Raw genomic sequence first — 53,173 nt, 5'->3', positions numbered from 1 at the left:
AGAGTGTAGACATTACAAAAATATCAGTCTACGCATGCATTTTTCTATTTTAAAAAAAGGAAAATAAACTGGATTATGGATGTGACAAAACCACATACTTTGTAGGATTTCTGTGAATTAAAATGCACAAACAGCAATAATACACAACAAATGGAGAAGGGATGGATCTTTATAGAACATAAAATAGTTCATGTATCCATTTATGAGGGATATGGCCATGATTATGGATGTGTCAATTTTGAAAGCTTCACTTATCTGACTATGGAAAATCATGCTTTAAAAATAAAAATCCATTATTTTAAAACGTTGAGAAAGACTTCACATGAGTATTTAAACCACTAAATGTTGACATCTTTGCCATCAGTATGAAACCTCTTTTAAACTTTATTTTTTATGGTAAGGTTGACTTTTGCTTGGAATTACCCAAACAGGAGCACTGTGATCTCATCTTTTTTTAATTCAATATATTCTACAACCAATATCTAAAAAAGCATAATTTTTAACCCATCTGTTAAGGTTTTTGTACATTCTGAGGTTCACAGCTGCATGATTAGATGACCTGCTGTTATGCTAAAAGTGGTTTATCTATTCTCATAAGCACGTTTTTATCTTGACAGAGTGGGTCATATTTTCAAAATAGTCTCCAACAATCTTTTTGTGTTTTATTGACTGATGATTAACTGAGGGCAACAGGTTACTTAGTCCTTGTTTTTCATCTTGCACTGTGTACATAAAGCACTCTTAAAGAATAGCCTAAAGAATACTACACATCCTATATTCTATTGGGCCTACTTCATTTTATTATTTGAATGAATGTCTAAACAGGTTTATGTGAATAAAGTGATAAATGTCATGAATTTATCAAATTATTTTAAAAGCATTTAATGCACTTGGACAGAAAAATATGCATATCATGCCTTACCTAATACAGACACAATTTATGATTTAGTTTATTATTAATTCCCCACAAGCAATCTAAAGAAAAGCCCCCTTACTCAGTTTTAGTATTGCTGAGTCTGTATGTCCGTCCATTACTGGATACTAGCAAATCTAATCAATGTTGATGTTTGTGTGTGTTTCTTCATCAATGTCTTTGTTCTTTTGAAATACTGACTTAACCGGCTGATAGTTTTGTGCTGACAAATGATAAAAATGATATTCCTTGAAAAGAATATGTGAAAAGAAGATGGGTTATGCATAAGCCAAACAAAACAGATCAAATGTAGTCTAGATATATAAAACAAATGTAGATATTGACTATTGTGAAATTGTTTTCTCACTCTATAAATATATGTCAATGAACAAATCTTCAACCTTGAAAAAGTTCGAATTGCTCCATCTAGTGGTGAGATTTGGCATGCACGTTCCACATCTGGACTTTGTTAGGAAAATCAAAACCAATAAAATGTAACAGTAGTTTAATGATATTAATTAAGCATCATTTATTATCACATAAGATGTGTGTTATTTTGTATCTGTAGAAGATGTAAACTCATTCTGCCACATGTACTGTAGCTCACTGAAAATAAAAGTTACAACGTTTTAGAACTTGGTGGACATGAGAAATAATATAATGACATGATTATGCATGTATGTTGACATCCTGTTCTGACTAAACTCAAATAAAAGAAGACCATTACTGACATCCTGATCAACCTCTCTATGGCGTTTATAGACACTTAGTAACTTATTTACAGTCTTACAGCAGTTCCATATCCCCAGATTCCAAACCCAGGATAGACGGGCTCAGTAAACTTAACATGAACCGTGTGAAGAAGTTTCATATTGTCATTCACACTATAAAAAGCCACAGTTCCAGTCCCGTAGTCTAAATACACTCCTATCCTGGAGGATTTGGGGACAGATAGAGTTGTGCTTTTGCTGTTGTGTACAAAGGAGAACTTAGATTCAGAGCAGTACAAACTCCACGACATGTCATTCCATCCAAAGCTGCCAACATTATCATTGCCTTTCCTCTGAATGCCCTTGTAAGTCAAAGCAATATCTATTTCTGAGCCAGTCCAATCCACTTCCCAGTAGTAGCGACCACCGGCCAGACCTTCCTTACAGAGAACCTGCTGCCAGGTGTCGAAGCGATCAGGGTGCTCAGGATACGACATTGCGTCATTACTCATCTGTACCACTCTGTTTCTCTCAGACAGGTGCAGGTTTGGGTGAGCTGTTGAGGCATCTAGTGAAAGCTGGCAGAAATCTGGAGGAAAAGGTTGTTTTAGGGTCTATTGATGACTAGTTAAAACTTACTGGGGTGCACTGTTTTGGAAAATCTATGGTTTTATATATTTACACTACCGTTTTTTTTTTACTTTTTTCATTACAATCTAAAACTTTATTTAATAAAAATGTATTTGAACATTTCTGCACTGAAGATGATCAATTATAATAAGTTTTATTTGTTTAGATTTTTTTGTTGCAACATAATTCTCATAGTTCCAGTTGTGTTATTGTACAGTTTTACAAGCTTACTGTTATATTTCTAAAATATGAATAAATACGTGTTCTAAAATTGGCAGTGTATATACAGTACATATACATATACATATACATAAATAAACTAGATTTAAGTCAGTTTAATATCATTGAAATTCAAGCAACTTGTAAAGCCAATTTGATCTAACTTCAAAATTTAAGGCAGGTTTTAAGGCAGGTTTGTAGGTTGAAGATGGAAAATGTTTGTGGTATTTCAAGGTTTTATTTGTGGTTGCTACGTATTGAAATAACTTACTTTCTAGGAACTCCTCCCTTTTAAGTGGCTCCCCAGTCTGTAGAATTTGAACCTCCTTAACTGTGAATGAAAACCAAATCCATTAATACAAACTGTCGATTGTTAATTAACTGCATTATTTATTGTTTGAAATATAAAGGTTTGTTCACCTGCTGAAGAGATTTTGTTCAGTTCTTCTTTGCTTATGTCTTCCAGTTGCGCTTTAAGTTCAGCAATGGCCTTCTTTGCATTGTCAAAAGTGTGGTGTGGAGCTAATGTCACCTTGGACAAATCTTCATATCCAGTAGGAGCAGAGAGAGACTGCCAGCTCTGGGGAGAATGAGAGCAGAGATGTTATTTGTATCATGACGTAACTGTTGCAAACACGTGCAGATTTACGGGTCACAAAGCTATTGAACACTGATCTCAACCTGTAAGAAATGGATGTGATCATCAGAGTGGGACAGCTGCTCCAGATCATTGTGTTTTTTCCTCAGCAGTGTAATCTCCTCCTCCAGTCTGTCCTTGTGTCTCTCTGCATGTGACACTAGAAGTGTTTCCCGGGCTCGGATCATCTCCTTCACGTCTGTATACCTCCTCTCGAGAGCACGCAACAGCTCAGCGAAAATCCGCTCATTTTCATCCAGCACACTCTGAGAAGATTGCTATGGGAAGAAACGTGTACGTTATACTGATGAAGTTTTGTCTTTTGCACTATATTTATCAGATACAAGTCATGTAATAACATCAAGGATTGGTTTTGAGAAATCGAGGGGATAGCACCCTCACGTGGAACACAAAATAAGATATTTTGTGAAATGTCTCAGCGGTTTTGATGCCATACAATGGAAGCCAAGGGGGCCAATGTTGTTTGGTTAGTACCAATGCTCTTTAAAATATATTATTTTGTGTCCTGCAGAATAAAGAAAGTCATACAGGTTTGGAATGACATGAGGGCGAGTAAATGATGAAAGAGTGTTATTTTTGGGTGAACTGTCATTGTTAGCCATTCAGTTCAGTGGGCTTTTATGCGTCTGTCATTAACAGCTGTTTTAACAAACCGTCATTGTTGTAAAGAGCCGATGAGGTAATATGTGTCATCAGCTATCTACTGTTCAGTGAAAATTTGAAGTTATGTGTAACGTCTATACTTTACAATTGTTCACAGTTTGAAAATGATTGGGGATTACAGCTTGTTGTGAGTTAAGCCCCTAGCAACAGCTGAGCAATCTTGAATTTACTATTTTTATTGAATTTACTAGGCCTATGTGGGTCACTGACAAGAAGCCTGTCCATTACAGTGCATCTGGAGCAATGTATTATATGTAACCTGGGAAAACACAAGTCATGTTTTTCAAACCCTTACTTTTAAGGATGTCACTGCTTGACTGAGATTTTGCCATTTCTTCACTTTTTCCTCAATTTTTTGCTGTGATGACATCAGTTTGGCCCCAAGCTCTTTCTATTGAAAAGATGGTACACTTGAAGTGAGACATTGCACAGATTTTGTTACAGTAATATTTGAAAACAATAAAAAAGTTTAGTGACTTGGTAACTAGGGCCAACATCACTGAATACGACTCAATCGATAAAGCTGCAATTTGTAGCTTTTTAGTTCAAAGGAAAAAATGTATTAAAAAAAATCACGTTGAACTATCCAACACATCTCACAGAATTCGTACGAGGTGACTATTTGTACGATTTCATAGGAGCTTATTTGTACGTTTAAGTTCGATTTGCTTTGGCATCAGTTACGGTTCATTTTAAGGGTGGGGTTAGGGGAGGAGCTTAAGTATTGCATTTTTCTAATGATCGTATGTTTTTGTACGATTCACATCGTAAAAACTTAGCCACCTCGTAAAATAGTTACAAATTCCCGTGAGTTCAGGTTGAACTTATCTAACCCGATTTGCTGACAATATTGAGTTGGCTAAAATTTTGAGGGAAATTCAGTTTGATGTCTTTTGATTTCAACACATGTAAAGATAAATCCGTAAAGTAACCTGCAATTTTAACAGAGATGGTGAAATAGAGGTCAAATTGGGCATTGCAGCTTGAATGTAACAGGTCTTCATGACAAGTAAGTTGCAGTAAACACAAGCAATAGCATCTCTAATAATAATCTTACCTGCTTTTCAGTCCTTTCGGCTGCAGCTGAAACAATATCATGTTTTTTGTGTTCCTCCATGATGCACAAAACACAAACACACGCTTGGTCGGAACGGCAGAAAACCTCGAAAAGTTTATCATGTTCTGCACAGATCTTCTCGCGGAGATGCCCCGTTGCCGCCACCAGCTTGTGTTTCATGAGAGCGGGATACTCATAATGCGCCTGAAGATGAGTTTCACACAGTGATGTTAAGCATGTCAGGCATGACTTCTCTGCTTTATTCTTCCTAGCCAGACAGAAATCACACAACACGTCTCTGTTGCTGTTCAGGCTGCTAGGTCTGGAAGTGGTGTATCTGCCATAGGTTCCCGACTTTCTGGGTTTCTCCAGAGTGCTGTATCGGCTTTGGCCTGCTGTACTGCTCCGAGACATGCTAAAACTCTCTGGCTGTAGAGCTCAAACTCTTCAGGCAACATCTAGTTTCAATGAAACTGTACCGACACATTCATTATATAGTGGAATGAGAACCATGTGTGATAAACCAGTTTACCAGGTTAGGGTGACACCTCCTATGGTTAAGAGGTGTGACAGCTGATGTCAAAACAAAGAACAAGAAGACTAAAATGGTCAAGTGACATTTTGCAACATAAACATCTTTCTGTTGATGGTCAATAAAGAGTGAGAAGTGAAAAAGTGTGTTTTAGCAGTGGACATAAAAGGGATTTTTTGCTGTACATTTCCAACATTGAAGGTAAAATAACAATAACAAAAATTATAATGTGAGAAAAAATGTTATTCATAAATTGCATGATATTTTTACGTAATATGTATTGTACAAGTTTATTAAATATACAGCATATATAAAACATATACCACCCAAATACTAATAATAATGACATTTGGTTATTATTACTTTGTGGCAGCTTTCCGGAGTCGAATCCAGAATCTCAAGTTACTCAGAGGATCTCTGCTCCATTTCAGGTATGTGTTCTTTTTCAGATGTTTATGAAGCCCAAACACTTTTTTAGTTTTTCTCTCCTCCACATCTTCCAGAATGATGATGATGATGTTGGCATTGCGTTCCATCACAAACCAGGACTGAGCTAATTCAAACTCAAAGCGACACCAGGCACTATCAATGAAGTGCTGAGACACCACCACAATCACCTTCTGGCTACCCATAATTCCTTCATCTATGATGTTGGAGGCGATGGATTTGCCGGCTTCAAAGTCTCGCATGTGAAGGCAAAGGTGAACAGGTGGAACACCGTTCTCCAGATTTTCCACCAGTTCATTCATGATCCACATTTCATCATAGCTTGAGAAAATCACAAAGGCATCATAGGAACATTCTTGTTGTTTGGGTGATTTATAACCTTTCAGTAGTATACAGCAGTATTTCAGATAAAACTGGAATCTATAAGCCACGACTGATAAAACTGTTACTGCTGTCACACAACAGATCAATAAAATAACTGTGAGTCTTGTGTTGTACACACAGCTGTCAATGTCAAAATCAGTAGCTGGAAAATCTGAGCTTGCTGAAAAGGTTTTACATAATATGTTTTGCGGCTGCTCCAAAATTCCTCGATGTTCGATAATCCACAAAATAAAATCTGTGTGAGCACAGGAGCATTCGATGGGATTAGAGGACAAGTCGAACACTGAAAGGTTTGTGGGTAACTTCTGGAGAACATCAAGTGAGATACTAATAATGCTGTTTTTATCAACGTAAACCGATGTAAGTTGTTTCAGGTCTGGATGGACAAGAAAGTCCAAAACCATCAGCTTGTTTTGACTTAAATACAAATGACGTAATTTCTGCATGCCTTTGAAAGATGTCCTAGAAATTTTCTCGATTCCACAATGTGAAATGTCAAGAACCTCCAAATTTTTGAGATTCTGTAACAGATTACTCAACATGTCTCCACGGAAACTGTTTCCTTTCATTTTGAGCACCGTAAGATTCCCCAGGTCATGAAAATCCATGTAGTTTGAGAAAGAAATACTCGTGTAGGAAATATCCAGATACTGTACATTTTGAAGACCTTCTAAAAAGTGAAAAACTACATGCAGTTTTGTGTGGTGAAAGTCCAACACTTCGAGCAGGTCAAATCCAGAAAAAGGTTTATCGGCCATTCCTATCTCTGAGTTGCGACTAAGATTCATGTGCCTAATATTCTGACACCTTTGAAAAAACTGGGAACAGCAGTCTTTCAGATTTAACAGGTTTCCACTAAGATCTACATATCGAAGAAGAGGCAAGTCAGCAACACCAAGAAATGTCATTGGTATGATATTTTTCACCACTAGCTTTTCTAAGCTATGTATGCCTGAAATACATGGTATGGCAGATAAACTAGTGGCTCCTAAATAAAGTTCCTTTAGATGGTGAAAAGGAACATATCCCATGTTATGTAAATATCCTCTTTTCACTGTGATTTTGGTTGCATTAACCATACATTTAAACACATGCATTTCAGACATAGAGAATTCTTTCTGAACAAAATATAATTCATTGAAATTAATTGAGCAAAGACCATCCAGGTAATTGGGATCTGTCACCTCAATTTTCCTTTCCATTCGGTATTTTCCTATAAAAAGTTTATCAACGCTGAGACCATCAAGTGCTTTAAAACATCCCTTTTGTGCATTCAATGAGACAAAAGCAGACCGTATGTCCAGCTCTTTCAGATAAATGTCTTTGAAAGCTCCTGGTTCTATGTGTAATAATGGATTCCTACACAGTATTAAAGTCATATTTCTGCCAATCTCTCGTAACACAGCGGTGTGATCAGATTTTATGATGGATATATTATTGGCATGTAGATCGAGTAAACTGAAGCGTGTGAAGGTGCTCATGAATGAAGGGAGAGTCATGGACTGAATGTTATTTGTTCCCACTTTAAGTTCCTGTAGCCTGGTTAAATTATTGATATGAAGCTGTAAAGAAGTGAGCCCAACATCCACAAGAACTAGTTGCTGTAGATTATGTAAAACATTAAAACATTCAAGTCCAAAATGTGTAACGGGGTTTCCAGTCAGAATCAAAGAAGTTAAATTTCTCACATTGTAGAAAGCATCATCTTCTATGTGATAGATATGACATCTGAAAGACCAAAAGATATTCAAATATTGCAAAACATTCAAGATCTGTAAAATAATTGATAACTATAGTATTTATTTACCTCGTGAGATCCAGGGCTTGTAGATTGTACAGTAAGGGAAACACACATTTAGTTAAAGAGTTCAAGAAATTGAAACTGAAATCCAGAGTTGTGACAGTGAGAGGAAGACTGGCAGGTATATGAGTCAGATTTCTCCCAGCACATGAATAGTGTGTATTCTTTGTTATCTAAAAATGAAACAAAATCACATGACAAGACCATTCCTGCATGGTTTCACTTTGCTTTTTTTTTAATATAAGTGCTTGTAACCTTTATGTTCTAAGACACTTTTAAAACTTCAATCTGTCAAGGTAATTATAGTTTACTAATAAACTAATAAAACATTTCTGTTTAGTGAAATTAAATAAAATATATCGGCCTAAATATTATTTGAAAAACTTAAACTAAAAGAAAATTAGAAATGTTGCCTCAGCAATAAATTAAAAGTTAAGGCACTAACATTTTTAACTGAAAATAAAAAAAACTAAACTGAAACAAATCAATTAAACTTATATAGCAATATAAAAATATAAAAGCACAAAACAAAGTTACAAAAATAAATGAAAAATATAAAAATAAAAGCAAATGACAAAAACGACAAATGAAACTGAAAATATATAAGATACAAATCTTTTGTATAACTCTTCCTATAAGCTATATGTCCAGAAGGTTTTGATTATGTAAAAATAACAAATGAATAAATATTAAAGTGAACCATTTTGAAATATTTTTAATTTATTGTTAAGGTATGTTTAACATTCTGCTCTCTGGAAGTCAAAACACTCTAGAACATAAACATTTAATTAACAAACAATATGTTAGAATGCGCTGGTGTCCTGAAATAGTTCATATTTTAAGATGCTACCTTTGAAACACATAACATATATTAATATTCTTACCGTGGTACATTCCTGTCCCTGTCCAACATGCCAAAGTATAAGGACTGATCCAAGGAAAATCATCCCTTCCCTACACATAATCATATAGCTAATAACTGTCAAATAAAAAACTGTGGCTTGTCTGTTTATTTGGATTACTTAATTCACAAATCAATCACGTCCTAATCAATTTCAGTGACTGTGCATATATGAGACCTAGATGCAAATCTTACTTCTGCTCTTGGTTGTTTTAAAAAAGGGAAGGTATAATTTTTGAGTATTTTCCCAATGTGTATAGAAAGCCTTTTATTTGCGGTGTCTAAAACGAACAATAGCATTTTACAGACTTCTCGTCCCGTGGGCCGCTTTGACGCTGTATCTGCTGACGCTGTGGGAACACACTCACTGTGTCACTTTGTGTAGTCAACAATTGACCTCAAATAAAAGCAGAGAGGCAGTGTAGTCAAAATTGTTCACTTTAGGGTCGTGGTTTGCCTCTTATCCTGTTAAAAAGGCATAACTGTGACTTTTGCCCTGTAACAAAATAATTGTATAAAATTCAAATTGCAGCAAAGTTTTTGTACATTCTCAGGTAAAAATAAAGAACCAGTCTGATTAATCAAATAACATTTAATATTTGCAATTTTGTATACTGTACATTTTATTTCTTTGTGGCAATGACAGCTTTCCGAAGTCGAATCCAGAATCTCATGTTACTCAGAGGATCTCTGCTCCATTTCAGGTATGTGTTCTTTTTCAGATGTTTATGAAGCCCAAACACTTTTTTAGTTTTTCTCTCCTCCACATCTTCCAGAATGATGATGATGATGTTGGCATTGCGTTCCATCACAAACCAGGACTGAGCTAATTCAAACTCAAAGCGACACCAGGCACTATCAATGAAGTGCTGAGACACCACCACAATCACCTTCTGGCTACCCATAATTCCTTCATCTATGATGTTGGAGGCGATGGATTTGCCGGCTTCAAAGTCTCGCATGTGAAGGCAAAGGTGAACAGGTGGAACACCGTTCTCCAGATTTTCCACCAGTTCATTCATGATCCACATTTCATCATAGCTTGAGAAAATCACAAAGGCATCATAGGAACATTCTTGTTGTTTGGGTGATTTATAACCTTTCAGTAGTATACAGCAGTATTTCAGATAAAACTGGAATCTATAAGCCACGACTGATAAAACTGTTACTGCTGTCACACAACAGATCAATAAAATAACTGTGAGTCTTGTGTTGTACACACAGCTGTCAATGTCAAAATCAGTAGCTGGAAAATCTGAGCTTGCTGAAAAGGTTTTACATAATATGTTTTGCGGCTGCTCCAAAATTCCTCGATGTTCGATAATCCACAAAATAAAATCTGTGTGAGCACAGGAGCATTCGATGGGATTAGAGGACAAGTCGAACACTGAAAGGTTTGTGGGTAACTTCTGGAGAACATCAAGTGAGATACTAATAATGCTGTTTTTATTTACATAAAGTGATGTTAATTTCTCCAGGTTTGAAAAGGTGAGAAAATCTACAGTCATTAACTTGTTTCCACTGAGAATCAACATGTGAAGACTTCGAAGATCTTTGAAAGAGCTTGGGTGTAATTCTGCTAAATGACAATACGACATATCAAGATACTCTAAACATGTAAGATTTTTAAAGACGTATCTTGCCACATCACTCTGAAAATTGTTGCCAGCTATTTTAAGCACATTAAGACTGATCAGCCCATAAAAACACTGAACATTATCAAAGGTGATACTTGAATAAGAGACATCCAGATACCTCAAATTCTTTAAGATATACAAAAGTGAGAGGTGTCCCAAATCTAAAACCCTTGTATGATGAAAATCCAAAATCTCAAGGGAATCAAGACCATCAAATGCTTCAATGCGAAGTCCGATTTCTGAATTCAGGCTTAAATTCAAGTATTTGATTTGAGGTGTGCCAGACAAAAGTGCTGTACAGCATGGTGTTAATGTCAGTCGGTTAGAGCTTAGATCTAAATACTGAAGTTTAGGCATGTCTATAAAGGTTTCAGCTCGAACAGCTCCGCTATTTGTTATTACTAGTTTTTCTAAAGTATAGAGATGTGAAAGTATTTTGCCTGGCAAGGTGTCTAATCTATTGGAAATTAAATAAAGCTCCTTGATTTTATGAAAATGTACATGATCCATTTCAGAAAACACTCCATTCTTTACTGTTATATTTGTGGCATTAATCATACACCGAAAGATGGGAAATTGCTCCATAGGCCTTTCTATAATATAATAATAAATCTCCTGAAAATAAAAACAGCAAAGGCCATCTAAAAACTCATTATCCAATAAGTCAAATCTGTATGTCCCCCTGTACTTTCCTAATATTAACCTTTTCAAAATAAGACCATTGAGAGCTTTTAGACCAACTTTTTGAGCAGCAACTGAGACAAAAGCAGACCGTATGTCCAGCTCTTTCAGATAAATGTCTTTGAAAGCTCCTGGTTCTATGTGTAATAATGTATTCCTACACAGTATTAAAGTCATATTTCTGCCAATCTCTCGTAACACAGCGGTGTGATCAGATTTTATGATGGATATATTATTGGCATGTAGATCGAGTAAACTGAAGCGTGTGAAGGTGCTCATGAATGAAGGGAGAGTCATGGACTGAATGTTATTTGTTCCCACTTTAAGTTCCTGTAGCCTGGTTAAATTATTGATATGAAGCTGTAAAGAAGTGAGCCCAACATCCACAAGAACTAGTCGCTGTAGATTATGTAAAACATTAAAACATTCAAGTCCAAAATGTGTAACGGGGTTTCCAGTCAGAATCAAAGAAGTTAAATTTCTCACATTGTAGAAAGAATCATTTTCAATGTGTTCGATGTGACATCTAGAACACAAAATCAATTTACATTCACATATGTGATAACTTCACATAACAAATGAGATTTAGATGGTGAAGATGTTTCTTACCTTGACAGATCAAGAACTTGCAGAAAAGGCAGAACTGGGAATACAGTCTTCTGTAAGTGTTTCAAGACATTAAAGCTGAAATCCAGTGTGTGAACAGAAGAGGGTATACTAGCTGGGATGTAGCTGAGGTTTCTTCCCATGCACGAGTAGTGTTGATTCTCACTCATCTAGAGATTTGAATTTTCATATAACAATTTAAGAAAACACATACATACAGTAACAACAGCTAATGCAAAACAAACTTTAGTTTAAAGTGAGAAAATTTACTTTTGTGCACGATTCTCCAGTGCCTATAGAGAAAAACATCATAAAAACACTTAAAGAAAAGTAATTCATCTTGAGTGCTCTAATCTGGATTTTCTCAACCTGTCATAAAACGTGAGCCTACATTGGTAGAAGTCACTGAATATGAGGAACGATGCCATGGATTTAAAGAAAAAGGGGAACTATAGGCAAAACCAGTGGCATTTCACCCATGCAAGCAGCAAAAGAGGCAGTGCCTCTTCAAACTATTATTATTATAATAATACAAAAATGAGATGAGAAAACATGCACAAATAAAAGAAATGTTACAAAATTTAAGAAGACCAAATCATTTTTTTCCAAAGTAAAACGTTCTAACAGTGATAAGAGTGGACAGACTACCGCAAACATACCATCAGAAACAGACACGGACCACTGGTGTTAAGACAAATAGAAGAATTTAAAAGGCTCAATATAGCAGCTGTAAACATGGAGATTCTGTCTTCAATTAAAAGAAGTGAGAAGGTTTAGGGCATTATACTGTGTCACACACCCGTGGTGAAGGGAATAAAGACATACAGCACTTAAAATTCAATAAAGCAATAAGCCCCAAGAACACACAGCAAATAAAACGTTATGTTATAATAAAAAAGTGTTATTGTTCTGCCAAATAATGCAGTTCCTAAAAAACCGAAACAACAAAGCGGTTGCCAAGCAACACATGCAGAAATGTACAGTGGCACAGTGATGCTTATGTAATGCAATCAGATGTATGTTTTGGAGAATTTTACAACGGCTTAGAACACGGCACAGTCAATCAGAATCAAGGACCAGAACTAACTATTTTATAATTTATTACTTCCATCATTACCAAGAATTTTTTTACTTCATGGGTTGAGCATAGGCCAAAACAGCAAACGAACAAAACACAACAACAACAAATGAGTTACTACAATAATTTAGGAACTAAATTAACAGATCTTTTCTACTTCACTATAAAGCAAAGCATTTAACAAAGATCTCTTTATTGTCTTTCACAGACATGCATGCAACTCTCACTTCTCTCTTTTGTTCATTCAACAAGCATTCTATTTTTCATTTTTTAGTACATTCCCATGAGCACAAAAAGACCTTTGTTTGCAGTATACAACAAACCAATGCATTTTGACAGTTTGCCGTAAAAGTGGACATCCTGTGAAAAATGTTTGGTTAGAAGGAAGCAGCTGTATATTTAACCAAATTACATTTAATATATACAAATAATACATATCATTTCTTTGTGGCAATAACAGCTTTCCGAAGTCGAATCCAGAATCTCATGTTACTCAGAGGATCTCTGCTCCATTTCAGGTATGTGTTCTTTTTCAGATGTTTATGAAGCCCAAACACTTTTTTAGTTTTTCTCTCCTCCACATCTTCCAGAATGATGATGATGATGTTGGCATTGCGTTCCATCACAAACCAGGACTGAGCTAATTCAAACTCAAAGCGACACCAGGCACTATCAATGAAGTGCTGAGACACCACCACAATCACCTTCTGGCTACCCATAATTCCTTCATCTATGATGTTGGAGGCGATGGATTTGCCGGCTTCAAAGTCTCGCATGTGAAGGCAAAGGTGAACAGGTGGAACACCGTTCTCCAGATTTTCCACCAGTTCATTCATGATCCACATTTCATCATAGCTTGAGAAAATCACAAAGGCATCATAGGAACATTCTTGTTGTTTGGGTGATTTATAACCTTTCAGTAGTATACAGCAGTATTTCAGATAAAACTGGAATCTATAAGCCACGACTGATAAAACTGTTACTGCTGTCACACAACAGATCAATAAAATAACTGTGAGTCTTGTGTTGTACACACAGCTGTCAATGTCAAAATCAGTAGCTGGAAAATCTGAGCTTGCTGAAAAGGTTTTACATAATATGTTTTGCGGCTGCTCCAAAATTCCTCGATGTTCGATAATCCACAAAATAAAATCTGTGTGAGCACAGGAGCATTCGATGGGATTAGAGGACAAGTCGAACACTGAAAGGTTTGTGGGTAACTTCTGGAGAACATCAAGTGAGATACTAATAATGCTGTTTTTATCAACGTAAACCGATGTAAGTTGTTTCAGGTCTGGATGGACAAGAAAGTCCAAAACCATCAGCTTGTTTTGACTTAAATACAAATGACGTAATTTCTGCATGCCTTTGAAAGATGTCCTAGAAATTTTCTCGATGCCACAATGTGAAATGTCAAGAACCTCCAAATTTTTGAGATTCTGTAACAGATTACTCAACATGTCTCCACGGAAACTGTTTCCTTTCATTTTGAGCACCGTAAGATTCCCCAGGTCATGAAAATCCATGTAGTTTGAGAAAGAAATACTCGTGTAGGAAATATCCAGATACTGTACATTTTGAAGACCTTCTAAAAAGTGAAAAACTACATGCAGTTTTGTGTGGTGAAAGTCCAACACTTCGAGCAGGTCAAATCCAGAAAAAGGTTTATCGGCCATTCCTATCTCTGAGTTGCGACTAAGATTCATGTGCCTAATATTCTGACACCTTTGAAAAAACTGGGAACAGCAGTCTTTCAGATTTAACAGGTTTCCACTAAGATCTACATATCGAAGAAGAGGCAAGTCAGCAACACCAAGAAATGTCATTGGTATGATATTTTTCACCACTAGCTTTTCTAAGCTATGTATGCCTGAAATACATGGTATGGCAGATAAACTAGTGGCTCCTAAATAAAGTTCCTTTAGATGGTGAAAAGGAACATATCCCATGTTATGTAAATATCCTCTTTTCACTGTGATTTTGGTTGCATTAACCATACATTTAAACACATGCATTTCAGACATAGAGAATTCTTTCTGAACAAAATATAATTCATTGAAATTAATTGAGCAAAGACCATCCAGGTAATTGGGATCTGTCACCTCAATTTTCCTTTCCATTCGGTATTTTCCTATAAAAAGTTTATCAACGCTGAGACCATCAAGTGCTTTAAAACATCCCTTTTGTGCATTCAATGAGACAAAAGCAGACCGTATGTCCAGCTCTTTCAGATAAATGTCTTTGAAAGCTCCTGGTTCTATGTGTAATAATGGATTCCTACATAATATTAAAGTCATATTTCTTCCAATCTCTCGTAACACAGCGGTGTGATCAGATTTTATGATGGATATATTATTGGCATGTAGATCGAGTAAACTGAAGCGTGTGAAGGTGCTCATGAATGAAGGGAGAGTCATGGACTGAATGTTATTTGTTCCCACTTTAAGTTCCTGTAGCCTGGTTAAATTATTGATATGAAGCTGTAAAGAAGTGAGCCCAACATCCACAAGAACTAGTCGCTGTAGATTATGTAAAACATTAAAACATTCAAGTCCAAAATGTGTAACGGGGTTTCCAGTCAGAATCAAAGAAGTTAAATTTCTCACATTGTAGAAAGAATCATTTTCAATGTGTTCGATGTGACATCTAGAACACAAAATCAATTTGCATTCACATATGTGATAACTTCACATAACAAATGAGATTTAGATGGTGAAGATGTTTCTTACCTTGACAGATCAAGAACTTGCAGAAAAGGCAGAACTGGGAATACAGTCTTCTGTAAGTGTTTCAAGAAATTAAAGCTGAAATCCAGTGTGTGAACAGAAGAGGGTATACTAGCTGGGATGTAGCTGAGGTTTCTTCCCATGCACGAGTAGTGTTGATTCTCACTCATCTAGAGATTTGAATTTTTAAAGTTTGAGAAAATGGTGAGATAAATGTTGTAAAGATGCATGCCAAACAAAAAAACCTGATCTTTCCATTAGAACCTAATTAAATCAAGAAAACTCACGCATGACTGAACAGCACCAATGAAAAAAAAGATCATTATAGAACTTATAGTAAAGTAATTCATCTTAAGTGCTCTTATGTAGATTCTCTCAACCTCCTGTCATAAAATGTGAGCCATGCAGTCTTGGTGGAAGTTGCTAATTATGAGGAACAAATGTCCTACATTTTGCTTTCCCTAAAAGGGTACAATCTGTGAAATAACCTCATAGAAATGAGTAGGCCAATACTTCATTTAATAGAATTTCAAAATATATATATTTTTGCTCTTTATAAGAATTTCTGTATGTATTGCGGCACTTCCTGTGGAATTTCAATAGAAACAAACCTCATGAATGAGAAAGTCACTCAACATCAATCTGACAGATTGAAAGTTGTCAAAAAAATTAAGCCTATACATTATATACTATTTTTTTTAAATGATCCTAAAACACATCTAACATACATTAGCATTGTAAATTAAACATGAAAAGCCTACTAACTTGTTTTCTTTGCAGTATTCAAGATCTGCAGACACTGCATCTTTTTTTACTCATTTCTTTAAATAAAAGTTGACACTAGTTCACAGAATGAAAAAAAAGACAATTACAAAATTGACAATTTTACTTAAGACATAACCAGAAAAAGTACATTTAAATAAACTGAAAATAAATAAATTGTAGTCTCTTATTTCCGCAGCTGTATATATAGTAATAGAATAAAAGTATGTAAATTTAAGTTAAAAATAAACAAGTTAATTTGACTAATTTGAATAGCCACCAGCAGACGGCACTGTATACACATGAAATACAACTCCTTATGCTCACATTTATAGCTCCATTACTCAAGAGATCTCATTTAATTGTCCTTTTTTACAAAAATGTCACATTTCAAATTGAAATCCCTAAAAGATCGTTCTACTTCCCTAACATTAGAAAGAGTACAAACCTGTTGGTAGTCAACAACCTTTATTTATCCATATAGGTGAGCCACTCAAAGATGGGGGAAAAGACATATGGGACAAGATTTGACCACTATAGAGGGCTATGAACATGGATCAATGGCATTGCAACTTCTTTAACCTCTAAATCTAGAAAGAGGCTAGTTGACTGAGAAGGAAATTAAAAGACATAAGTAACAGTGTAAACATTCATGAACAGAGACGCAAAAAAAAGTACAGAAAGTCAAATTAAAACATTGATAAGTATGTAAAGAAACTAAGGGAGCAGAAGCCAAAACCTTTTTTTTCTATTATAGCTCAGCATACATTTCTACATGGCATGCAATAAGGCACCTAACTAACACAATGAATAAACCTATGCTACATGATTAAGCACAATTGTTATTCAATGGAAAAGAAAGAATAGTTTCAATACAATGTTCACTGCTATAAAAACGGTTTTTTCCTTTCATTTCCCTTTCAGATTACCCAAACCTTGTTAAAAAAATACATCAGTTTGTAAAAGATTTTCTCCATACACATAACTGTAAATAGAAAGCACATACCCATGGAATTGGGGGGAAACAAATGAAATCAAACATTTCAAAAAGCAAGCTATACTTTGTATTTGCATTAAAGTATACACAATCTATTATTTAGTAAATGTTGATCATCTGCTGTGTATTCAGAATATAACTAAATGCTTTACATTGCTGTCTGACAATAGCAATGGCCGGGGAATCCTTCGTAAGTATAGTCAGCCATTGGCGGGCAACATGGAGAAGCACTGTAGACATATGGAAATATTCAGGTTGTGTCCAGTTTAATTCTTGACGTCTACTACCCTTTCAAATTTCCAGACTCAATGTTACAAGTTACTTTTCCCCCACTTTGCATTGACAACTGCTGTAGGTTTGTCAGGTCTGTCTCATCAAAGGGGTTAAATATGCTTATTATTATTATTATGCCTTACAAAGGTCTTTTTAAACTAGTGACATCCCCTGAAAGCACCATTCTGTTTTACTTACAAGAGATGGATAGGACTGGATCATACATCAAAAATGCTCTATTTTCAGACAACAGCACACTACTTACCTATACATATCTATGTAAAAGAAAATCAACACATATTTACAGGTGATATTTGCTTCTTAACCCAAGAGTGATACAGAAAGGGGTAATGATACATACTAGGGGAGTGACTAGTTGAGTCTAGATCCTATTCGCTCAATTACCTGCCATTCAAAACCAATTTGACCTAATACTTTGTACAAGACTGTGCCAAACCTAAACTCCTGAAAGCTTCATGAAGCCACAAAGAACATGACCAACACAAGCCAGTAATGATGGAATCTCAAATTTCGTCTACAGTTTTAATCACAGATATTTCATTGAAACATGGCGGATTTAGTCAAACTGTATATGCACATTACAACGGGGAATTATCCGTATTATCAACATCAAGCATTGCAAATTGAAAACCATTGCTCTTGAAAAGTTAAAAGTACATGGATACTGAATCAGCAGTTCCTTTAGAACCAGTCTGTTTTGCATTTTCTTGCATCTTGCCTTACCCTTCACCATCATCAAGTTGGTCAACCCCACTTGTGGGAAGGGACACGATTTTACTGAGAAAGATGAATTCTATGATGCCTAGACAGTGATGACGAATGATTGAAACCCTTTCCACACTGAGCGCACCTGTATGGTTTTTCGCTCTGAAGGATTCGCTGTTTCAAGATGGTAGTGTGGGGGAATCCCTTTCCTGGTGACATAGCACTATAAGAGGTCTTCTCCAAATGAACCCGTTGGTGTCTTGCAAGAGAGGACGAATGATTGAACCTCTTCCCACATTGAGCACAGGTGTAAGACTTGCCATCAGAATGAGTTCTCTGGTGTCTGGATAGTGAAGAGGAGTGATTGAAGCTCTTCTCACAATGTCTGCAGCTGTATGGCTTCTCACCCGTATTCATTTCCCTCTTTAATTGAGGATCGAAGGGGAAATCCTTATCAGCCTGGGCATACATCCTTGCCTCAATGTGGACCTTGTGATGTCTTGACAGAGAAGAGGAATGGTTGAAACCCTTGTCGCATTGAGAGCACCGGTAGGGCTTTCCACCCTGATGGACCAGCTGGTGCTTCTTGAGGTGACGTTTCCTAACAAAGCTCTTCCTACACTGGGTGCACTTGTAGGGCTTTTCGCCCGAGTGAATTCTCTGATGCTCTCGTAACGTGGACGCCGACGCAAAACATTTCCCACACTGGGCGCATCTGTTCGGCTTGTCACCAACGTGGGTCTTCTGGTGCTGCTTGAGATTGGAAGCCGTAGCGAAGCCTTTTCCACACTGCAAGCAGGTAAACGGCTTGTCACGGGCATGCAGCTCCTGATGTTTCTTAAGATGGCGTCTGCGCACAAAGCTTTTTCTGCACTGGGTGCATTTGTAGGGTTTGTCATCAGAATGCATCTTCATGTGCTCGCGGAGAGTGATGGCGGCCGCAAAGCTCTTGCCGCATTCGGAACATCTGTGCGGTTTTTCGGGAGAATGCATCAGCTGGTGGGGTTTCAAGCTGAATGCATCAATGACTCCTTTACCTACCATCTCAAGACCAGTGGTATAACTTTTATCAAGTTTCATGTGAATCTTCATGTGACTTCGAAGGCTGGCCTCGATGGCGAAGCTCTCACCACAGTGGACGCAAATGTAGGGGTGAGTGGCTTTATGGATTTCAAAATGTTCATGGAGGTCAGTCATACTGCCAAAAATCTCACCACACTCACTGCACTGCAGGCCCTGGGCTTCGTGAATAATAATACCATTCTCAGACTCGACTGTAAGTTCGCCTCCGTGGTCAGACTCCACCTTCACAATATGCTCTCCACCGCCGATCTCGGTCTTCAACAGCACCTCACCTAGCAAATGCTCGTTGCCTTTAATTTCTGCACTGCTGAAGTACTGATGGTGATCATGGTGTATTTCAGATTTAATGTAGTCGTGGTCAGTCTCCGTTACCACGTCCACACAAGTCACAGCTCCCAAATCACCATGAATAGATTCCAGGTCAAGTCTTTTGTCCTCCTGAGTCATAATCTCAGTTTCTGCCCCATAATGCAAGTCACCGACTTGCGTATGGGCTATGACACACTCGGATCCCAACGTATCGAGACCCGGTGTGTCACAGTCAGTCTCTGACTCGGCCATCAGGACACACTCCAGCCTGACGACTTCCGTTTTTACGTCTAAGTGAAACTAAGCGCTGCTCTACGAGCACCGCTTTCCTTGCAAAGAAACGGGAGGGGTTGCTTGGTTCAGGTTCGGTCAGATTCGAGTCAGGATGAGTCCTGCCTGTGGGAAGAGAACAAATGTTTAAACATGTTTGCATATTGAAAGTGCAACATTTCAGATAAAAACAATTACCCATCAAAATGTTCATTCCTCATCTGAGAAACATCAAACGACTGTGAATAACTACATGAAAGCATGCAAAAGCACTGAGAAATAAAGCTGTAAACAGTGCATAATGTTTTTTATGCTAGAACTATTTCATATGACTCATTTCATGTAAAATGCCAATTGACAAGTTAACCGTTTGGCCAACTTCAAAATTAAATTGTGCCATATCTGAATAAGTTGATGCACAAGCAAATCCACGGTGACAAAAAACAAGAGTTGTGTAGATCAAGAACTATTAAAGCAGTTAGACAAATATGATCTACATTATTTTGTCAAAGTCTGTTTAAAGATCAGTCTCATTTTTGTTTACAACCAAAGCTAAGTTAGCAAAAATCTATGTAGCTAAAAATGGCTAAGCTTAGCCTATGGACCGTTTTTATTTGGCTAACTTTTCAGGCTATGTAAACAAGATTAAACGGTGCTTATTTCCCATTTCCTCAAGTATTGACACATTGACAACTGCCAAAAGTACAATGCCGTACCTCCACTAACCTCCTCAAACGTCTTACAGACAAAACCAAACTATTCCCTTGTTTTCAAGCTTTCTCATATAGACAGCTGGATCTGTCAATGTTGGCTAGGTTAGCTGGCTAAATAGCTGCTAGTTAGCTTGCCTGAGCATGCATTATCTGCTAACTAGCTGGCGAACTAGCTAGTTTATAGACACAAGTGACAGTTTAACTTCAATTCTAAACTTCACTGCGCATTTATCAGTTGTACATCACCTTCCTAGTAATGTAAAATTGCGCAGCGGCAGACACGACAGATTCAAGAAAACACGACGTCTTTCTCGGTAGGCATCTTGTGCATTAGGGGTTGGAACAGCTAACTAGCTATAAAATGGCCGCCGCGAGTAGCTTCCGCCCCTTAGGAACCATGTAAGCACGCACGGGCAACCCACGACGTTAGTAACGTTAAATGCAAATAATCTGGGCCATCAATAAAGTTGTTAAATTATTCGCACGGCGAATCGTGCTGACCCCTCTAAACACTAAAAAGGCAAATAGCTCAAGTTAATGGCTAATTAAATGGCTAACCACAGACGGACACTGTTGGCGAAAGCCCGGGAACGGCGCCCCCTTTCTTACATAATACGTAACGCGTTTTTGTTTTGTGGCGTCGAAATAAACTAAATACATTTTGAATTGTAAGTCATCTAAGATTGTGAGTTATTCTAGGGGCAACCGCTATGCTTGTCACGGGCGTGTGGACGCTATAAAGTGCGCTTATCATGCTATAGTCTTAGCTGATTTTTAGCTGCGTGAAATGGCCAGTCGTCGTGCTAAGCTGCCTCGCTAGCGGAAGACTAGCTGCCTCCGTCGCCATTGCTATAGAACACCTCCGGACTTCGTGACGTCCATAACGCTTCGTTACCGCCGAACAAACGCTGCTCATCGCATTGTAACGACTCCTACGACTCTAAATATCATACGAGACGCAATGTAACTTACACCACAAGGGATTGTGTAACACTAGTTATATAATAACCCCGACGCAAATATAGCACGCTAATTAGCCAGCTAAGTTCAATAGCACGGATAATCTCCCGTACACATAAACATTGAAGGTTCACGTATACACACAGTATTACTATTATTTTTTAAATCTCCGACCTCTTTGCCGTTTGTTGTATTATTTGCGAAATGCGCTCCTAGGAGTGTCTGTGAATTCAGTGGCGTAAAGATCTTCGTTCTATTGCGTCTGCACTGCCTGGTTGCTGTCTGCACTCTGTCACTCTTTCTCTCGCCCTCCCTTCTTTCGGACGTAGCAGAATGGCGCCGCGGATCATCTGGCGCCAACGGCGTTTCGGCGCATGAGCAAAAAAGCAAAGCGTTTAAGAAACGAGTGAATGAGCGCTCCCTAGCGACTCGGAGTCAGTGATCGCAAGCACAGCTGGCCTACAAACAACCTTACACTTTTGACAAAGGATTGAGTTAATAAGGGCAATGGTTTAACTCGGAGGTCTTCAACCTTGTTTAATAACCACTTGATAGACAGAGAGAGGCAGGGACCCCCTGGTAAGTATTGTTACATAATATTCAAAGATAGGCCTATTATAATAATCATTCTTGATATGCATACAGTATGCATATTATATAGTAGGCTATACTGTTGATATAATACACAACATATTTCCCTAATAGATTGTTGAACATTATGCTGCTCTTCGTTTTAGTTTTAATATTTATTATTCACGCATTTTAGTTTGATGCCTAATTTCTTTATATCCAAAAGGAACATTTCTTTTCCTGTGATAAAGATTTGATTTGTAAGATTTTAAATTGAACATAAAATTAACCTATATGAAAATTGGAGAATCAAATTGAGCATGTGTTACAACTGTAAACAATTTGTGTCATCCTTTACTCAGCCTTGGGTTGTTTCAAACCTGTATAAAAAATGTTTTGTTCTGTTTAACCCATAGCAAGACATTTGGAAGAATGTTAGCAATTTTCAGTTCTGGAACATCATTGACTACCGTAGTAGAAAAAATTAAATGGCAGTCAAAGGTGTCTCAGAACTTTTTGTTTTTCGAAATTCTTAAAAAGATCTAATTTTGTGTTCAACTGAAAAACAATTTTTTTACTATGCTACTAATGAATGGTGTCCCAGAACTGAAAATTGCTAACATTTCTTCAAATATCTTTCTTTGTGTTAAATAGAACAAAGAAATTTAAACAACCTGAGGGTGACATTTTTGGGTGAACTGTCCCTTTAAAATTTCAAAATCAAAAGTTTATAGGCTAATTTTGAAAGCATCTGTTTAAATGATATTTCACAACAGTTTTAATTGTAAATTTTAATTTAATTTGTCCATACATTGTTTTTGTCCAACCCTGATACCACAAGGTTTTGCCCTATACGGTGTATGGTTTTGCCTGTTACAAGGCTATAACATTTGTAAAATTGTGGCACCCAGGAAATAACCCTTTCTGCAATAAATAAATAATCTTGCCATGCCTTATTTAAAAAAAAATGCATACACAAATTAAACGTATCACAGTTTGGTATCAACAAAACCATATTTTCTACCCTTTTTGTGTAAAGTTGCAATGTTGCTTGCCCAGGTGGGGACTTTTGAAGAACCAAATACAGGTGGTATTTTAACATAAAAGTATTATCCTACATTTTTCCTTCAAGAGTTTTCTGATGGCGATGTTAAACCCTGCTTCTGGAGGCCCACCATCATACAGGGTTTAACACAGCTGCTTGAAATTTTGATCAGCAGGTGTGTTTTATGAGGGTTTGAGCTAAACCTTGCAGGAAGCTGGCCATCCAGGAGCAAGAATTGACTCCTCTAATTTTGTTTTTCCAGAATCTGTATTGCCACCAGGGTGCGCCATAGGCTTTAAAATAATGTAAATACAGACAAAATGCACGTTGACGGTTTCTGTGTGGTAAGTTAAAACCACTATTACTCCGTGTATTATTATAAAGAAACGCATGGTTTATGGCTATATTTGCTGTTTTTATGTATTTTATTTTGTCTTTCGAGTTATTCTCTATCAGTAGATTAAAACTCGTAGTAAATATACAGAACAGTCGTGGTTTGTTTCCTATACAGCAGTGGTTCTCAAACTTTTTCGTTGTAAGGCCCCCTTTGTGTAGAGTGCATCGCTTTGCGGCCCCCCAAATAAAGACTTATAATCTTAAATTTAGCATTTTTATTTAAACAAAAACATACTCGGTTATACAATGCTGAAACATCAATTCTTTTGTCTGGTGGTCTTATTTTTCTGATGTTTGATTGCATAAAATCTATGATCAATTTCTATATTTCATAAAATGCCACAAAATCTGTGGCCCCCTGGATCCATCTCGGGGCCCCCCCAGGGGCCACGGTCCCCAGTTTGAGAACTACTGCTATACAGTATTCATGTGCTGTCTTTTATGAACATAGGGGAGGCTTTGCTCTTTGTTCTCTGCCAGTGCACTCTGAATGAAACATGACACAGTCAGCCATCATTTAATACCTGTCATTCAACAACGCCATCTGCTGAGCTCCTGTTTAAACCTGTAGAGCTTCTCACCTCAGCCTCCTGCTTCAAGTTGCTAGAATCATACTGTGGTATAGCTCAGAGATCTTTAATGATACTGTATCCGGTTTTCATTGTCTTACTGTAAGGTTTTGAAATAGCTTTATTTTTTAACAGTAAGCTATGGTTACCTCAGCCTGCCTTTGTTAGTTTAGATGCAGGATTAGCTTCAGGCACTTTAACTCATGAATTTTTCATGACCATCAATGGCAGGGCCATTGCAAAGGTAAGCTTTGTTGTTGTTATAAGTCCAACAAGACCACATTTTTGAGTATAAAGAATAATTATAGAATGTATTTTATCTTAGTGTTAATATATGCTGATTGTACACAGACTATTATACTTACATTGCTGACAAATATAACACTGTAAAGCTCAGGAATTATTTATTGAGGAATGCTGGATCAGATCTGCTATCGCAGATCGATCGGATATGTTTTGTTAAGGCATTTTTATAAGTCTCCATACAATGACTAAATCTATTTGCATGTTATTTTTAAACTTGAATTTCCACACTTGTTTGTTTATTTGAGGTCATACATTTTCATTTCTAACAGCGGTGATGTTGATGAAAGCGAAAATAATAAAGGCATTTTGTTAACATACTTTTATTTGTGCTAATTGCCTTCTATTTATACAGAGATAATGTAGGGGTCTTGTCAGCAGATAATCCCTTGTTATGTTCAGACATTCTTGTAACAATAAAGGGCCTGTTTACAAAACCATGTTTACAGAAAAGAATCAAACTATTGGTTAAATGCAAAATGGTAATGAGGCAAGTATATAAAAATCGACCTAAATTCATTTCCTAGTAATCTTGAATTTTTTATTTACATTTGTTGAACATAATTCTATACATTTTATACATATTCCAAACTGATGTTTAAAGTTTAAACATTCATGACAGGAGTAAGTTTGAGTAGAGAACTCTGAGAGTGAATGTTGTTACTCTTGGAGTGGAGCTTTTCTAAATTCTGCAGGAAACTCCGATGCTTCAGTCCTTTGAGTATGGCCGAGTTACTGGAGGTTAAGCTCATATGAGTCCTGAAAATCAACGATAAAATCAGTAAAATGCTTTAAGTATAATGTTTACGTTTGAAGTATTATGAATATAATTCCCTGATATTAATCAAGTGCCTACGTAAATTGAAATAAACTGATCAAAACAAACAACTAACCTTGGCGAGTCAATTCCACTATCTGCTGTGTTACTTAGATTCTCTATGGTTTCTCTAGCGCAGGCTCCTGTCGGGTCACTAACACCTGTATTGTGGATGTTGCCAGCATCCTCTGTTGTCTTTGCTGTGCTTTGATGGCAGTCCTTTAGCTCTGGGTGACATATCCAGTGGTTGGATTTTCCCTCAGCTTCATCTGCAGACTTATGTATTGTTTCTGTTTCCGAGTCCACTTCGCTTGTGTGACAGTAGTCGAAAATGCTGCTTTCCAGGACTTCAGTGGGTTCATCATCTACTGAATTTGACTCATGTAGTCTTTTCCCCAAGCCCTGGGCATCTTGTCTGGAGCTGGCAGCTTGATGAAGAAGAGACACAGACTGCCACCTGTATTCATGCTGTCTGTGTGTGGTGCTAACAGGTTTGTGATGGGCACCGGATACGTGGCCCTCGATGAAACTGGCATCCCAGTCTTCATCCAGACAGACAGGCTCACGGCAGCGAGATGTGCCAGTGTGCAATAGCTCACACTCATCCTCATTCACGCTAAAGGAGCTACAGACATCCCCATCTTCATCTGTCTTCTGATAGATGTGATGTTCATCATCACTGTACGCCTCACTCTCAGTGTGGTTCATGTCTCGGTTCTGAACGTTGGACAGATGTTGGCTACTTGTTATGTTGCCAGATTGCTGATGTGAAGACAACAGATCAGGACGGTGATGGGACTCTTCCTTGCTATTGAGTAGATGTAGGGAAAGTCTGCGTTGAATTGTGGGTTCGGGCCACGAGAGAGGTGCTTCTTTTGTGTCACATAAATAAGTGGGATCTACCATGTTGGAATCAATTCTCGTGTCTCCGTCCTGAAAAGCATTGTGTTTATGTTCTCTTACTCGGCCATTTCTCAACTCTCTGCTTCTGACTTTGCTCTCTCGAAGCTTAATTTTGTCCTCTATCCTCAGAGTGCTGCTCTGAGGGTAGATAGAGCTGTAATCTCCACAAAGCTCTGTAATTGGTTTAACGTCCAAGCTGGAGTCCACTGGGGCTCTTTCGCAAGGTGCGTCCATTAAGGTATGAGATCTCTCTACACCGTCAGGAATTGCTTTGGCCCGGTGAGGGTCCCAAGACTTTGACCTGTGACCCGTTCTTTCTCGACGCCCAGCGATTAGATTTTTGGGTTCTCTCCTTCTGTGTTCTTTATGACCAGCATTTGGTTCCATGTCTCTTCCTGGTGACGCAAAAAACGGGTTCTCTATCTGTTTCTTGTAAACACATTTGGGATTCAGAATCGTGCTTTCTTCATTGTTGCCAGGGTCCTCTAAAACCAATTCCGGTCTGAGGTGAGGCACAATCGGATCATCTGCCTCTAAATCTTCAGCACATTGCTGAGTTTTGTTCTTTGCTTTCTGTTTTTCTCTGGACGAAGGCCCTTTTCTCTTACTTCGAGTAGCTCTAGGGACCGATCTCTTGCCCCCGGCCTTCGAGGTCTGATGCCTTTGCTTAGACACAAGAGCTTCGGTAGAAATGCCCTTGTCAACAGCTCTCTCCGTGGCCCACTCAGCTTTCTCCTCAAGTTTTTTCATAAGAACCGTGTGTTTTACTAGATTGTCCACAGTCAGCTCTGGGTTGATCCGTTTGATGATGGCATGTTCTAGGTCTCTGGGGAGGTTATTCAAATCGTCTTCATCTCTGACAGGCCATTCCTCAGGTGGAAACTGTCCAGAGAATGTGACGTATTCTTTCTTGAGTTTCATTTCCTTTTTCCCTGTGTTTCTTCGAAACAGATTAAGGCCGAATTTGCGACCGGCTTTCTCCTTGTCCTTATGGCTGGTGGTGGATTTGCTGATCTCGCTGGCCTGGCAATCTGCTGCTGTAGAAGTGGACTGGTGTTGAACGGAGGGCTTGTGCTCTCTCGGCCACTTGAGGCTTCTGCCCGTGCACTCACTTATGCTAGTGGATTGATGATCTTGGACAGATGGAGGGACGTTGGATGGAGAGGTGAAACAGCTGCAGGATTTACAGTGAGCCATGCCAGGCACCTCAGTAATTGCGTCCATGCAGCTCTCGTTGCTCACCAGGTACGTGATGGGAGGAGGTGAGGGCAGGTCATTGTCAGCAGTACTCCACCAGTTCCTCTCTTTCACCATGTTGTTGGTGATGAAGTACGTTTGAGGAGTAACAACAAAGTAGCCCTCGCCAGTGTGATAAATCTTCCTCTCCTTTATAAGATTTCCCAGTGCATTGTAGAGGATATCTTGAGTAGGAATGGTCATTCCTACACGAAATGGAAATACTGGGGTCAGTGTGGCTTTTCAGCAAGACATGGATGTGTTCGCAAAATGTTTATCTGGATATATTTCCATTTGGAAACTCGTTTCAAATAAAAACATTTTTGGGGGGGTGTTGAACACATAAGAGAAAATAACATCCCTCACACAAGTTTATGAAGAGTTTATTTGCAAAAACAGTTCTTAACATTTTTTCAAAAATCTTGTTTTTTGTTGTGTTATCATGTTTTTATTGTGTTTTAGTTATTACTTAATCAAAACAACCCAACTGCAGTTTACTTGGAATGCACATTAAAAACATGATTTTTGAACATTTATAAAAACAGAGTTATCTGTTTTAGCAAAAGCAAATGTTGCACATTTTTCAATAAATTAAATAATTTAATATGTATTTGACTATATAGAGAATAAAACATTGTTCATATATTACAATATTACAATGTATTAAAGGGGTCATATGGCACAAATACGTGTTTTTCGGTGTCTTTGGTGCGTTATAAGTTGCCCATGCATGTATTAGACACGTAAAATTGTCGGAACAAAAGATGCATTCTATCTAAGAGCAAATGCAACCACACCCCCACAAATCTACGTCAGTTAGTGGTATGATTTCACTAAGACCGCCCAAATGTATACGCAAGTAAGGTGCAGTACGCTTGCAGTATTCTACCAATCACTACGCACTGGTTAACTGGCCAATCCTAGCAAACCTCGCTTTTCAGAGTGATGAGCTTTGTAAAAAATCTGCACGTTTCAGAGAGGCGGGGCAAAGAGGAGATACAAACATGCACGGTATGTGGAAAATACAGCGTTTTTGAACCTTAAATCGTGTATTCTCATTGCATTACATCTAAAACAAACGATAATATTCTTTTTAGCCGTGTCATATGACCCCTTTAATACATAAGGAATTGCCACTTTTTTATATTGAAAAGTATAAGCTCAAGAAAAGTATAAAGATGTGAAGTTACCAGGGTGTGCTTTCATCATGTGATTGATCAATGCTTCCTGGTTTACAACCACATGGGTAGCATTCATGTCCGAAATGACAGAGCACAATATTTCAGACAGCGGGATGAACTGAGACTGGGAGATCGGTGACATCTGCACTGGGGAGAGATCACCTGTGGAAACAATTTTAAAAATATTACATTGTCTATTTCTGTTTTCCAGTCAAGTAAAACACATTCATCAGTACATTAATTCATCCTCATGTCATTGAACACCTATATGACTCTTTCATTTGTGGAACGCATTTTGAAAAATGGTTTTGTCCATACAAAAGAGGTCAATGGGGTCCAGTGTTGTTTGGTTACCATCATTCTTTAAAATATTTATAATACCTCTTTTGCCTTCTGTAGTAGAAAGAAAGTCATACAGATTTGGAATGACATGAGGGAGAATAAATGATGAATTTAAATTTTGGGTTAAACTATCCCTTTAAGTCACTTATCCTAAAATATTTAACAATACAGCTTCAATGCATTCAAGTTATTAGCAAAACGTGTATATAGCAATGCTGTTTCCTGTGATGTCTGGGTAAACACATTTGTGCCACATCTGTGCCTAATTTCAAAAAGTCTTTCCTGCACTAAATTTGCATTTAGATGTAGTTGTCCAAACCTCATTTAAAACTTTACTCGTCCATTTTTTCTGTGGTTTTCCGGTCAAGCATTATGTCAACTCCTGTACTGAATGTCACGCTTGCAAAGTCCTGATTATTAACTAGGGATGGCTACATTGAATCCTGGACACCTGCCACCACTGTCTTTCCATTCTGTTATTGATTAATAAACCAAAGCCCAGGTAAGACTCCCTCCAAACCGAGTTCATCTGTAACTAATGTTTAGATGTATTCCCAGGACCAAACCCTCTCAGGCCTGGAAACACGGTTGATTCACCAGACTGTGGCATGCAGCAGGTCTTTCCTTCATATGTTCATGTTTGCCATCTCACTGTCTGCTGCTGGAGGCCTGTTTATATGTGCCTCTCTTAGAAGTTTAGGCTAATGAAAAGGCCATTATCCTCGAATAATGTAAACATTTGTGCTCCTCACATATGGACTATAAGTCATTCCCACAGTCTGGTGGCAGTATGAGGCCATTCACAAAAAAAGCCTAATACAATTTTTGTTTTATAGAACAAAAAAAACAAAGTAATTACTTGGAAAGATCAAATATAACAACCAATGTTACTGGGTTTATTTGAGCATGTTAAATAAAACAGTCTCTTCCTATTCAAGTCCTACACATTTTACATGAAGTCACCTTTATCCCAGGGTTGGCGTTTTGTCCTCATTCCTTCCCTTTAAATGTCTGACTCCCTGTGTGCTTGGCAACAAATCCATTGTGTTTTGTTGTGACCGAATGCTCAGAGACAATAGTATGCTAAAACATTTCCTTTCTACTTAGTGTTCACTTTTGACACTGTTTCCATGTGAAAAAACATCCCGTCTAGAGTCTTAGACAGGAAATCCTCTCAACGTTTTTGACCTCACGGTTTCTGAGAAAAACTGATGAATACTCAAAATAAAAACCTAATTGTCTTTTTTAGTTTCAGGAAAGTGGTCAGGGAACAGCACATCTTTAGGTTGTAGTTGACATCTTAGAGACTTCAGCAACAGCATAGCATTTACATTACAGAAACCATGCAATGCAATTGCGTGCAAAAAATCTTGAATCTAACAACAAAAAATGTTTTAGTGTGCTTCATATGGAGTCTTTTCAGAGATAAAGTGGGAAGCGTTTGCACAACAATCAGAATATCTGGCTCTTTTATCTGACTGGGACATGTGGTTGTTGCTATGGACACATGTCCTCTTACTCTCTCCAGGAAAACTGACCTCATTGTATCATGAAGCTACTCTGACGACTTTAAAACCTTTGTCACATAAATACCTAACCGGATACCATGACAACCATGTCACTTTGTGAATAGTGCCAAGGAAGGTGTACACAAAGTCACATGCAACTTAAAGTCACCATGAAATCAAACAGGAAAATTATAAGTGTTTTACACAGTGTTGCAGTGAATATTATAAAGGATTTATCCGTGCATACCATTATTTTTTTTAATTCATCTGCACTTGTAATATTGAATAAAAAACATTAAGCTCCTCTCCACCTCTCAACAACAACTCTTCACCACATGACGTCAGCAACAAAAAGAGGTAGGACTATACTTACTGTCCAATGGCCAGGCATTTTCAGCCCTCCCCTCCAGGCCCAACTTACAACAAACCCATCAAAAAGGGAAGGGCAAAATAAAGCCCCGCCCTACATTTTTTCTAATTTCACTCGGATATACGTTACGATACGGAAAAGAAGTCAATCTCAACTTCCGTTTCATGGTGACTTTGAGTCGGGGGGTTGACATAAAGTGTACTAACAAATTGTCACATCAGACTACAGCAAACACATATTAACAATGCAAAACTTTATCAGACCCATAAAATATTGAAAATGTTAAAATACAGTTAAACCAGTATTGTTGAGATTTTTGTAACAGCATCAAATTTAATTCATCAAATTTAAATGTATTTTTTTTTTGCATTAAGCATGAAAAGCATGCTTGTACTTTAAAAGCAGGGTAGGCAATGTTTTGTTATGCAAAGACGCAATGATATGATGTACCACTTGTCTGTCAAACTATATATTTGCATACCGCCTCACACCCTGCTCGAGCAGGCAATCTTTCATCATCATTGCACTCATGTGTTTTTCAGGAGGCGTGACTTTAGAGATCTGTTTTAGAGAAGGTGGGATCTTCTGCTCAATGGGATCTTCTTGCTCAAGGCAAAGAGCATTGTAAAAAACTGTAATTTTACCAAATTCTCATGTATTTTTGAAATGCGGCAAATAAATGTACAAGTTGGGTGTAAAAGAATTAAATACAATGTTATTAAATACATTTTTCTGGCACCCCAGCTGCCGGACTACTAGCATTTTTTTACAGTGAGCTAAAATGTTTTTAGGAATAGATAGCTTATTAAACAGTTATGTCCCTTCGAAAAAAGCAAGAAAAATAAATAAATCTAAAGTAAACAAAAAGCCCATGTCAAGCATTAAACATGTTAACCAAGACACAGAAAACACTCTGGTGGTATATGGGCGTCAAACCTCACACAAGGAAACCACAGAGGTAATTAAAGTTTATGTGCATAAAGTGGTTAGGTGCGGTATATATCACGTCTATATATCTACTGGAGATCTACCAGCTGCCAGCCCTAATAAAAGACCCTGAACCCACTAACCACAGACTTCACTTGATTATTAGAGGCAGGTGTGTTGGAAAGTGGTTGGAACCAAACTCTTCAGGAAGGTAAGATCTCCAGGAGCAGGACTGAGCAAACCTGACCTACATTAACATCACCAAAATGTGAGTGGCCAAAACAACAGAAACGCAAAGTGGGCTGTAATTCTTCTGAAGAAGGTGGGAAAGAGAAAGTGAATAAAAGGTAACCTGATAACACCACACATGTAGGCGACTTCCTGGCCCTGAGGAATTCTGTGCTTTATGGGAGGCTAAAATGACATGCTTCTGAAAGCACGCAGGGTGTCAAAGATGAAATTCAAAACATTAAAGAATTGCCTTGAAATAAACATGAATTTATATTACTGGAATTTTTAACAATGCTTTTACAGCTGAATCCCATGAACTCATAGAGCTTTACTGAAAAATTCAGAAAAAGTCAATTATCTTTTAAAAGAATTAAAAGAGAATTACCTCAACACTATAGAAAGTCACGCATGGGTTGTCTGGAGTTAAACAGATTTTAACCCTAGAAATGCTTAGCATATGGTCGAATGTTACCCCATTAACCACCACTATATTGCATGTTTTCAATGGGCAATTATTTGGAGGCCCTGGTGGTGAATTGGTCTTGGCTCACCAATAAAGAACATGTCTGGATGACATCACAAGGCAAGAGGTCACCTACCAATAAAACTGCACTTCAGACATCCAAGTTCACGACTCAAGAGAATCAAAGGCAGCAAAAAGCAGAATAAATTCTACGCATGCACTAATATATTTTAAAGGCTCGAGCAGACCAGTATTGGGAGATACAACTAGTCTGACTTTCAAAATTGTTTGTAAAGATGTGAGACTATTGATAATATGTTTTATGGTTTTCTTTTCCTCTAAAAAGCATTTGCAAAAACAAGCCAATGGATCATTTCAACAAATTCAGTAGCCACCAGTTTACGGTTACTTACAGCAGTTGTGGGCATTGTTTTCTTTGCTTTGCATGTTGTGTATTAACTCATTTAAATATTAATGATTTAAAATGCTGTCAATTATACCAAAGTCCGTTTACGGATGTCGTGCCACTCGACGGCCATGTTTGCAATGCCTCTGGGCAGCTATTTACATTATAGCAAGACAACAGTCCTATCTCCTGGCAGATATTTTTAAAATTGCTGGCAAAAATCACAATTAAATGGCATATTTTTAATCAATGGTTAAACCTGATATGGACTGTACCATAACCATAAACTCCCATTCATTGTAATAGCAGTTGCGCATCTTGTTAATATATATTTATAGTACATACTGTCACGGTTCTCGGGTAAGGTGAGACAAGGAGAGAGGACCCAGACGCAGACAGCGGGTAAGGGGTTAAACAAGGCTTTTTAATAAATAATAAAACACACAAAACAAAAACCCACGAGGGGGAAAACAAGGGTATAATAAGAACAAAGACTAACTACACTAAACAAGACTAAAAATAACATTAACAACATATTACACAGGACTAAGCTACACTTAACAGGTCAAGAACTCACCCACATTAATCACGACAGAGTACAATGAACCAACACAAGACAGAGAACACAGGGGCATTAAATAAAGGGACAAATCAAAGGGGAACAGGTGTGGGGCATGAACTAATAAACAACCAGTAACGAGAGATACAAAAGGGCGGGAACACAGACAAGGACCGGAGAGAGTATCGAAGGCCGACAGGGTCAAAATGACTCTCTCCACATAAAACAAGAGGTTCTATCATGGTTCTGCCACTAGGTCAAGAGAAGCAAGACAAGGTGGGGCAGAACCATGACAACATACAGGGTTCCTGAACACACGTCCACTAAAACAGCTTAACTATGTTTTTACTGTCACGTTGAAAGATCCATATATCTGCTGAAGCTAGTACTTCTCAAAAGTGTATGCATGGCACACCTCTCACAAACAACTATTCAAGTTGCATTTATTTTGTGTGGGTTCGAAATCTGATGCTAAAAATGTGTCTTAATGTGAATTAATGGAAAAATAAACCTGTTCGACTGATTCTGACATGAAGGAATGGTGAAGGAACTCTCTAGTTTGCTAGACTGGTTATAAAGACTACTTTACAATGTTCACATTCAATTTGCCTTCATGACATAGTCTCTGAACTTGACAACTTGTGTACTCAGACATTGCTTGAAGACATTGCTTCACTCAGTAGAATTGGTTAAAACACTGATCAAAACATCTCGACATTTATGTTTTATATTTAGAATAAAAGTCAAAAAATTAGTAGGTACTTTAACATCCTTTTACCATTTTTGACACTATCAACCAGTTAACTGAAAATGGTGTCTAAACCATTTATTTTGTAAAATGGTACTGAAAACTATCAGCAGTCTTGTTTCATTGTAGAGAGCTATTTTCTGTGCATAGCGTGTTGTATCAGATCACACAAAAGAAGGTCATTATCAATTGGCAGGTATCTCAGGTTCCCAGGCTCAAGTATACGTTCTTTTGACCTGATGTTAAAAGGTTCCCTACCTTAAGAAGAGTAAATGTAAGCCTCTGCTACAGCAACAATAACCAATAGCCTATATTATAAAAATATATATTTGGAATCAATAATGACATATAAACTATTTATTTTATCCAAAGTTTGCACCTTAAATACAAGTAAAGCTATTTTTGATTTTGGCACTCAATTATTTTTGTAATCAGGTAATATTTACGGTTAAAACTTGACAAAAACAGTCTCATATTTTCTGCCAACATATTCCACATTATGTCCACTATAAACATAAAAAAGCTTAGAGGAATAAGGTTGTATGTAAAGTTGTATGTACATCAAAAATCATTAATGTTTTTCGGTTAAATTTTTGTAACATTTGCTTAAAATGACGTCATACTATATCATATGTAAACCGTGTATTGTATTTAATTGTAAGCTTTTCACCCCTAGTTTTCTGATTTGCTCATGTTTGTGTGTTTCAGGCTTTCATACTACCAGACATTAACAAAACCACTGTTTACAGCGTTCTTACACCACTAATTAAGATCTACTCTGGTAATTTCCACCAGATGAGAACCATTTCCTCTAAAGCTGAGCTCAGACTTTGGGTTTGTCATCCTTACATTGGGAGGAATTTCACATATTGTCCCAAACAACCAAAAACGTCCCAAACAACCAAAAACGTCCCAAACAGCTAAAAACTTTGTTACAGTATCTTGTCAAGTAGGAGCATAGAATTGGGTTTAGTATCAAGCTGAGAGCTCCCACTCAGGTCATGTTTACTAAACAGTGTACACCGCTTACATCATCTTTGGACAGGACACAGGGGTCGAATGAAAATATGAGACAAGTACAGTTCACTTATTCCAGACACATCTGCTGCATTTCTTACCAGTAGGAGAGCAGGATAATCGTTTCATTTGTTTTTACTGGCCTAGATCTCCACCTGGCTGTGATCTCCATAAATATGTCATACAGCTCAGATTTCATCAAGGGTTGACTTCCTGTGAAATGGGAAAAAGATGCTGCAAGCGATGTCCACTACAGACATCCGATTTTCAAATATAATGCCAAAACCATTCCTATCAGGATGAATAAAGGACATCCATTCAGTTATATGGATTGTGAAGGAAAACATTGTGCAAGACATGCCTAAATAACTCCGGACCACTCATGCACATAGAGAAGCCCCTACACAGGCACCTATACACGCCCTCACATGTGTGTTCATAACAAACTGCGAGTCTTGTGTGCTGTGTTTGGACAGCATGAACAATTACAGCATGAAGATAATTGACGTCACACGGACAGATTCATTTCTCAGAGGTGAAATTAGTCTCAGCAGACAGACAGAGAGAGCGAGAGAGAGAGAGAGAGAGAGAGAGACAGACTAAAGATAAGAGCACATCTATCTTGCTTTTTTTGTCAGGGTTGTTTAACAGTGGGGGATAAAGGATACGAGATTTCAACTAGTCAAAGAAGGTTGATTCAGGAAGAAATACACATGGCTTCTTGTGGCAGGCTTTGGTTTGGTGTTTGGTTATCTTGTGAAAACATTCCATTGGTTGCTTTCTTAGAAACCTGATCTAGCTCCACCTTTATCTCCCAACACTGGCCATGTACACGGCATATGACCACATGGATTATTTTATATACTTTAATCACTAAAACATGTATCTTGTGTACCCCGGATCGTCTGCCTGGGATGATGCTGTGTGGATTTTTCAATGACGTTTCAGTCCAATTTTAAAGTTTTATGTATACGCAAGTTTCTTTTCTTTTTTCTGCTCTGCTTCCATGGAAATAGGAACGCTTTTGTTCTTTTACAAACACATGCTGACTGAACTGTGCTTCCTCTGTTTACGGAGCACACCTGGAAATGTTGTGGTCAGCAACAGCATCTTTGAGGGCAGAGCAATGACCTTTGGTGCTTTGTTATCCAAGAGGGCAACTTTCAATGCATGAGAACCACAGGGTGTTGACCTCAGGATAAAAGACACCAGCACGATGCCATGTCATGGCTAATGAGATGAGATCTGAGAAATGTCATCCACGAATCAAGTTGCTATGGATCCAGGAACTCCAGTCTACATATTCAGTTAACTTTAGCATTAAAGGTTTAAGGACATACCATTTAATTGAACAAAATCAGATCACAGCATGTTAATAACTGCCTAAGAACACATCAACAACAATTAGCATGAATGTTGAGTGTTCAGACTAATGAAAGCATGATCCAAAGTTACTCAATGTTGCAAAGACCACAGACGATCACTGTAAGCACTTCACAATTTAATAGACTGTTAGACTAGCAATGCGTGAATATCTTTTCGCAGTTATCATCAAAGACCTCTGCAGTTCTATGCCTGAACCCAACTATTTCAGCTTTTAAACGGACAGTTCTCCTAAAAATGAAAATACTTAGATCATGTCATTTCAAACCTGTATGACTTTCTTCTGCAGAATACAAAAGAAGATATTTTGAAGAATGTTGGTAACCAAACAACACTGGTCCCTATTGACTTCCATTGTATGTACACAAAACCACTGAAACATTTCTCAAAATATCTTCTCTTGTGTTCCACAGGAAATAGTCATATACCGGTTTTGAATGACATGAAGGTGGATAAATGGTGAAATGGAAATTTGGGTGAACTATCCTGTTAATTTAGGTACTAACCATAGTGGGCCAATTTAAGTATTATGAGCAAGTGACCCTTGTGATTAAAACAGCAAGGTCGCGTTAACGTCACTGTGCAGTGCTGAGTAGTCTAGACCCCAGAGAACAATCCGTCTTTTCACTTAATGTATACTGATAATCAAGAGGACAGACAGGGTGACCGGCTAAATCATCAACCCATCTGCTTACGGATAATCACAGCCGCTAACCTTTTCCTGCTGACTAAACACAAGCCTATAGAATGGGGTTTTGGGGATCCTTGCAAAAAGTCTTGAAAGTAAATAATGAGTGAACCCAAATCAGCAAGTGTGAACAGCAAACTCAGATGTAAGTTATCAGTGTCCAGAGGTGTGAAACTCTGTAGTCCACTTCAGGGGATTGTTCACCCAAAAATGAAAATGCTGTCATCATTTATTCCCCCTGCATTCATTGTTCAATGTGGGAAACAAAAAAACTGGGGCACTATTGACCTCACATAGGAAAAAATCCTACTACAACACTATGGTAGTCAAGGGTGTCCCAGAACAAAATATCTTATTTTGTGTTCAACATAACAAAGACATGTATACAGGTTTGGAGCAACAAGAGGGTGAGTAAATGATGACAGAATTTAGATTTTTGGATGGACTATCCCTTCAAAACAAGCAGATAAAGAAAATCGTCAGGCACTTAAAGGCACCAAAAATATATTCTCTTAGACATAAATCATCTTTAATAAAAAAATCATGTTTTTGTTAACTGGTTAAAATTTAGATAGCCATAAGCACATGTAATTCATATTTAAAAGCTGACAGTTCTGTTGCCAACACAATGTCCTTGCACTTTCTTCAAAAAAGTCTGTGGTAGCGCACTGAGCATGAAACAAGCGACATCAGTTTCAGGGGCAAAGCTATAAAATCGCCTGGCGGACAGCACATAACTCAGGACTATGGGCCCTGGTGAATGAGTAATAAATTAGTAGAGACACTAGGGCTGCGCTCTAGTGTCACCACGTTGGACAATCCAACCCGAGGTCTAAAGAATTTGCATGCAGATGAGGGCATACAGCAATTATCCAATGGGCAAAAAGTGTAAAAAGCTCAATGTACGTCATTGCTTCTAACATCTACTGCCAATAGTAATGTGTGGTTCTAGCGCATTATATACTGATCTCTCTGTGTGCACAACTTCAGTGTTTGTTAACATGCTGCTTCTGTTGGTGCAGGAGCAAATGGCCGTTCTTACAATCTGCTTCGTGTTTTTAGAGGGCAAACCAGATGCCTCTTGGAATCGGCGACACCCGGGGCAACACTGTCACAAAAGGTCTCTCGCCTCAACACGTGACCAATCTTTTTTTTTTTTACCTCGCATCAAAACCAAGAAAACGCTACATTGTAACCACACAAAATTTAGATGCGACAATTTTGGTTAACTACTTCAGCTTCAACCGAGCCGTGGAAATTAAGCCAGAGAAAGAGGGGGGTTAGAATGCTCCCCAGAAATCATATTTCCTGTCATCTGGAAATAATGCACTTATGTTGCACGCACACAGTTATGCCTAAAGCATTCTGAGGTCTCATAGGGAAGGGTTGGTCAGGTTAGGAGGATACCTTCTACAGAATGAAAATCATGTTGTGGTTCTCTATGAGTGCTGTAAAGAAACAAAGAGAAAACAGTGTGTGTGCGTCTATAGAGGGTGAGGTTGAGTGGGGCATGTTCAGGTATATAGGCCATTTAAGAAGTATATTGGTCCAATAAAGGTGTCAAGCATGCGTGTCTACTTAACAAACATGGATGAAGATATAATTCTCGGCTTTTGGTGTTAGGCCACCATGACACTCGGAGAGCAACAAAGTGTTAAGAAAACAAATCCTGAACCTACAGCCTTTCTCAAATTCCCCTCCCATTGAACAAGTTGAGCCTTTGTTCACACCAACCCCACTTACATCTGCAAACCAAAACACTATTGTAAGCTTTACTATCAGTTTGATGACATCCAAGCCAATTTATTTCACAAATGAATGAGCAAACAATGAAATTCAACACATTAAGTGATTTAAGCGAACCCATGTTCTTTATTTATTTTAAATAGTCCAATGCATCACCTACCCACTGCTTTGATAATGTATCCTCTGGGTGACCTGAGCGCCCTGCGCATCCAAGCTTCCCTCAGCACCTCCAGGTTGTTGGCATTCCCTTGGACAAGCAGCACGTAGTTCTCTAGCCATCCTTGGAAGGAAACTTCAGTCACCGCACTTACGAGCCTTTTATTCCAAAAGCTTCGTGAATTTTGCGATTTAAAATCCTCAAACACGTCCTGTCCGTGAGTACTGGAGGCGTTGTGTTTGGTGTCTTCGTCCCGACACAGAACAACGGCGAGCGAGGCGGCTGACAGTTGCACCACTCTTTGCTGTAGAGACATTTCTTCCCTTCTGTACGAATGACTCGATCAAATGAATCGCATTCTAATTATTTTGCCAACAGGACCACATCATTCGGCTTAGTCAACAGGAAGACTGCAAAAACACAGCTTGGACGTGCCACATTCCTACAAAGGAGCTCCCGGTCGTGTCTGTCTGTATTCTGCATCAGTACTTCGGTATCTGCGGGCTCCCTAGGCAACCGCTGCTGAGAGGCCTGACGCAGCAGCTGTCGACCAATGAGAAAAGACCTCTAATTATAAAGGCGTGGTCGCGTCTAGACTGCGCTAAAAGACCGCAGGTAGTAAACAAACTGTGTTTTGAGAAATTGCTAGTTACTTTATTCAGTGATTTTGACTGTTGTGTTTTTGTCATTCAGATTTTTAAAGGGATATAACCCAAACAAGGAGGTAAATCTTGAGTTTAGACTCGGAATTTGTTACAAATTATTCATAGTTAATTTTTCTATATTTAGATTTTTTGTATATTTTTACATTACAATATTACATTTTAAACAGAGGTGGACATTACTTAAGTATTTTTACCCTCAAGTAGGCTACATTTTTAAATATCTGTATTTTTTAGAGTGTTTTTACCTTGGAAAAATTCTACTTCACTACATTACAAAGCATATATCATACTGTTTACTCCACTTTATTTAATTTCATAAATGTTGTTTTTTACCTTTTAATACTTAAGTAAAAGCTCAAATCTAGTATTTTTACTTTTTAGCTTTTACTTAAGTATCTTTACTTTGTGAAGTGGGAATATACTAGACCTACTTAATTTCTGTATTAAAATAAAAAAAACACGTTTGTATGAAATGTACTGCAGTAAAAGTGTGACACATGTTATATAATGTAATGATTTTTTTTTCCAACGTAAAGTATTTAGATTTTATTTATAAAACATTTTTAAAAAGTCAGATGAACTCTAAAATATTTTTTAAAACGTACCTACTGTAAAAATAATTGTAAAGATTTGTACTGTTTTATTTTCATGCGTACTGTTTTATTTCATGTTTAAGTTCCTGTTTAAACACTTTCCATGTGTTTTTTAAATGCGGCAAAAAAATACATGTTGGTGCCTATAGCTTTGTGATCAGTGTGCCAACATATAGCACCAGTGCGCTCAAGGTAACCCGAATTCAATTCCCAACTCGACTGTCCTTTGCCAGTTCCGCTCCTCTATCTCCACCCCAAATCTTCCTGTCAGATCTCCACAGTACTATGTCACTAAAAACATGAAAAAGCCCCCAATTTTAGAAATAAACTGCAAATGGTGGGTGTAAAATAACATAAAAACATGTCATTTTACTTGACAAAATGTTTTATTTAACTATTTTCTGGCACCCCAGTCACCTGAATATTACCGTTTTTTTACAGGAATCTTTTTACAGTAAACCTATTTAGGTTGATCTGTGTTATTGTGAATATTACAGATTAAGCTTGTATTAACATTTTGTCTGCAGTTTCCAAACATTACTTGAATAGAACAAACATTTAATACCATTTCTCCACCATCTGTGGGAAGTTTTCATCGCACACATTGGGCGACTGAAATCAATGCTGGAGGTCTGGTGTGATGATAGACAGATCAAAAGTGGGTTTGATATGTGTGTATGACCACAGGGTGAGGGTCTGGCAGTGGAACCGGATATTGCGTTTCCTTCGTGTATGTAAAGAATACATTGCCTCTTCCCACCATAAATCATGTTAGAGACGTGCACGACAGCACTCTGTTTGGAAGATTGCCATATAACTTCAAGACCCCCACAAGTAAATGAATAAGACCCTGTGTCCTAACATACATCTGTATTTAAAGTCAACCAAAGCATCTGTTCTGACCACATCAGGACTGGTAATTTTCTTTGTATATAGGCTACCTAATTTCACCAAGGTCAAGATTGAATACATTTCCCCTTTGGCCAAGAATTCCATTGAACTAACCAACATGCACATGTTTTTAGAGATGAAAGAAAATCACATGCACAAAGTTTTCACTGGAACTCTTGATCTGGAGACCACTGTTGATTTTTTCATTCTTTAACTCATCTGAAACAGGTCCAACAATCTACAATGCATTTAAGGGCAGAGTTTTCATTCTCATTGAATGTCTTGCAAGAATAGTTCTTGTAGACTTGCCTTTGACTGTGATTTCCATTTCGAGCTGAAATGCGACTCCTTCATTACTCTTTCATTATGAGTGCACGTGCAAGTACTCTCTGTCCTGCAGTAAACTGGATCAAAGACGCCCTTCACTGCTTCCTGTTTGAGTTTTATGGTGTGAGTTGATGTATATTAGGCAGTTAAAAGTGCCATTAGAAGAAAAATCTATGTGGTACTGAGTGGTAGGCCTACATCGAAATGAGCTTTTGACTGAACAAATGTGTCTGGTCAAGTCCAAACATTCAAAAACTTTGCGTCTTACGTCAGTAATGTTTTATTTAGCTTTAACAGGACAATGGACACATGGGACTACTCTAAAACCTCAAGGATCTAGATTTCAAAGTATACGTGTGTTTGTCCGGATATCCTTTTTACACGAAACAGGAAACGGATACATACTTAGTACCCAGAAAAAAAGTCTGGATTTAGGTGTAGATACTGTATCAATTCAACTTTTTTAGAAAATGTTCAAGTGGTGTAATGTAATATAGTGTCACCAAATATGTTTAAATGACACGAACAGCATTATACATGATACATTTGGGAATGAATAGAAAGCAATTGCCCAATTCTGTGGCGATGTTTTGGCCTCAATGTTTGTTTTTTAAAAGTTGTAAAGGTTCACAAGAAATCCAGTTTAACACATGACAGATAACGACGTCCAATAACCCAAAATGAATCAAACAAGTGTCTGAACATGCTGATGTTCACAGTAAAGTGCAAGATGAGCAGACAGTTTAAAACCAAGTAATAAAGTAATTGCAGGGTACAGTAAGAAGTAAATACTCAAGGAAGAGCACTGCAGGTGCACAGGATGATGTACGTTTTGGGAGCTTTACACAGTGAACTGAATGTTTGATTTTTTTATACGGTCGTGAACTCGAGTCAGATTTCTGTTCGTTGTTATCTGTCACTTCATAAGTGGTGTCTGGACAGCGCTAACTTTCATTTATTTTAATAAAGAATTTAAAGAAACCCTGCTTCAAAGGAAAGGAGCACTGCTCCTCTAAATGCCTTGTAAAAGAGTAACATCAAACATTGCGTGTATTGGAGGTGAATGCTTCATGTTAAAGACCTCCTGCTGGTTCCAGTGACCCCGCAGGAAATGCCTCCCTTGGACTTCTTGTTTTGTGTTAGTGTATTTTTACAACAATAAGAGAGATATCCGTGTCAGTGAAGTGTAGTGTTACACTAAAAAGGTCAGCAAGACAAAGTTTAAGACATGTTTTAATATGGTTGGAAAGAAATAGAAATGTCTGCTGGTAAACCTTTTGCTTTTACTTTCTCCGTGCTGTTTCTCAGAGTCAATGTAGCAAGGAACAGGAAAGAAGTTGTTTTCCTGTGTTTGCTTTCATTGTTGCTTTGGTGCAGACTGAAACATTCATGGCGGAAAATGTGTTGTAAATAAACTTGAGCAGTTGCCCGCTTCATTTTGGGAAATCAAGATGTTTGGCTTATACAGCAGTTTAAGAGACTAAATCAAATTTACAGTGGTATTTAGGGAAAATCTTTCTAATTTTTTTCCCCATTCATAAGCGTTTATGGGAGATTCAATATGAGCGTTCATGAACGAGTCAATATTTTGAGGTGAAATCGTTTCAATGATTCATTAACTCATTGAACAAAACTGGGCTGTAAGAAATTGTTTACCAGTTTACCAGACTGATCTGGTTGTCAAGTTCAATTCACTGACTAAACAAAAATTAAAATTCTGTCATCATGTATTCACCAACATTCTTCAAAACATATACATTCCTTTAAGTCATTAAACAAAAACAATGAATACAAAACAAAAGTCATCGAGTTTTCGTTTCTTTGCCGAATGAGATAACGTATTTACGAAATGCTCTGCAGTTTGTCCGTTTAGGGCTACTGTAGAAACAACATGGAGCATTCCATGTTAGGTGACCCGTGGTGTATGTGGATAGAAGTAGCTCATTCTAAAGTAATAAAACAAAACGCTTTTTATTCACACCTGAACACATAGTTATGTATATTATATTGCATTTCTGTCAATAGATCCTCCAAGATATTACACATATCACCTTTATATAATGAAGTTTAATGTTTTAAGACAGGCTGTGCAGGCATGTTACCTCTGTACCCAAGTAATCGTCTGTATAAAATCACTTAGACAACACAGGGGTGTGGTGTTCCCGCTGGGAAATGCTAAAGATCCAGTCACAAAAAGCGTCCCAGGTTTCTCACACTGTAACCCAGTATACCTCTGCCTCAGAGCCAGGAAAAAGGATAATTTCCTCAACAACTGCTCCACTTTACCTGTCCCTGGGGCTGTCAAAGCAAAAACTCCACACAAGTGCTCTTCACACACTGCCTGGCATCTCATTTAGGGTCGAGTTGACAGAAGTTACGTTGCCCATCGCTGGTCTCTCTCATGTATCAATGGCTTAAAGTGTCACGTAAGTGTGTGATTTTCATGTTTGTTTGACTTGTGTTATATAGAGGCTTCTGGTAAAGATCAAGACGTGAGGGAAAGCAGACTCTGGTAAACATCACATTTCTGTTGACGAAAATCAGCAAAGTAGATGAATAAGATTATGACGGTGTTAGATATTTTGCTCAACTTTACTTTACAAAAAGCAGTAAACTACATATTATACGCCGTCACATAAGGTCAAAGAACAAAACATTTCTGTAGGGCCACATAGTGACGTTCTTCTCAATTCTATTTCCAGGAAGTCAGACCTAAAATCAAGAAAACAGAGAACTTGACATGTTGTGAAAAGTTATCTCAAGGTGTCTCTGGAGACCACATTCCATTGTCATGATAATTACACCTTTGCACAAGTGACTTGTTGAAGAGGGCGAGACTTCGGGCAGCAGAAGCCATGAAAGAAGTGATAGTGTGAGGAGGAGTTTGGGGGTTTGGACGTGGTGTGGGGTCTCCTGAAACAAAGCCTGTGTGCAAAAACAGGGGGAGGGGAAGAAGAATGCCAGCGCAGACACGTAGAACTGAGACTAAGATGAGGGGATAATGAGTCTGACTGGAGACAAAGAGAAACATTAGCCTCTATAAGCCACCCAGGAATGGCGGGCAAGAGGAGGCTTTCAGAAACAAAAAGAGAATGGAGAAACATCAAGTGATCAGCACCTTCTGTGATTATTTAAATACACACATTAAAGGCCTCGGAAAACATTTGCTGTAAGACAAAAAAAGTCACTTTTGTTCCGAAATGAGAAAAATGAGAAGACCTACTTGTTTGGGGAGGCAATTGTTAGATCAGGGCAGTACGTAACTTAATCTTCTCACTAATGCTGCTGTAACAGAAACAACTGAACTCCCCACCCAGAAAAGCAGAGGAAAAAACAGGCTTGAATTAAAATAAGTTGATTGTTCGTGGTGCTGAAGTGTTACCCTGCCCTCCGAAGCAAAGAGAGGACGATTGTCCCATGGCTCTCTGGTGTATGAGCGTTACCCAAACTGCAGGGTGAAAGTGGGGGCACAAAGACCCTCTGTCTGAGAGGAGTGGACTTACCTGCACCGGCTCTGATTTCACAACACTGCCATCAAACGTGTCATAGCTGAGCTGTACAGTGACATTGTGCCATAAACAAGAGGCTTTTCAATGTCACTGTGATCATGGGCCAGGTGTTGTCATATACACACAGTTATACACGATACAATTTTCAGTGAAATGTAGGTCTGGTCATATGTACTTTAGACTGTGCTCTAAAATCTCAAAATATACTTAAAAAATATAGCAAAGTATGTTTAGTAAGAAAAAAGTTTTAAAAGTTACAAATCTCAACGAATAGTAACAGAGTAGCCTATATGTGAGGTCCAAAATATAAAGAATGAAATAACGAAAGTGATAATCTGGATCAAAATGTTTAGGATTGGGAAATCCAATCTTTTACTATACAGGATCAGGTAATCCTTTTTACATTTGTGACGGTTTTTCAAAGCAAAACTAGATGGATCATCCTGATCCAAATACACACCTATTTCAGATTACCAAATCTGGATTACTAGTGCTCTACGGAGGCCCAAAAGGGACAAAAGTTTCATTGCTCTTGCGTTCACCCAAATTTTGCGACCTGCAAAATACTTTTTACTGGTTTATCACTGATGGTTGCACCAATGTACTTTACAAACAGTGCTAAACAAAACACTTTTAAATTGGTACCAAAATCACGTTTCTTCTTTACTGTTGACTACTGAAAAGCTTAATTTCTTATGTCTAATAGCTTAGACCTAATGTGTAATTATTATTACAGATAAGCTAATTAAGAGCCAAATAAAATGTTTGTGTTTATTACATGATGCATAGTTTTATGATAGTTTTTTGTACCTGAAATCCACCCTTCTAATGATGCTGACTTTTGGGCACAAACATTTTACATTTGATCTAAACCAAATTCACAGTCCTTTTTTTATTTGAAAAACCTTTTTTTAAGATTTGATCTAATCCGACATCTGAAATTCAATCAGATTATTTATCGCAGGAGTTTGACCAGGGGTTTAATCACTAATAATAATAAAAAATGAGATCAATTATAACAGCAGCAATAAAAGTCCCACTTGTCTATTAAAGAGTTGTTTGCCTTTTTGATAGGAGAATCACTTTCCCCATTAAAAAGTACCTAATTCTTCCAGCAAAAGAAAATGTTGCCATCTACTGGGGAAAAACTGCATTACAAAGTTGTCCACACTTAAATACAAAACAGAAAAGCAGAATTAAACTCTGTGAAACTTTTAAAATGAACCACTTTTATTTTTTCCTTGACCAGGACAACCATGAAGTACATCAAGATTAGAAAAATAATAAGCACTTGGTTGCTTTGGGCTCATTTTGACTAAATTTGGCTCTTTTCCCTCAGCAGAACCTCCCTTCCCCACTATAATCACATAATCATTCTCCTCCTCAGTGAGCTAACAAAAAGAAACAAAAATAAGTCAACCATGAGAATTCATTGCCTTTAAAAAAATCCAGAAAAAACATACTGCACTCAATCCACACGATTCTGAAAGTCTACAATCACTCGGATATTCTGTGAAGTACACAGGACATGACCCCATACAATCTGTGCATCATTGACAGGGTTACTGGCCTGGCGTTGTTTGCAATGACCAGAACATGTCCACATTCACGCTATACTAGATTACACAAGAATCAAAGAACAAAACATTAACAGTCCACCGGGAAATAAAACGTAACGCGTTTTCAAGAGCAATAATCTGGAATCAAACTGGTATGCATGCACTGATTCAGATGCATGCGTACAGGTGACACGGCTGCAAAACAAAGCATATCTAACAAAACACCTTTATTCAATGTTTGTATTTTTAACAATAGAACGGATCAGTAAACATGTAAATTCGTATAAACTCACCAACTGCTTTTATCTAAACTCAATTCAGCTTTAACATAAATAACACATTTATTGCTTAATAAACTCTGCTAATAAGAACTCGCACGTACTGGCACAAGTCATGTATCATTTCAACAAGAATATGTGAAATCCAGCGACGTTTGTAAAACATACGCCTAACCAAATGACTTTTTCACATCTTTTAAAGAAACATTAAACAAGCGTTTGTAAAGTGTTTACTGATACTCTGCCCAAATGTAGTTTTATTTTGAATTACAGAGTAATGAGGAGGAGATATGAGTTTACAGTTACCCCCAGTGTCATTAAAACTTTATACATAGAAACAAAAAAGAAAATCTAAATAAATGTATCTTAAGAATCGTTTTTGTTTCAAGCTTATTTACATATTGGGGGTAGATGTTGATCAGCTGGACAGGGACGGTTATTCGTCTGAGCCATTCGCTTGAGTTTTCCTGTTACCATCTTTTGAGCGATCAACCTGCATCAAGTACAGAAGAGAGAGTTCAACACACAATTCATATGAAAGACTGTACATCTCTAGCTCAATTTACAACAAATGACAAAGTTTATACATTTGTTAGGACACTTTGGATCTCCTTCATGACGCTGTCGAGGTTGGAGACTGTGCTGTGAAGCTGTTGTTCATAGCTGCCTTTCTGCTGGTCTGAGGACTGCAGGCTGTTCTCGGTCTCTTTGAGATTGCTCTTCACTTCCTCCAGCTCTCTGCGAAGACTGTGGTTAGCTGCTTCCAGCTCTGCCATACTCTTTGAATTCTCTTCTACAAAACAAAACGAACAGATGAGATTGGCTTTAGTTTTGAAGTCTTAAATTATGTGTTCCAAGCATTATGAAACCACAGATCAAAGCAAGACGAATGAGACCAATACCCATTTTAATGTCCTGCTGCATGAGTTTCTGCTCGATTTCCTCTCTGCTCTTCTCACTCTTCTCCAGTTTCTGCATCATGCTACCCACATCCACCATGGCTCCGTTATAGACGATCAGGCTACCTGATTCGCTGACGCCTTCTGATTTTTGCTTGCTCTTCTGGTTGGACAGCAAGGTTTTGTTACCTGCAGGTACACACACACACGGCTTTAGTCTACTCCCGGGTGATGGAGTCATATTCTTGTGTTACAAATAACCCTCTTCGTTTCAGCTATCATCTTTACACACCTAAAAGGTTGTCTATGTGAGCGTTAGAGGTCAACGTCGGGCTGGGTTCATCTTTCGGTCGGTCTGTTAGCTTGCGATAATAGCAGGACTCTTTGACCATGGGTTTGTTTAACAATTTCTTCACCTGAAAAAAAGAGCCTGTCATGTTATTGACAAGCTTGACAGATTTTACGACCTATTTGTAAACTCTCTACGGAAAGAACTCATTAAAACTCCTCAAACCATCTCAACACTAGAGAGCAAAGAGAAGCACCTGAGCTCGTGAGAGATGCAAGCCCAGCGTGTACATGATCTCCTCCAAGTCCTTCTCCAGCAGGTAGCCACAGTGACTCTGATCGAAGTACACGAATGCCATCAGGAGGTCCTTGTTAAATGTCACCATCTGCTTTTTCTTCTCATCCTACAGACAGATGAGATGATTACATCATCAATCCAACCTCTTCTTAGTTCACCAACTACTTAAAACTGCTTGTGCAGGAAATGGAGGTCAAACTCACTTTATCTTTCGATGGTCGGTCTTTAGGTTTTCGGTCATCTCTGCGGTCGTCTCTTCTGTCTCTCCCATTAGAGTCTTCATCGTCTTTATCTGTGGAGCACAACAGATCATGTCAGTCAAAGAAATGTAACCATCGTCACATCCGCATGTAATTTAGTGTGATCTCTACCATCATCGTCATAGTCATCTGCATCTTCTGCCTCCATGGGGTCATATTCATCAGCATTGTTGTTGCTGCTCCCATCTTCATTTTCATCTTCATCTTTTGATTCTTCTCTCTTAATACCTCTTTCCTTCTCCTCGTCCTACACTCAGGAGACACACATTGATGTTGATGCCTCATCTCCATGTTTAAATAAATGCTCAAGTGTCAAAATAAGTATATGCTGGACAGTCATTGGTTAGTCATAGATTTTTTTAAATCTTAATAATTCTTAACAATTGCTTTAAACTGAAACAATTTAAACAATATTATAAATACATTTACAGCTGAAGGGTCCGATTCATGTTGTTTGCAGTGCGCTGCTCCAATTGATTGCATAAATAAAAGCTCAAGCTACAAAACAGGATTCTTATAGACAATAGTGATGCTACTTTGACGTTTACCAAAGCACATGTGTGCAATTCATAGACAATCTTAATGTATCATTCCCCCACCTTCCTCCTGTCATCTTCATCCCTCATTCTCTTAGAGACCGGCTCTCCGTTTTCTTCATCCTTCTCCTTCTTTAGGTCCCTTTTTTCTGCGTCTTTTCTAGCTTTGTCTTTCTTGTCTCTTCTCTCATCTTTGTGTGGAAGAGAAGCGAGTGTTTTGTAGATCCTGAAGCCGAAGTCTCGCTGAAGCATTTCATTGAACAGTTCAGCAAACAAAGAAACCTAAACAGACATACAGAGGTTTAGTGCAGTGAATTTGTTCTAGATCATATATACATCTACCATCTTAGATGAAGAATGACCCTGTCAGAATGCATTCTTGGATTGACTTATCTTGTAAAGATATGCTATGCCAAAAGTAAGAGGAAGAATATATTTTTGGTCCACCCAATATAAAAAGGGGAGGATTTAGGAAACCTGTTTCAATCCATTTTGTCACAATTTTTGGATTTCGAATTTGTGTCTTTTTTGCCCTTTATAGACCACTTCGCAAGATGTAAACATTGGTCCTGCAGCACTTCCGGTTTCATTTTTATTGATTTTATATTCATTTTTAAATAATCTTAAATATATTTAATTAAAGAGTACATAACATGAGATCATGAAAATTACATTTCATGCAGTGTGTAATGTTGCCTTGTTTGCAAGTAAGCAGTCTGCCAGGTTTTAAATCCGAAGGTGAATGAATAACAAAGTTATTGGCTTGGAAAAAAGGGAGTCGACTCTGAATCACGCAAACGAGTCGTCCCTAGTCTGATTCGCGAACCGCCGCGGATTTACGTCACTACATATAGTGCCCGCCTACGTTTTGCTAGGACTGCCAGCGAAAATGTCACTCTTCTCCCCCAAAACACTGTAGCTCGTGAGCCTCATTCGCGGTAGTCCAATCACAGCAGACTAGACCATCTGACCAATCACATCAGACTAGGCTAGCGGAAAGGAGGGGATTAGACAGATGAATCGCGTAACGAATCATTTGAGAGTCAGTCAAGAAGTAAGGTAAGAATAACTGCTGATTATTACGAAATAATCGTGATTTTACACCTTCTATGTACATAAACTTGTTGTTGGACACTCCATAAACCAAAGTTGGACCTTAAAAATCCCTAGTTATGTACTCTTTAACATTTTGTTTCGTTTATAAATGTTGTGTTGGCTGTATTTTTTCAAACGTTTGTGAAGTGTTAAAAAACTGAAACAGGAATTTCTTCTGTACCAGCGTTGTTTGCGTCATCCAAAGTGTGCATTATTAGAAAATATACTAAAGAGATGACAGGATGTCAAGTATGTGGTAAAAGAGAGGGAAACGCAAACTCGAGTTGCCCAAAAAAAGGCACAATATATGGGCAACATGAACTTCCCGTTTAAATATTTCCCTATTCTCAATGTCAGCCGTGCTCCTCACCTCAAAGGAATGTTCTTTATTGTCCTCCAGTCTGTAATCCAGCAGCACACTCAACGACATGATACTGCAGTCAAATTTGCCGTTCTTGGCAGCAAAATTAGGGTGGACGAGAATGGTCGGCTCATCCGGTAGAACATATCGTCTCTCCCTGCGCTGACGTTCTTGCTCTTCCTGCCGCTTTCGCTCCTCCTCCTGAAAACACATCACGTTTGCATTTGATTGATCAGTAAGAAGTTCCATTGGAAAACCATCCTCTGATCAGTTCTGTCTCACCTCTCTGTCATCCTCCACTCTGCAGACTTCGTCCTCCTCTACGCTAGGAGGTTCAGGTTTCTCTGGCTCCTTGGACTCCTCAACCTGCTCCTCCACCTTCAGCTGTTTGGTAAGCCGAGCGATCAACTGGGACTTCAGTCCTTTAGAGCTCAGCGTGCGGCTCTCCAGCTCTTTCCTCAAATCATTCACCTGCGTGTCAACGTGTCACTTTAGGGTTCACACTTGTGAGCTTTATTCAAGCGCTCGCAATCATACTACACCTTACCTTCATGGATTTGGGATCTAGCTTAGACCAGTGAGTCGGCGTAGTGACCTCCTTCAAATCGTCTTCGTCTTTATCCTCCTCCTCCTGTGCATGTGACGTGAGACAGGAAAAAAGAAAGGGACAAATGTGTTAAAACAGCCACTCTCAGACCCCACGTGAGTTTTCTGAAACAAAAGTTGATCCGTGCAAGAAGCAAAGGTCACAAGTGTGTCTCATTGTCTCCTCCTACTGAGCTCTCGACTGGGTAAAAAAAACTGCTAGGATACACGGAAGCTCTCTAGTTCTCAGAAACAGATCCCACTCAACAGCCAATCAATGCCAGTTCTGTGGAATACAAAAAGATAATCAATGACAGTGGGTTCAAGAGATGGACTTGGGGGCAGGTGCACTCAAGAGATGACACCCTACGTCTACATCTTGCGAGTATATTGCTTTTCTCCATACATTCTTTTTAGCTTGGCATCTTAAACAGCTAGTCAGAACTGTCCTCGCATAAACCAACATCATGACATCCAAATCTAGACACAATCCAATCGAAGAGTAGTGTAAATAAAAATAATTAAAAAAAAGACCGACGAGAGACAACTGGGAGAGTATTCGGCAGATACTGAATTAACAGGTAAAACATTCTAAAAAACACACACAAACACATTATAAACACAACTCACAACTGGCCCTCCAGATTCCAGCATTGATTTTGTAAATGTCATTGGTTTCATGCATGAATTGAGTTTAGAATTTTGAAATCAGATGGGGAATTAAGCAGGAATTTGTGTCAACCGTTAGATTGGCATGTCAATGGCGGCCGCAGCTGGAAGCTGTTTTACCAGTTGAAGCAGGTGTCATAAAAGTAGGACCTAAGCTCTTCCAGCTGTGTGTGAGACTGCGTGACAGAGGGAGAGCAGGAGGAAATGGGGTGGAGGATCGGGGATGAGACAGGAATGAGGAAAGGGATGGGACAAGTGGGTTTTGTATGATGCCTGTGATACTTGTCTGATTCTTTCTGTGTCTTTCTGAGTGTTTTGTTTGTCTATTCCTGTGCCTGTGAGAAGCGGAAATGAGAAGAGAGGGATTAGCGTTCAGTGCCTGTTCTCCATCAGCCTCCTTCCGTTCGGCCAGGAGTTTCTCTGCCAGCTGCTCCTTGAGTCCGCGGGACAGGCCCTCCCACTCTGAGCGGGTAGGAAGACAATGCCAAACATCCGGGAGAAATAAAACCACTGTCTCCACATGTGCGGGGACTGTCCGCCCTTTGTGAGTCTCCTCAGGGCGGTGATAGCGTATCTCTGCAAAACGATACCTGTCGCAAAGGAAGAAGCGCGTTGGAAAGAAACATTCTGTGAGACATCACACAAATTCACACACACACTTCCCCCAAACGAGCCCCCTGCGCCCCCGTTCTTGGTAATGCGACCCCCCGAAAGTTTCTCGGGATGAGCGGCAGCCACGTACCGGGGAGGTCGACAGACAATGTAAACCAAAAAAACGACGAAGGCCCCTCCCGCTTGCATCAGGCCCCTCCCAAACACACCCACAGTGAATCTGAACCGGTTGCTTGCGTACAAACCCCGGGGGGGTGAGAGAAGGACAGATTGAGACACAGTGAAAGCAAGTTAAATATGTAAGATATTTAACACAAGGCAAAGGTCATAGAGAACAGAAAGTAACGATGGCGGTCGACTCCTCCGGTTCTGGTCTCGGAGCAAAAGAATCAATGCATTCACCACATAGATAAAGAGGCAGGACTGCCACAGACATCAGCGTAAACA

At 38.3% G+C, this 53,173-nt stretch overlaps 7 protein-coding genes across 11 annotated transcripts in view; all 7 read right to left on the bottom strand.

Moving 5' to 3' along the window:
• Positions 1 to 1,419: 1,419 nt before the first annotated feature.
• On the bottom strand, positions 1,420 to 5,310 carry ftr14l (finTRIM family, member 14-like). The gene is made up of 6 exons (XM_057342386.1): positions 4,851 to 5,310; positions 4,089 to 4,184; positions 3,154 to 3,387; positions 2,893 to 3,052; positions 2,744 to 2,803; positions 1,420 to 2,212 (listed from the first exon to the last, which is right to left on the bottom strand). Exons 1-6 carry the CDS (start codon positions 5,262 to 5,264, stop codon positions 1,692 to 1,694), a joined length of 1,485 nt encoding a protein of 494 aa, XP_057198369.1. The 5' UTR covers positions 5,265 to 5,310; the 3' UTR covers positions 1,420 to 1,691.
• A 366-nt stretch (positions 5,311 to 5,676) lies between these two features.
• On the bottom strand, positions 5,677 to 8,229 carry tlr4bb (toll-like receptor 4b, duplicate b). Its single transcript, XM_057342241.1, is given in 2 exon segments — positions 5,677 to 7,941; positions 8,021 to 8,229. Coding segments are annotated over 2 exon segments (2,409 nt in total). The 3' UTR covers positions 5,677 to 5,741.
• Positions 8,230 to 9,532: 1,303 nt separating this feature from the next.
• Positions 9,533 to 12,576, bottom strand: LOC130558706 (toll-like receptor 4). Of its 2 annotated transcripts, none has more exons than XM_057341286.1 (3): positions 12,485 to 12,576; positions 11,843 to 12,004; positions 9,533 to 11,759 (listed from the first exon to the last, which is right to left on the bottom strand). In XM_057341286.1, the coding sequence occupies exons 1-3, from the start codon at positions 12,574 to 12,576 to the stop codon at positions 9,539 to 9,541; spliced, it is 2,475 nt and encodes an 824-aa protein (XP_057197269.1). In that variant the 3' UTR covers positions 9,533 to 9,538. The 2 variants fall into 2 exon arrangements, with proteins under 2 accessions (XP_057197269.1, XP_057197270.1); XM_057341287.1 differs by lacking the exon at positions 12,485 to 12,576 and adding an exon at positions 12,110 to 12,225 and having other exon boundaries at positions 11,843 to 12,009.
• Positions 12,577 to 13,060: 484 nt separating this feature from the next.
• LOC130559437 (toll-like receptor 4) lies at positions 13,061 to 16,038 on the bottom strand. The gene is made up of 3 exons (XM_057342519.1): positions 15,931 to 16,038; positions 15,647 to 15,813; positions 13,061 to 15,563 (listed from the first exon to the last, which is right to left on the bottom strand). Exons 1-3 carry the CDS (start codon positions 15,991 to 15,993, stop codon positions 13,355 to 13,357), a joined length of 2,439 nt encoding a protein of 812 aa, XP_057198502.1. The 5' UTR covers positions 15,994 to 16,038; the 3' UTR covers positions 13,061 to 13,354.
• Positions 16,039 to 16,141: 103 nt separating this feature from the next.
• si:ch211-198a12.6 (uncharacterized protein LOC563253 homolog) lies at positions 16,142 to 22,091 on the bottom strand. Its single transcript, XM_057342520.1, has 2 exons — positions 21,911 to 22,091; positions 16,142 to 20,189 (listed from the first exon to the last, which is right to left on the bottom strand). Exon 2 carries the CDS (start codon positions 20,043 to 20,045, stop codon positions 18,471 to 18,473), a length of 1,575 nt encoding a protein of 524 aa, XP_057198503.1. The 5' UTR covers positions 20,046 to 20,189; positions 21,911 to 22,091; the 3' UTR covers positions 16,142 to 18,470.
• Positions 22,092 to 24,714: 2,623 nt separating this feature from the next.
• Positions 24,715 to 39,787, bottom strand: stox1 (storkhead box 1). Its single transcript, XM_057342078.1, has 4 exons — positions 39,305 to 39,787; positions 28,766 to 28,918; positions 25,513 to 27,781; positions 24,715 to 25,378 (listed from the first exon to the last, which is right to left on the bottom strand). Exons 1-4 carry the CDS (start codon positions 39,615 to 39,617, stop codon positions 25,225 to 25,227), a joined length of 2,889 nt encoding a protein of 962 aa, XP_057198061.1. The 5' UTR covers positions 39,618 to 39,787; the 3' UTR covers positions 24,715 to 25,224.
• Positions 39,788 to 46,495: 6,708 nt separating this feature from the next.
• The window catches only part of ccar1 (cell division cycle and apoptosis regulator 1), a 15,524-nt gene continuing 8,846 nt past the window's right edge, over positions 46,496 to 53,173 (bottom strand). For all 4 annotated transcript variants that reach the window (XM_057342281.1, XM_057342282.1, XM_057342283.1 and 1 more), the window contains exons 15-26: positions 52,494 to 52,704; positions 51,408 to 51,491; positions 51,143 to 51,331; positions 50,870 to 51,061; positions 49,468 to 49,686; positions 48,980 to 49,115; positions 48,812 to 48,900; positions 48,568 to 48,714; positions 48,315 to 48,438; positions 48,026 to 48,211; positions 47,711 to 47,916; positions 46,496 to 47,616 (exon numbers count right to left, since the gene is read on the bottom strand). In XM_057342281.1, the coding sequence (XP_057198264.1) occupies positions 47,560 to 47,616; positions 47,711 to 47,916; positions 48,026 to 48,211; positions 48,315 to 48,438; positions 48,568 to 48,714; positions 48,812 to 48,900; positions 48,980 to 49,115; positions 49,468 to 49,686; positions 50,870 to 51,061; positions 51,143 to 51,331; positions 51,408 to 51,491; positions 52,494 to 52,704 (1,840 nt within the window). In that variant the 3' untranslated portion in view covers positions 46,496 to 47,559. The remainder of the gene's footprint in view (positions 47,617 to 47,710; positions 47,917 to 48,025; positions 48,212 to 48,314; positions 48,439 to 48,567; positions 48,715 to 48,811; positions 48,901 to 48,979; positions 49,116 to 49,467; positions 49,687 to 50,869; positions 51,062 to 51,142; positions 51,332 to 51,407; positions 51,492 to 52,493; positions 52,705 to 53,173) is intronic.

The sequence above is a fragment of the Triplophysa rosa genome, linkage group LG9, assembly GCF_024868665.1.
Source record: "Triplophysa rosa linkage group LG9, Trosa_1v2, whole genome shotgun sequence".
NCBI classification, from domain to species: domain Eukaryota; kingdom Metazoa; phylum Chordata; class Actinopteri; order Cypriniformes; family Nemacheilidae; genus Triplophysa; species Triplophysa rosa.
The sequence above is the reverse complement of the archived record's forward strand: the minus strand, read 5'-3'. Positions and strand labels throughout refer to the sequence as shown.

Excerpts from the sequence above, each read along its gene's own strand:
- ftr14l (XM_057342386.1), bottom strand. The coding sequence starts at position 5,264 with ATGTCTCGGAGCAGTACAGCAGGCCAAAGCCGATACAGCACTCTGGAG. Across the intron at positions 3,053-3,153 it reads ATCACATCCATTTCTTACAG|AGCTGGCAGTCTCTCTCTGC; the intron begins GTTGAGATCAGT and ends CATTCTCCCCAG. Across the intron at positions 2,213-2,743 it reads AAGGGAGGAGTTCCTAGAAA|ATTTCTGCCAGCTTTCACTA; the intron begins GTAAGTTATTTC and ends CTTTTCCTCCAG.
- LOC130558706 (XM_057341286.1), bottom strand. The coding sequence starts at position 12,576 with ATGTTTACAGCTGCTATATTGAGCCTTTTAAATTCTTCTATTTGTCTT. Across the intron at positions 12,005-12,484 it reads CTGATGGTATGTTTGCGGTA|TGAGAATCAACACTACTCGT; the intron begins GTCTGTCCACTC and ends TCTCTAGATGAG. Across the intron at positions 11,760-11,842 it reads CAAGTTCTTGATCTGTCAAG|ATGTCACATCGAACACATTG; the intron begins GTAAGAAACATC and ends TTTGTGTTCTAG.
- LOC130559437 (XM_057342519.1), bottom strand. The coding sequence starts at position 15,993 with ATGAATTACTTTACTATAAGTTCTATAATGATCTTTTTTTTCATTGGT. Across the intron at positions 15,814-15,930 it reads TTGGTGCTGTTCAGTCATGC|ATGAGTGAGAATCAACACTA; the intron begins GTGAGTTTTCTT and ends TCAAATCTCTAG. Across the intron at positions 15,564-15,646 it reads CAAGTTCTTGATCTGTCAAG|ATGTCACATCGAACACATTG; the intron begins GTAAGAAACATC and ends TTTGTGTTCTAG.
- si:ch211-198a12.6 (XM_057342520.1), bottom strand. The coding sequence starts at position 20,045 with ATGGCCGAGTCAGAGACTGACTGTGACACACCGGGTCTCGATACGTTG.
- stox1 (XM_057342078.1), bottom strand. The coding sequence starts at position 39,617 with ATGTCTCTACAGCAAAGAGTGGTGCAACTGTCAGCCGCCTCGCTCGCC. Across the intron at positions 28,919-39,304 it reads ATACATTATCAAAGCAGTGG|GTGATCTCTCCCCAGTGCAG; the intron begins GTAGGTGATGCA and ends TTGTTTCCACAG. Across the intron at positions 25,379-25,512 it reads AGTGGAATTGACTCGCCAAG|GACTCATATGAGCTTAACCT; the intron begins GTTAGTTGTTTG and ends GTTGATTTTCAG.